Below are 72,089 nucleotides of genomic sequence, written 5' to 3'. Positions count from 1 at the left end.
GAATTTCGTATCATGGCATCTCTAACCCCCAATCCCCCTAGCTTTTTAGGAGTCTGAACCACTTCCCACTTTACCAAAGCCATACCGCTCTTACCATCCTCTTTACTCCATAGAAATCTCCTCTGCAAGGAAATTAGTTTCTCTGCAACAGCCTTAGGCATCTTATACAGGCTCAGATAATAAACTGGTAAGCTATTTAATACAGCTTTGATAAGCACCAACTTACCGGCCTTATTTAGGATCTTGGCCTTCCAGAGGCTAAGCTTCTCCTCCACTTTATCTATTACTGGCTTCCATGTCTTAACCATCCTTGGGTTTGCTCCTAGCGATATGCCCAGATATTTAACTGGTAGATTGGCTTGCTTACATCCCAACACACTGCACATGCGTTGTACCCACTGCTCATCACAGTTAACAGGGATTAAGCTAGATTTATCAAAGTTAATACTTAGACCTGACATCAACTGAAAGCAGCGAAGCAGCCTCCTATAGTTCTTGATTGTCTCTTCCTCAGGAGGACAGAATAAGACAGTATCATCTGCAAACTGTAAGTGCGACAGCTCAATATGATCTCTCCCAACCAGCAACGGCGATATGCGACCGTTTCTCACAGCCTCTCCAATCATCCTATGTAGAACATCAACAACAAGGACGAATAGAAAAGGGGATAGAGGATCCCCTTGTCGCAGTCCCCTTTCCATCTTGAATGGCTTGGACGGCGAGCCATTTATCAGCACTGACATAGAGGACGTGCTCACACACTCCATGACCCACCCCCTCCATCTTTGACCAAATCCCATCTTCTGTAAGACAAGGTCTACAAAACTCCACTTGACTCTGTCATATGCTTTCTGGAAGTCAAGCTTTATTACTGCCGCTTTCTTCTTCCTTTGTTTGATCCACTGAACCGTTTCGCAAGCGATAAGAGCTCCGTCATGAATCTTACGACCCTTAACAAAGGCACTCTGTGTTTCACCTACTTATTAGTTATTACTTATTACTAGAATATCAATTTTTTAAAATTATTTATTCATGTACTAACCTTTTAATCATGTTATTTATTTTATGAATTATTATACTAATTTTTAAATTAGGTTGTTATTTTTGCAATACTCTATTTTTTATAAAAGTAAATTTTAAAATAATATGTTTGAAAACAACAAAATATTACATATAATATATACTAAAAATATTATCAAATGTATATAGAACGTTGTTTTAGATATTAAAAGATGAGGGGCAGCCGGGGAAAAAAATTCATATGAGATGTTGGAAGGTAGATTTCCATAAAATTGAGATTATTAGTAATTTTTAAAAATATGGACACAAATAGAATTCGTTCGAGACAAATTGTAAAAAGTTAATGTTCCAACAATAAATTATATATTTTTTATATTCAAATATAAAAAAATACTAAAAAATCAATAAATTTATTATTTTTACCTAATAGTTAATTAATAATATTTAAAAGCGTGAATTACTTAAAATATGTTCTATACTAAAAAAATTAAATTAATAATTAAAAATATTAATAAAAAATAATAAATTCTGTTGATTTTTTTTTTTTTTTTAATATAATTTGACGGGAGTAAATTATTTTTTATTATTTTAATTCTTTTAAAATACAATTGGCCAATGACAAATTGGGAACACTATATCCGAGGAGAAAACGATATTTCACTTGTAAAAGCATATACAAATTAAGAAGCGGCAGCTAAGTAAGTAGAAAGAAAAATAAGGACACGGTGAAAAAGTGAGAAGAAGTGAGGCGAATTGATTGGAAGGCAAAAAAACAAGTAAACAAGTTGTGGTTTGACAGTGTTAGTGGGCCATAATGGGAGGGCAAGAATCTTGCAAGACTAGATTCTTGGTCCTTCCCACTTTTGTGGGCGTTTTTTGAGAGAGTGCGGATAGAGACGTCTACCAATCGCAATTCACATATGCCAACTCCCTTTCCTTCTAGGTACCTTCGTCCCCTCTCTGCTTCACCCATATATGCGTTTAATTAACTTGAAACATTAGTCCATAACTTCAATAATACTACATATTCATATAAGACCAAAGTCTCATTCATGATTCAACGCTATCGCAGCTGGGTCAATGAACGTATTGCGTGGTGTAAGCTAGGCTTAAGGCTATGTATTTCGTTACTCATTCATTTTTCAGCCGATTGAGGATTCCTATTCTTTTCTTTTCTTTTTTCCTTCTAAATTTGGCGTGCGTGTTTAGTCGTAAGCTAGTTAGCTATGCATATATTTCTAGTATATCACATTAGCCGTGTGATCCTTCGTGTTAATTAGTCACCAATCCTGGCTGACCAGTCCTTATCGTCTCATCCTTTTTGAAACGGAAGAAATAAATGTGGAGAAGATTTTTATAATAGCATGTGTCTGATCATTTATAAAATCTTTAAAAGAGATATATATATATATATATATATATATATATATGTAATATGTGTGTGTAATACATTAAATATATTGAGAGCTTAAAAGCTGTGTTTGTTTATAGAGACAGGATACTGAGACAGGAACACAAAAACATAAAATTGTGTTTGGCAGATAAGATATGGACAGAAATAGTGTATTTAGAGACACTGAATAAGTGTATTTTGTGTCCATCTTGACAGGAAGGACATAAAAATACTAACAAGGGACACAATTTATTTTTTATTTTATTTTTGTTTTTGTTAATTTTCTATAATTATATATTTTATTATTATATTTTTTATTTCAAATTTTTTGAATGAAAAAAATGAAAATAAATTGAATTTTCATAATTTATTTTAGTTTATCACCAAACAGAATACAAGAACACAAAATTTTGTGTCTTTATCTATCAATATTTTATCTTATTCTGTTCTTGGTGTCTTGTCTTGTTCTAAAAAACAAACACAGCTAAAGTTTGTTTTTATTCCTTAGTTTTATTATTTCAGAAAAACTTAACTAGTGACTACATGCTTTAGCAAGCAAGAATTTTTTTTTTTTTTAAATTCAAGACATGTCCTAATTCCACTACCTAGAAAAATATTAGTTGATAAAATAATTGGAATAATCAATCATAAAATATAAGAAAAAGGTTAAGCTTAATGAACCGCAATTTACCTATCAGCCCTCCTCTGTTTTGCGCCGCCCTGCCCCCGGTTTGTGGAAAGTAGGGGTAAGTTGAATCTACATTGACCAATGACCACGATGATTAATTAGGTCAGTGACCACACTTTTGTGTGGCCCACTTTTCCTAAATTACAGTTGTATAGTCTAGAAATGACAAAGAACATCTGACACCCTATTCCACGCACTGTGAATTTTATAGAGGTATAAAATTGTCGGTTTAAAATATATAAAATTATATTTTAAAGAGGATGAATAATATTTTATATAAACATTTTGTATAAATATTTAATAAGTTGATATAATTTTAAATAATATCCATCATCCATGATTCATGTATACAGTAGATATTTTATATTTATCAAAAAATTTGATTTTACATGTTGATGATAGAGTTGTACATTAAGTTTGAACAGCATATGAGACTAAACGCGGTTGATGAGGAGATCAATATTGATGAACTTAGAGTATAAATTGGAAAGAAGATAACGACAGTGAAGAGGAATTCGAAACCAACTACGAAATCGATGAAAATGATAACGGAAACTTGGCAAGGAATTCGGCAGTGTAAAATGAAGCAATTGCACTTGTAAACCAGCACCGTATTCCGTCTTTTATGCGAACTCTGGATCTCGTAGTCATGCATGTCTCGAAATTTTCTGAGTATACGAATATGGATATGTTATGTTTATCAATTAAAGTTACCACTACCATTTCTTTTATTTTCCTTAACTAACTAATAGTGGTTCGCATGTCCTAGGTGAAGGCAATGTTGTGGCAGAAGATGATGAATTTAGTGTCGGAATGGAATTTGGTTCTAGAGAGTCGGTGATATCTGCAATCAAAAGTTATAATATCCAGACATTCTATGCAAAATACAAGGGGTATGGTGCAGGGTGTGATTGGCTCATCCGAGAGCTAGCTTGATTCGAAAGAAAGGTTATTGGAAGATCAGGAGATACAATGACAAACACACGTGCACTATGAGGACGATTTCATAAGATCATGCTAAGTTGGACTCAGACACAATTGCAGATGTTATTAGGCCATTGGTTGAAGCAGACCTGTCGATAAAGGTGAAGTCTATTATTGCAAAAGTTCAATCCAGGTTTAACTACATTGTAAGTTATCGCAAGGTTTGGTTGGCAAAGCAGAAATCGGCCGCAAAAATTTTTAGTGATTGGAAAATTTTTTACCATACTCCGCCAGTATAGTTGAAAGTAATGACTGCAAAAAATTAAAGTCTCGTATTCAATTAAAAACACTCCCAATTTATCGTGAAAATAATGACCACGCAGTCAACGTCCAGCTTGATCTGTATGTAGAAAACAAGAGCAAAACTAGGTTGAAGTTGAGGGAGAGACCAAAAATTAATCTTATAATAAAAAAATAGTAAAACAAAATTTTTAAAGAGAGTTAAAATAAAATTTGTACACAATTTTATAAAAAAAAAAATTAAAATTTAAGAGGGACCATTGCCCCCTTTTGTTATATGTGGCTCCACCCTAACAGAGAACAGCTTGATCCATATTTCGACTTCTGATAACATATCTTGCAAAATACAGATTGTGTTTGGCAGCTATTATTTTATCTTAATTTTTTTTGTTCTATACAAAAATGTGACTTACATTTTGTAGACTTTTGTATTTACACGTCCACATCTGTGTATCACATATCATGAATCAATATATTTATATTACACTCATTTTTCTCTATTAATAAATTAATTTCTAAAATCAAATTACGCATAAATCTTTTAAAAATATATACTTAAGAACCATAAATAAAAATTACACCATTAAATTATTTAGTTACTTGACTATATATGTTATATAAAAAATTTTAATTATTTTATAAATACATGTATATTCACAATGAAATATTCACTATCGAACATAAATTTGTTCTTTTTATTAACATATAAATATTTTAATAGATAAGATAAGTAATCTTATTTGAATTATTAAAACTTTAGTTTTGAAAATCGGATTGAATTGGTCGATTCAATTAGATTAATAAAAAATTTAGCCATCATATTGATTCGGTTTAAAATAAAAAAATGTGTTGTTAGTGAATATGTAAAAAGTTAAAAAATTATAAACAAATCAAATCAATTTATATTTTATTAGCTAACCAATTTAAAATAATAAAAATTAAAAATTAAAAAATATTTATATATAAATATATTTTTTTTATATTTAATTTAATTTTAATTAAATATTTAAATAATTAAATCTCTAATTTTATCGATTGTATGATCGTTTGATTTTTAGAATTTTGATTAAAATTTATTTATGATTAAGCTCTTGACATTTGTACATTTTTAACTTTATTTATGCCATTTTAGCCTTGATTAAAAATGATAAAACTCTTCCGCGCTCAATGACAAATTTTATTTTTGTACCTTTTATTTTAACTTTATTTATGCCATTTTAGCAAATGAAAAGGCTAATGGAAGAGTTTGTAGTTTGTACACTTGTCTCCCCTTTTGACAAATTTAGTATCTTTCAAATCCCACCGGGTGAGAATTTTTTAAGTTAACCAAGGAGATTCCAGAATCCTGGTTTAAAATATTTTTACGGCTGATGATTCTTCTTTAAATAAATATTATATACGTACGGCTAGATATGTTAAAAAAATTGAGGCCAACACCAACCTAAAAAAGAGAGGAAAATTTGCAGTTAAAGATGCGATAACTACCCTAAAATTACCCCTTAACGTATTAGAACTAAAAATAAATAAAAGGAAGAAGATGAAACAAAGAAATTAAAACAAAACAAAACAAAACGAGAACACATCATAGTTGAAGAGTGCTTGCAAGATTGAAATTAGAATAAATGATCATTTGTATCCATAAAAGATAAAAATGCTGACATATGTACCCACATTAGATTGAAACTAAATTTGTATCCATGCATGATGTTTTTTGTGTGACAAAAGTACCTGTCTTTAGAGGGTTGGAGTGCCACGTAGGGTACTTTTGTCATACAGAGAACATCTTGTGTTAGTACAAGTTTAGTTTCGGTCTAGTATGAATATATATGTTAGCATTTTCTTCTTTTATGAGTACAAATGGTTATTTTGCAAGATTGAGATTATATAGAAAATCTAAAGTTAGAAGGTAAATAAATTTGGATTCGGTCTACAATATCTATAATTTTTATCCACAATTAATTCTATTTTTGTGAACGAGTTCTATATATAAGTATCGTTAGAGTATATATTGTTTATTGTGTAAATAAATAGATTATACACATTATACTAAAAATGATATATGTTTTATTATATAATATGTGTGCACTTATGATATACTTATAAATACACATATTTTATTTCATTTATAATATAAACGAAATATATATAATTAATTTATTTATACTGTAAATAAAATAAGTAATAGAACATAAAAATATAAATTATGTCCAAATTACTTATATCAAAAAATAAAATATGTAAAATATTTATTTAAAAAAGATTTATATTCTTTTACATTAAAAAAAAAAAAGAGTTTAACTAACATGTACTCTAAAGACACATAATAAATTTATCATTATTAACAAAATAAATACATAAAAAATTTAAATTTTTTATATTTTTAATAAAAAAATTTGTTCTGTAATCTAAAAAAAAAAAACTCAATATCCGAAAAGTTAAACAATGAACCTTAAAAGTAACCTAAATCAAGGCACAAACATAGATTCAAGCAAGACGATGGAGTGAATTTTCTTTTTAAAGTAATTGGGGTGGCAACTTTGCATCCCCCGAGGATGATGGATGCCTAATGCTTTGAAGTTTGAAACTTTGAATTCCTATAAGTTTGTAGTGTGTTTGGAAACAGCTCCTATTTCTCGGTAAAAATACTAAAAGGTCTAAAATCAAGATTCTTTCAGAGAAGAATCTTTTGAGACAGAGACCCGAACCAAAAATCAATATTGTTAAATCAATTATGCTATAGGGTACGTAAAAAATTATTTATTGAATTAACTATATTAAATATATATTAAAATATAAAATATAAATTAAATATAATATTTATATAAAATTATATAATAATTAATTTTATGTGAATATAATATTTTTGTGATTTTAATCATAAATAGAAATATAAAAAATTGAGTGTCTTTTATTGCTTCTTGAAGTGTTATATTATTAGAAGAGTTGATTTATGTCATTATGGTTAATATGATATGCCTAAATCTATAATAAAATATTTAGAATTATTTAAATAAAATAAATATATTTAAGAATAAAAAAATTATTAATTATACAATTAATAATTTAATATATATGTATATATAAATAAAAAAATTATTATGATTTACGAAGATTATTACATGTATGTAATAATCATAATTAAAAAATAATTGCAGGCTCAAAAAAATAATCATAATTAAAAAATAATTAAGAAATTAATCTATATGAATTAAATATATTTATGTACAATTAATATATATATACATAAATAGAAAAATATTTAGAATTATTTAAACAACATAAGTATATCCACATAACAAGAAAATTATTAATCAAATAATTAATATATACATATACATAAATAAAAAAATTATTAATTTAAAAATCGTATATTTTTTATTTTAGAAATCAAATGCACATAATTGTACATTTGTTCTGAAATAGATAATCAAATCAATGGAATATTTTTATTTTTAATTTAGAGTAGATTAATTTTATATTATGTGTATGTCTCTTAATGTATTATGTGATTATAAACTTTTATATCATAAGGGAGTTTTTTAGCATTTTATTGTAGATTAATGTTGTGTATATAAAAATCTTTGATAAATTAATGAGATGATAAAATACTCTTTAATTAATTTGTATCTCTTTGTTGTTAATTGTATTTTTTCATAATTTTTTGTAGTTGGATAGAATTTTTTATTTAAATAATATTTAAATTTTATTTAATATAAAAATAGAGGTACAACCTATAGATGTGCAACGATCAATGTTAGAGACAAAAAAATGTGTACGCACATTTTTTCATAAAAATTAAGACATTAATTTATTGCATATTACGCTTTTTTCTTTAATTAATCTAATTATTTTGTGAAAAAAATTTGTTATGTACTATTATTTAGTATTTACATGAATAAAAAAATAAATTAAACTTAATTTAAATTAAATATGTTAAAGAATATTTTTTTGTTAAAAATATCTCATATATAAATAAAATATTAATATTTTCTGTGCATTGCACGGATACATACATTAGTATTATTCTACAACAGGTTACATTTTATCACTAAGAATACTGACATAGCGCATTTTGGTACTAGGCCAGTATGTATATTTCTCTTTTCGCAACTTATTTTAAGAAAGTATCTTTTTATAATTATATGAAAATCAGTATTTAATGAATATTTATACTAATTATCAATCAATCTAATTGTCAATTATACATAATTAGTATTTATATGATATTTATGTTGACGTCAACTATGCCGACGTGATCTATTCTGATGCTAGTATACTTACTTCGCTCTCTCTTCTATTTCTTATTTTTGGAAATATCAATTTCAAATTTTAAATAATTATATTTGTTAGTATCTAATAATTAATTATGGTAAGACTTATCAATAATGATAATATTTTATATCACATCTTTTTAATAATTACAATGATTCTTTTATATATTTTCCTGAGCAATATATAGAGGGCTTGTTTGGGTGAGCTTCTAAAAAAAGATCTTTTTTCGAATTATCTTTTTTTAAAAGATCTTATGGAAAAGCAAAAGTAATTTTATGTTTGGATATCTCATGCAAAAAGATCTTTTTATCTATCAATTATGTTTGGATATAACAATATAAATGTACTTTTTTGTTTATTTATTACATAAAAAATATCTTTTTTTAAGAAAAAAAAATCTTTTAAAAAAGATGTAAATTACAGCTTCTCAAAAAAGATGTTTTTTTTCTGATTTTTCTAGTGCTTTTACTTTTACTACTCGAAATTTGCCAAACACGCTAAAAAAAAATCTTTTTTAATTGAAAAAAAATCTTTTTTTATCAAAATAATGGTGCCCAAACAAGCACACAGTGTTTTGTTTGCCGTTTATGAATGCAAGTTCTGGAACTAAAGTTCTTTGTTTTGTTTTTTAATCTTCTTTTCTTAATTATTTCATACAATAATAATGTATTCTTTATTTTTTTTTATCGAAATTTATATTTTTTAATGTATAAATTAGAATTTTATCATTCTTTTATAAACCCAACCTTATTTTTATTATTTTAGTTGTTTAATAAGGGTTCTTATTCAATTTGTTATTTTTTGTCCTTACAACTAAACTGTTTTTTATCACAATCATTTATAATGCATCACATCCATCGTGTTTTTATCTCAAATTTTTTCGTTAATTCAAGTGCTAATTATATGTATGAGAGTTCAACACAGTAGATATAATAAATTTTGTTTTGCTGAATGATGGTTACATATTCTTATATATTATAACTAACCTAATAAAATGTAGATAAAATTATCTTTCGTAGAGAAGTTGAATATATTATTTCTTACCTACTACATTATATAGATATCAGATGTTAGAGCTTATTTAAAAAGATAATACTTTAATTTGCGTAAATTCTATATATTCAATATGGTCAAATTATTTCTGATAGTTGTCGTTACAAAAATGATTTTAATGTATATGGATCAAAGTCCAAAATTAAATACCATAAATATTATTTAAATTACTTAATTCTAATAGTAGAGTTGAACTAGTTTAGTTTTAAAAGAATTTAAAAATTAATCTCACTTTATTAGTTATTAAGTCTATTTAATTTAGATATATAATATATAATATATTAACTTTTAATTTTATTTACTATTTACGAATTAATTTTATCGGTAATATATTTAAATAATTTAGTGAAATATGCTACTAATATGATAATCTTCATATATTTTTTATATTTTAATATTAATTTTTGTATATAAATAATTTTAAACTGATTTTAAAATTAACTTTATTTTTGTGAATTAATTTAAACTGATATACCATATTATGAATTGATTTAAAACCAATTTGCTAAAAAGTGATTTAATACGATTCAATTTATGAAAAAACTATGCCATTAACACCTCTAATTTTTTTTCTTTTTGGGTATACAACACCCCTAATTGTAATTGTAGAAAATCCCACCAACGCTGCTAATTAAATTTTATAAATCAGTTAATAAGTTTATAAAAATCAATTTCTTAAAAAAAAAAAAGGATAGATCACCAAAAATATACTTGAATGATTTTGTTATTGACAAAAATATACTCAAATTTTGTTATCTACAAAAATACCTTCAAATAATTTAAAAATGCGACAAAAAATTCAACAGTAAATATGTATTTTAAAAAAAATATCTTAGAGATTGAATTTTAATGCGATTTTTTGCAAGTATAATTAAAAAAATAAGATATTTTCATCCTTAAAATTTGGCTTTTTTTTAAGTATATATTTTTGTGTAATTTTTTTGTCAACAACCGATAATATTTTAAAAAAATTTAAAAAAATATATACTTAGAAAAAAATGACCAAATTTTAAGAAAAATAATATATCATTTTTTAATTATTCTTACAAAAAATCACATCAAAATTTAATCTCTAAAATATTTAAAAAAATATATATATTTACGGATAGATAATTTTATTATATTTTAAAATTATTTAAGTCATTTCTATCAATAACAAAATTTAAATACATTTTTATAAAAAAAATTATTGAAATACATTTTTAGTTGTTTACCTAAAAAAATATTTGTAGGTAAATATTGGCACTAATAATTTTGTATTGTATTGGTGATATTTCATTGTTTCTCCCAAAGATGCTGGAAGAGAAAAAGCAGGAAAAGACAAAGGAGTGGGGGTCCATTTTTTGACTTATTCAGGAGGGGCAGCAGGGAAGAGGGGCAGAATTGGAAATTAAGCAGTCATTACTTGGTTGTGAAATTATGAAATGACCCAATTACAACCGGGAAAAGAGCACCATTCTCACTAACCAAATCAAATCACATTTCCTACCAAATCTCAAAATTTAATTACACCACATAATTATTAAACACGTTTCAAGTCCGATTTCCCCTATAAAAACACCAACCAACCTCCGCTTTCTCTGCAAGAATTTCTCAACACACACACAGACACAGACACAAACACACTCATATTTCTTAGTAGTATTAGCGAAATAGAATATGGGAGGTTGGGCAATAGCTGTGCATGGTGGCGCTGGCGTGGACCCAAATCTCCCACCTCAACGCCAGGAAGAGGCCAAGCAACTCCTTGCTCGTTGCCTCAACCTTGGCATCTCTTCTCTTCATTCCAATGCTTCCGCCATCGACGTCGTTGAACTTGTCGTACGTCCCTCTTAACTATCTACCTACTAACCTACCTACCAGTAATATTGACATAAAATAACGACACAAAATCAATTACTAGCATCTTATAATAACAGTAATATGAATACTATAAAATCATAAATAGCTGATCGTTGGTGGATTAATATGAAATATATATATATGTTAACATATATAGGTGAGGGAGCTGGAAACGGATCCACTGTTCAACTCTGGGCGCGGATCTGCGCTGACAGAAAACGGTACAGTGGAAATGGAGGCAAGCATCATGGACGGTCCCAAGAGACGTTGCGGCGCCGTTTCTGGCCTCACAACCGTCAAGAACCCTATCTCTCTTGCTCGCCTTGTCATGGATAAGTCCCCCCATTCCTACCTTGCCTTCTCCGGCGCTGAAGATTTCGCCAGGCTCCAGGTTTACCCTTTAGAAACCATTCAATTCCATCTCATGCTGACGTCACTTCGTAAAGTCTTACGAGTAAAACGGTGTTTATTTCTTTTGTTTTGTCAGGGTGTGGAGGTTGTGGAGAACGAATACTTCATTACCCCTGAGAATGTTGGGATGCTGAAGCTCGCAAAGGAAGCCAATACAATCCTGGTAAGAAAGCGAGTATAATCAAAGTAACAGAGAAAAAACGTGACGGAATTCGTGTCTAATGAGAATATCTTTTCTTTTCTGTTTTGGTGGTTGGTGGTGCAGTTCGACTACAGGATTCCAACGAACGGTTACGACACGTGCGGCGCGGGAGTGGAGAGCCCAGTGAAGATGAACGGGCTTCCGATAAGCGTGTACGCGCCGGAGACGGTGGGGTGCGTGGTGGTGGACAAGGAAGGTAGATGTGCGGCTGCCACGTCGACAGGGGGGCTCATGAACAAGATGACAGGTAGGATCGGTGACTCACCGCTCATAGGAGCTGGAACTTACGCGTGTGAGTTGTGCGGTGTGTCGTGCACGGGTGAAGGGGAGGCTATCATACGCGGGACTCTGGCGCGTGAGGTTGCGGCCGTTATGGAATACAAGGGCCTGGGCCTTCAGGAAGCGGTGGACTTTGTGATCAAGAATAGGCTCGACGAAGGGTTCGCTGGGCTCATAGCGGTGTCTAATAAGGGTGAGGTGGCTTATGGGTTCAACTGCAATGGCATGTTTAGGGGCTGCGCCACTGAGGATGGCTTCATGGAAGTGGGAATCTGGGAATAGATTAGTTTAGTTTAGTTTAGGGTTCGAATTGTACAAGGTTTGTGTAATGGCCTTTCTAATAATAGGCGGTGTTTGTTGTGTTGCAATTCAGTGGCCTGTGGTTGGTTTTCATTCCTATTTTAGGAGAGTCCCGATAGTTCTAGAATGTTAGACATGTGAATTATATTAGTGGGTGTTTCTTTTAGGTTTCTTTTAGAAATAGCAACGAAAGGCAAAAGATTAAAGTAGTGATCGGTACTTGAAAGTTGAAAATGCTCCTTCTTGTATGTCTATTCTAGCTTAATCTCAATTTGGTTAGTGCTTTTTCCTTATTGGCTCTTTTCAGATTTTCTTCAATCTTTTATCAATGCAGATCGCAATTGCTAAATAATAATGCTTCCAAACAAATAGTTCTCTTTAATTTTTTGTATCCTATAATCAAGACATATTTCTATAAAAAGGAATGATAGGGGCAGCAATTTTGATGTTTTGTAACTATCAATTGGTAATTAATAGTGTTTTTAATGGTATGAAATTATATCTAATGGTGAGAAATTATTCACTTTTGTTTTGATGATTAAGTGCTGGCCAAAAAATATAAAAGTTGCTAACCCGCTAGACTTTTCCTTCTATAAATTCCAAACTCTCACCTTAATCTATATATAAAGTTTTTTGGTGTCTTAATATATAATAAAATAATCGATACTTATATATAAATTAAAGAAAATTATGATATTTAGTTGGCACTAGAATAGTTTTAGCCTATAATCACAATTTACCAAGGAGAAAATCATCCAACCTTGCGCCAAATCTCCACAAACAACGCTAATATTCGTCTGGTCGAACGTTCAGTGGGTTGAGTTGAACTGGTACTGGAGCAGAGACTTGAAGGAATTAGGACCAAGGCGCAAGATGGGATGCTGGAACTTGGTTATGACGTCGATTGGGCGATGAGTATTTCGGAAGGGAATGCTTGCTTGGATCGGCGGAGTGACGATAATGATTCTGACACTCAAGTCAGTATCCATACAAATGGCAGCGATTTAGAGTTAGAATATGTGACGTACCTCTGGAGAGGGGTAGGAACCTCTGGAGAGGGGTAGGTTCCTCCCCCTTTATAGTCCGTACTCGAGTGGGCCCCTTATAGCCAGACCCACCTGGCTGAAAGCTTCTGCTAGCTGTCCAGTTTTCACATTGATGAGGAGGTGATATGGGTGACGTGCAGATCACCACCTGACTCGGGTCGACTATTTGTGTTTGGGTCGGGTCACTGGTGGGCTGGGCCGGAACAGAAACCATAATTAAGACTAGCTTAAAAAATTTTGACAATAATTATTATTATTATTATTAAAGAAAACTATGCGGCCAAACAATTTCATCGATCAAGTTCTATTTGAACGTGGTTGTCATCATTGTCGTTTTCAATCATTTTCTTTTCATCGAGCTTCTTTTTCGACATTTTCTTTATCTTCATCTTCTCTTGCATATGTTCAAAAACTTAGAGCACATGAATTTAGATTTACAGTACAAAAATTTTGATGCACAACATAAAATTTTTGGTGTAGATCAAATTTTTAAATGACTCATGCTTATAACATTGACATCCAACCAACAAGATACGCACGTTAAAGCAAAAATTTTGGTATACAAAAAAATTTGGTGCACAGCACAAAAATTTTGAAAAATTACATGTCCAAAATATTAATATCCAACTAACAAAATACAAAAAACACACATTTTGACACACAACACAAAATTTTTTATGCATACACAAATTTTGATCGATATATAACATAAATTTTGGAAGAACCATAATTGACTAACTCAACCAATAAAATATATTTGTAGCAAAAATTTATGTGCTGTATACAAATTTTTGTACTATGAGTAAAATTTTTTATACTATGTATAAAAATTTTTATACTATATCGATAAAAAATTTTTGTGATATATGTGAAAATATATGTATTGAAAAAGGGTAGAAAAAAAAAACAGTGAGGCATGCGTGCATGTTTTTTTTTAACTTATATCAATTTAATTGGACTTGAATACAAAAACGCTTATACCTATAGTATATCTCTAAATTATAATATAAATAAAATTTATTGATAATTAGTAGCAAACAAGAATGACAAAAAAAATTACACTCAGATATCCACAAAAATTATCTACGATGGGAGCTAACGGGGACCCACAAATTCTCGACGAGAATGTGACCTACCCTCGCGAATAATTGAAGGCAAGAATGGAGATTGAGGTACGTACCTGCTCTACGGAAATCTGTAAAATCCCATAAAAAAAAATTTACTTAAATACTTTTATACATAACCTTAATTCATCTCTTACCTAAATGAAATTTTTCTATTTTATTTTATTTTAATTTGCATGTTAGAAATTGTGTGTATATTAATTATGTTAAATTTGTATTTGAATTATATTTTAATTTAATTTATTTAATTGAATTATTGTATTAAATTTTATTATGGTTATATTAATTTCTTTTAAAAAATTAAAATTTAATATTTATTGATATCCGCATATATCTACCTTTTTCGTGGTGGAAAAAAAAAAAACAGAGACCCGTAACAGAATTAGATGGAGACAAGGGGCATTTTATTAAACGGGAATAGAGAGTGAGAGGGGGATTCTGTTTTTATAGAGACTCATTGTCATCTTTAGTAGCATATAAAGAACTTGCATAATGCATACCGTACCATTGATAGAAAAAAATGATATGTTGTTTAAATATTATTATATATTTTAGTTAATATGTGTTCTAAATATATTGCATGATAAAATAATTATTATTAGTAGAATGTTTAAATACGTTCTTTTGATAAATATAAAATAAATATATTAAAAATTTAAATTTTTTATTTTCAATAAAAAATTTTAATTTATAATATTAACACATGTACCTTAACAACATTAATTTTGAAAACAAAGAAAATTAAATATACATTAAAAAAGGTTAATATATACTTTTGTTGTTTTATATTTTTTAATTTATATTTTCTATATATTTTAATATCTATTTTATATTGACAAGTGATTTAGAAAAAACGTGGTCTAAATTAAAAATATTGACGTAATAAATTGATTAGATTTGGATTGATTTGTTTAATTAATTAAATTTGACCAATTCAATGACATTCTCTTCTCATGTGAGATTTGGGTTTGATGGGTTTCATTAATCAATTAAATTTGACCAATTTAATGACATTCTCTCCTCATGTGATATATTTTTCTCCATTTATAATTAAAATATTTTAATTTTTTTAATTTAATTGATTAAAATACTCTTTAATAATTATTATAATTATATGTATAAATTGACACTAATTATTTGGTTAATTCAAATAATAATAGTAATAATAATAACAGAAATATAAAATATATATTATTTATCATTAATTTAATAAATTATTTATTTGTCTTTGATAACTTTTATTTATCATTATAATCATGAAACATATCAAAGAAATTAAGTCCAATAATCGTGACAGCTATGGTATTAAAAATTAGAAGTGGTTAAGAGAGTGATGGACTCAAAAAATTTTAGTAATAAAAATAAAAATATATAAAAAATTGATACAAATATATTTATAATTTAAAACTAAAGTTATATATATCAACTAAATTTTCAAGAAATTGGCTAGCTCATAAAAAATACATTAATCTAAAATAATAAAAAGTTAATTTATAATTATTATTAATTGGCTAGCTCATAAAAAATACTTTTGTAACGATCTCTATTTTTAAAAAATTTAATATAAATAAGTTATAATTTATTTTATTAATTTAAATTTTTTATTTTTAAAAATTAATTTATTAAGATTTGAATTTGTATTAATTAAGATTATTATATAATTTTTTTATAATAAGATATTTTACAAAATTAATTTTATGATAATAACTAAAGTTTAAATTAATTAAAATTTTTATATAATTTGTGTTATAATGAGATCTTTTTTGAGAAAAGATAAAATTATTATTATTATTATTACCCGCTCTAATTAAATCAAGAATTTATTTAATAATATTATTATTGAGTTTAAAATTTGTCGGTATAAGTAAATATCGATAGTCTTTAGTAAATTTAATTTTGCTAATATTTTATTATATATTTTTTATTATTATGTTACTAATGTCATTTATATTAGTAACTCATATATAATTATCTAACTATGCCGGAAATGTTGTGAATGGATCCTGTATTATGAATATTTCTATATTATCTTGTGGCTATCATTATATCTTCTGTTGATGTACGTTGATGTAATATTTTGTTAAAGAGAAGAAGTTTTTCATAAAATCAACAATGTACTAATTGCGATCAGGCTCATATTTATTAAATAATAAATAATAATTAAGAAGACAAGATAATAGGACTTAATTTTTAAAATGATTTAGACATATTAAAAAGAGAAATGCTAGAGAGATAATGACTTTGTTGAACAATATAAACAACTATCAATCAAATAAAAACACACTACACCTCCAAATTAACCCTCTAAATTTTAGTATTAAAATAACCATCCGTACACTAATAAAATGAACATCCGATATATCTATTGTTTACATTGTTTAATATTTTCATTGTTTACCTATATTTTTCCTATTAAAAATTAGGATGTTATAACATCAATTTAAAATAATAAAAAGTTAATTTATAATTATTATTTTTCTTTTATTATTAACATGATTAAATACCAATTATCCTATATATGTTTTAAAATAAATATTTAAGCAGTCATTATATTTTACTAAACCACAATATAACACTTTTCACGTAAAGAGAGAACTCTAAGCATATTCAAGTGAGTTTCTTCATTTTCACTAATGGGGCAAATAAATAGTAACTAGAAAAGTGAACCGAATTGTTATTTCTCACTATATGATTGCTGAAGTGAGGCTAGTATTCGTTCTCAATCTATCTCTTGGAAACAAATTAAATTTTACACAAATCACAGTCGTCGTTTGTTTTAGTGCGTGGTGCACTTTATAGATTGAAATTTTGATTGTTATAGCCACTGTTTGCAGAACCTCTGATTATCCCTTTAGTGGATCTGATGATCATATATGCCGGATAACCCTTTGTGTCAGCTTTGATTTCTATATTGCATCATAACTTTTAGTCGTTTATGCATTGCCCTTCTAATAAATACAATTACGTAACATAATAATACCAAAATTATAGATAATCACGTATCAAAAAATAGAAACTATATATATACTGCAAATAATTTATATCAGCCAGCATTCAAGTACGGTACGTAGCGTCGTAGTAGCGTAGCTTTAAAATTGTGATTAAAATATATGATGAATTTGACTACGACCCCGTATACAAACACAGTCACATATAGGTGTATGAATTGCATTTGATTTATTTCCAAATTATTAATTATTAATTGGAGAGTCAACACTTACTCATCTCAATTCATATTACATTGCAAGAATAACTCATTCTGGTGAAGGCTCTTGCCCCATATCAGACACGCATTGCATGAGATGTGGTGGCTACATGTTCAAACAATAATATATATATTCCTTTTCGAATTTTATACATCTGATACACGAGTTTGCTGGAATTGTTATCGTTATCGTCCTGATTATATATATTATTTTTGACCATCCTATTGTATAAAAATAATAACATACTGATCGGCCTTAGATTACAATCATAAAACACCGGGCGGGTTTATATTGATCTTAACAGTCTAATTAAGTCATGCATGGCTGCCCACAAATCACACTGTTTTTCATAACTATCACTTCCTGAAATAATATATTTTGTTTAAGTCCAGCTATATATGCTAACACGGTTGACTCGTTCATATATATATATATATATATATATATATATATATATAAATAAATAAACTAGTTAATTTCATTTGCAAAGTTCAAAATGTATATAATTTTGAATACCACAAGACCAACATTATCTTGATCTTGTACAGTTGTACTGTCCCAACCGTGTTGCGGGGCTATCTTTGATCATTATCCCATATATATATATATATTATGCTATGTCTAAATCAAAATCAGCTATCAGTATAAAATATATGTAGAAATATAAATAAATATTGAAAATAAATTAAATTACATATATATTTATATATACATATATTGATGACTAATTTTAATAGCTGATTTTAACGTACAAATAGTATTTTTGTATATATATATATATATACACGTCAACTTAGACTTTTTATTGTTTACTCAATTCCCCCCTCGATCGTGAGACTTCTGAAGGTTTTGGTTTTCGATTTGCATGACGACTTTTTTCATTTGATGAATACAGCATGGTATACCTTCTAGACTTTTTCACTAATTACTAATTAGAGTAATACACTATATGTGGGTTTAGTTTAATGTTGATGGGATCAACCAAACTTATTTGGTTTGTTTGGTACATAGCTGTGGAAGTGAGTCAAGTTGGTTTATGAGTCCAATTCGAACTTGATTTATTAATAATTTAATAAATTAATAAATTTGTGAGCTGGTGAGTCAGGTTTGAGTATAGAATTGAGCTCATAAATTAAATAAACGGAGCTTGAGTTTTAATAAATTCAATTCATTAGCTCTTAAACTGACTCAAATATATATACATATAATTATTAATATAAATATCTTATATGTATTTAATCTATATTTTTAATATTATATATATATATATATATATATATATATATATATATATTAATGATATTAATTATTTAAAATTTTATATTTATTTTTTATATATAATTTTAATTTGGAATATAAATAAAAAATTTTATAATTTATTGATAGATAAATAATATATAAAATTGATCTTTTTAAATATTTTTTAAAATATATGTTATAATTTATTAATATAGAATATAGATTAGGTACCTATTATTTAAGCCAGTTCGTGAGTTTTTGGTAAGTCGAATTTGAACTTAAGAAATAGGCTCAATTATTAATGAGTCGAGTCGTAAGTCAAGCTCAATTTTTATGAGCCAAACTTAAATTTAATCCAGTTCAACTCAACTCGACTCACTTCTAACCCTATTGCTGCATAGTAGAATGGTGAAAAGTGTGTTTAGGCAATGTTAAATTTCTCATGCATTTCAAGTGTCAATTCTGGTTTAACTCAAAGCAATTCAACTTGATTTATTAATTGTTGCCATTACGTTCAATTAGCATTGACATCTAAATTAAAATGAAAAGTATCACTTTTTTTTTTCAAAAATTTGGGATAGACATCAAAGTTGTACTACAATAACTTTTTTTGTCCTATATTTGCGTCACAAATATTTAAATAAAAATCAATATTATCGCACTATTAACTCAATACAAAAACTATAAATAAATTTGCAGCAACATATATAATAAATATTATATGTGACGCTTCCCATAATATTACTATGTGGTAAAGCGGGTCGTTTCGTCCTGTCCCAACTAATTTTGTCCCGTCTAAATTCGTTCTGCCAATTAAGATGAGTTTAAAATGCTAGTTCGCCTTGTTTTATGGCGGATTGGCGGGTCGACCGACTAGCTCGCTTGACACCTTTTTTTAAAAAAAATAAAATTCATTAAAATTAACCAAAAAATAATTATTAAAAATTAAATACAAATAAAAAATAGTCAAATTATAATATAATTTTTTTACTATCCTTTTTTTTTTTAATTTTTAACTTCAATAAAATTGTTCAAAATAATATTTGTCAATAGAATCATCTTTATTTTAAAAAATAAGTCATACAATTTGAACAAATATACGAAATTGTAAAATAAAATAAATAAAGTTAATAACTAAAAAAAGAACAAAAATAAAAACAAAAAAAAGTGTTTAAAAATTCTATAATTATTGATTTTATAATAGTAATCACTCTTTTATTTAATAAAAAAATATCTTCGGACCGACAGACCGCGCCGGTCTACCAAAACCCGCCAATTTGATGGTACAGGTTTCGAGAATTATTTAATTCGGCAGACTCCAAATTCTAGCCTAACCCATCTTTTTTAGCGGGTTTAGCGAAGCGACCCGACGGATTTAACCCGTTTTGCCACCCCTATAATATGAATAAATATTAAAAAATATTAAAATTAAAGGATAACAGATATTGCTACTATTACTTTTGATAATATCATCCAGACATGATTTTTTGCATTATATATTTACATGAATTTGTAAAGAAAAAATTAATATTATCAAGTAAAAATATCAGTTTTTAGTTTAAAAATAAAAAATAAAGGATTAAACTCATAAAATGTATAGAATAGTCTTGTAATCTTGTTCGCTCCACATCATCATTAGGTTTCTATATTTATTAGTATACATGATCTATTATGTATTTTAACAGAATAAAAGTGAAGATAATAGTAAAACACTTTTAAAATATTTTAACCAAAAATATTTTAATCAAAACTAGTTTTATAAAAAAAAATTAATACTTGTAAACGCTAATCTAACCAAGTACACACGGCATGTTTCATATGGTTGACGCAATACTTGAAGAGAGCAAAATATCATGTGTTTTTTTTTTTTTTTTTTTTGGTCAAGTCCCCTTACACACTATCATGTGTTGTCTTTAGCGCAACACAGCATAATGTTGCGTTGAACTCTTCCCATAAAAAGATAATTAACAAGTGTTGAAGCCTCTTATAAAGGAATCTGGCCCATCAAGGCCCAATATCTATGAAACAACAATTGCAAAAGTACTTGCTAAAGAGATTCCAAAAAAGAAAATAGAGAGATATATAGTTGATCCTAGATTTTGTATTCCATGAAAATCCACTAATTATGGACAAAAAATTCCACTAATAAGAAGTCTTCAAATTAAAATGTAGTTTTATTACTTACCAAAAAAAAAAAAAATGTAATTTTATCAACCAAGTTGGGTTGGTTTTAATAGTTAGTTCACTAATCCACTTAAAATATTCGTACAGAGCTACAATTTTCTTATCAACTTCGCTCATCTCACTGTGCTTAGGCCGTGTGATGAAATATATAGTGCTGAAAAGTGAATGAATGCTTGCTATAACAAAGTTAATGATACTATGGTAAGAAATGTTATCGATATTGGGATCATATAAATTTGGGAGGCACCATTGTGAGGTCTTGTAGGAGGAGCTCCATTATGTATGGGAAGAACATTGTTTTTTGGAAGTGAAGTGGGTACGAATTGAAGAAATGCATCAGCCATTACCTGCCCAAGATGAACTTGGGCCTGGGTGGTAAGGTGAAGCCCATCAGGCCCAAGGGGCAAGCCCTTTGCGTCGACAGTTCTCAAGTTGAGGAGGTCCATATCAAGCTGAGCTTCTCTTACTGTCTCTATGTAAGGGCCTTCTCCAGATGCCAAAGCTACCTGCAATCGCAAATGGGAATGCTGAGTGCACGAACTTCGATCAATTCATACCCCCAAAAAGTGAAGAAAATGATATTCCATCAGACTAATAACAAGTGAGTATGGTAATTGATAACGACGATTCCTTGGCCTTAGAGTAATCAGAAAGGCTAAATTAACTTTATTGAATGTAATGTAAACTTTATTCAATAACAATAATATTTAAGAGACAATAAAAAATTAACTCAAAATTATTTTATTTAATATTTATTAATTATTGTTAAAATAATTATATAATTTTAAATATAATAAATATATAATTATAAATATTATATATATAAAATTATGAATATTATTATATAAAATAATTTTAAATATTACCTTCTTAATATTACTGTTTGAAAAATTACTATTCATAGACATTTTCTTTATATAATCATTAATTAATATAGCTTAAATACTTTAGATTTCTTAAAGAAATAAAAACGTTGCATAAACTGTGAGGAAAAAAGAAATAACCGGAGCATATTATAAATTGGATAAGAAGGTTTTGGATCGGTGGAGGAAATGACTGGTACTAAATTTGGTACTAAAATATGAATATAAGTCCTAACCATATATATACGAACCGAATTTAACATAAGTTATAATTAAATATGCAATTTTATAGTTACACGCGGTCTTAGACTTGCAGATTAAAGGCTTAAATAAATAGCATGTTGACAAAAAATATAGACATGCAGATTAAAGGCTTAAATAAATAACATGCTGACAAAAAATAAAAAAAATGATGTTAAGAAATTAATTTTTTTAATTAATACTAATTAACTTTTTAATTTTTAATTTTAAATTTTAAAAAAATAATATTTTTATAATTAAAAAAATTAATTAATTAATATTAACTAACTAACAATTATTTCAAATACTTTCTTAAGGAATAAAAAAAAGCGCACCCACCGGTAGGGATGTAAATATATATATATCATTGACTAAGTGCCTATTATAGCACGGGGGAGTTATTTGGAGGTTGAAACTTGGTCAATCTTGGTTGGAGTATGTCAATCTCATGAATGTTGAGTAAATGTACAAACACTACTATATGTACCGGATTACTAGGGAAGGGGAAAAATGATGCAAGAGATAACGTAAAGCACCACCTAACTATTAGTACTTGGAATGCCCTTCATAAAATAGAGGAGTATTTTTTAGGAATATTTTTAAATAGATAATAAAAATATTAAACAATATAAATAATAAATATATCGAATATTTAATTTATTAGGTGTACGAATGATTATAATTTAGAGTATAGTATATTTTTATTTTATTTGACCAATTTTAAAATCTATTATTTAAATTATTCATAAAAATCATTATCTACCTAACCATGTTCATATTTTTTTCTGTACAAGTCACTTTCTAATTAATTATTTGTCCTACATTCATTGACAAAAGGACCCTAACAAACAATTTACTATTGAAAAAGAAAAAGAAAAAGAAAAGGTACCTGAACTATAGGAAGCAATGGAGAGTTAAGATCAGCACGAAGATCCAAGAAAAACTTGCCAAGTCTTGTTCGATAAGATTGCGCATCACTGAGAAGCAAAGTATCAGACTCACCTTGATACCAAAGCAGAGCTTGAAGGCCACCACCACCTTGCAACGAAGCCTTAACCCTCTTCATCATGCGCGTGTAGTGCACTTTCCCGCGTTCCCACTCGCTTATGTTTGTGCCTCCGATTGCACATGGCACCAAACCCACCACACCGAAACCCGGTCGCTTCTCCAAGATCGTGTTCGCGAACGCCATCCCCGGTCCAACTCCATTCGTCTTCGTCACATCGATGTCCGCGTGGAGTGGCTCTTCCGCTTCCACCCATTCCAGCTTCGCGTTCAGCCGCAAAATCGACGCCTTCGGTTGGCTCTCCGGCGGAACCACACCGTCCCATGTTGCCGTTGTTTCACTGACTCCACCTCGTCCTGCCATGTTGCTCTGTCCCGCAAGTATGAATATGTTGTTGTACTGCTCCGACCTCACCTGCCATGGTTGAATCGCAAACACAAACAGCAATGGCAACAGGGAAGCCATTATTGGGTTGAACTTGAAGATGGTGGAGACAATAGACACTGCTTTTCCCACGCCTCTCTGTGATTTCATTTCTTTTATTTATATATGCGCATATCTAAAGCACAACAGCAATTCCTTAATTACTCCTAAGATACTTCTTTATCCTTAATTATAATAATTATTATATTTGCAACTTGTGTAAGAAGCATCCCCTTGGTCTACTTTTCCAACAATTTATTAGGGAAAAAAGAGAGACTAACCTCTTGAACCAGTACATTTACACATAATTGGTTACTCTTTCCTTTTTTTTAGTTCATCATCATCTATTTGGGGATCTCAATTGTTTGTATTTTTTAAGTCAATACACCTAGACAAGGATACCCAACAACCAGGAAAAATAAAAATGAAAACTCATGGAAGTAACTACTTTAATTATAAACTATAATCTACCGTGTTTTTGACGACTTCTTAGTTTATGTTGAATAGTCAATCTGCAAGTCTTATAATAGATTGGAGGAGACTTGGAGTTTAGTACTGAAAATGAAAGTTAATTGGACCAATAATTTTTTTACAACATATTGAATTATTACGAAATAGTGGTTTTTTTTGGTTGATAACAGTATTACGAAAATATAATTTTTTTAAAATTATATTAATTTTGTTCTGATATTATATATTATTATATTATATTATGTCACAACAAATTTATAAACTCAAATTACTTTTATAAAAATATCGTAAGCGTCGGTTAAGAAGATTAAGATTTTCATAGATAAAAAATTAAATAATAAATTTTTTAGTTATTATTTTTACATAAAAGTTTAATTTTTTACTAATAATTAATTTTAACAGTCATGATCTAAAATTCAAAAGAAGTTAATATGTATATTTTTATATTTGATTAGGTATTAAATCTATTATACAAATAAAAATAATTAATTTTTATGCTTATTATTTAAAATGATATTTTTACTCTCTATCTCTATATATAAAAATATAATTATATATTAGTATAAAAAATTTTATATTGATAGTTATAAAATTAATTAAATTTTTTTTAAAACAATTGAATCTTAATTCTAATTATTAATCATAATATTAGTATTTTTTTAAATTATATATAATAAATATTTGAAAAAAAAATACAGATTAAAAAAATAAATGGTAAAAATTTAAAACTAAACAAAAAACTAAAAAAGTACGCATATAATAATAATAATAATAATAATAATAATAATAATAATAATAATAATAATAATAATAATTTATGTGAATAATATTATGAGATTATTTTTTAATTATATTTAATTATAAATTTAATATATTTTTTATAATTTTATGAATTTATTTGAATTATATTATTTTATTAATTTTATTTTTTGTAAAACAGAAATGTTGAATGAGATAAAGAATGAGAGAGAGAAATAGAAAAGAAGAAGAAGAAGGAGAGAGGGAAATTGTTAATTTTGGAAAGAAAGATTTTATTTTAATTATAATGAAAAAATATTTCATCATACATTTTGATTTGTCAAATTAGTAATATAAAATATACGTTATAAGTTATATATAGAATGGGAAGGATAAAGAAAAATAAAAAAGGAGAAAGATAGATAAAAGGATGAAAGAAAAGAATTTATTAATTTTAAAAAAAAATATTTCATTTCAATTTTAATAAAAATGTTACATGATACATTTTGGTTTATAAATTAGTTATATAATATATTTATAATTAGAGAATGTTATGTTAAATATTTTGATTGTCAAATTTATAATTAATTATTGATAATAATATATAAAAGAAATAAAATCAATAAAAAATGAGAAAGATAGAAAAATAAAAAAAATTAATTAAAAAATTAATTTTAATTATAATAAAAAATAATATATAATATATTTTTATTATAAAATTAGTAATATATACTAGATAAAAAAAATCATATCAAGTCAAGGAAGATTGAAAATGCCTGCTAAAACCAAACATGATATGGATTGGACGACCTAATATCAGAAATCTGAAAGCTTTTAACTTTTAATTTAGGTGTTTATTATGTACCTAAAACAAAGTTTTGACATCTAATTGTCAAAGGATGTTAAATAATTAATATTTAATTTAAAATATAAATATTAATAAATTTTAAATATTTAAAATTTATTATAAAAAATAAGTTGGTAAAAATTTGATACCAAATGATGGACACTAGAAAATTGGTTTTGAATTTATTTTTATAAAGATATTATGTACAAATAAAAAATTAATTATAGAATTAGTCATTATGTATTTATGTATAAATATATATATAATATTTAACTTATTTTTAATACATATTTTAATAAATATTTTATACAAATAAGTAATTAAGTGACTAATTTTTTATATACATGTAACATAATTGTAATTTTAAACATACTAGTGGACATATTCGTGCGATGCACGTGACAATGCTATTGGTAATAACTAATGTGCCAAAAATGTAACACCCTACTACACAGAGATTTACGCTTAAGTCGTAGAACAAAAGTAGTGTGGTGTTACGGACTTCTAATCAGAAAATATTTACATAATAATAGTGGAAAGAGATAATATACTAGGAGTCTTGAAAAACGGGCAAAACAAAATCGCAAAATAAAAAGCGCAACACTCAAGAAATAGAATTACTTGCATGCTAAGAAACCTAAAAGTTAAGGATAGGAATAAGCGAAAGAGTCACAAGAGTGCCAATAATACAGTGAAACTAGCTCCTGACTCAGCCTGCGAAACCAAGGCTGGCCGGAGAATATTTACATATATACATAAGTATCCCAAATACCCAAAATACAGAAACAATTTCCTAACTCTCCGGTAACCTCTATGAGGAACAAAATAATGAAGTTTCTTGGAGAGCAAGCTAGTACATATATACATACATATACAAACAGAAAACCCAAAATACCCCAGGGACTACTCCGCTTCAGGGAAATCCAGATGCCTAGCGAGGAGCCTCTTGACCTGCATTTGAAAACAACAACACAGTATGGGGTGAGAACCGGAGGTTCTAAGCATGGTAAAGGTGCCACGCGTATAATATATAAGGTTCTGAGAATGCCAGAGGCAATCCTATAACTCTAATGTACAGTTATAAAACTTAAATTCTAAGTAAAAGTCATAAAAAGGGTAGGTGACCTAAGTATCCTAAACATACTTACTTCAAACCTAACATTCAACACCTAGCCAATCCAGCCTTTCCTCTGCGCCTCCATTCATCAATAATTCAGCAGAGACGAACAACCACACATGTTCGCGCACAAGTAGGAAGCAAATAGTGTAAATAGCAAATATAACACTTAGCAGGGTAAATGTTCAGTTAGGCAATCCCAAGTAATGCAAAGCAGATGAACAAACAAGATGCACATGATGCATGCCTGTCCTATGGCTGATGATATTATCTGTCGGTTATGTAGCCAACACGACATGTCCTGGTAGCTACCCATAGACTGAAACACCCATGCAGAGCAAGTGGGTTTGAGCCACAACCCCTTTGCTACTACCCGCTTAACCCAGAGCCAGTGGAATAACCACTACTGCGGCTACTACCCAAGCGGGTGTTTAAAAGCTCAACCTGGAGCAAGTGGAAGATCCACTACTGCTGCTACTACCCAGGAGATAAACATACCTTTATTCAATTAAAATCAAGCATGATCATTATTAATTCTCAAACATTAACCTGAAACAAGCGGGACGAACCACCATCCTTGCTACTACCCAGGTATCTCAAGCATTCATTCATTTATTCCAAATGAGTTCAATCATCCATCAACATATCACTATCACAATGTTCATCATTTTCATAACATTTTTATCCTTCTTATTCCTAATTTATCATTTTAACTTTTACTTCACCCTTAAGTTACCTTAGATTCATAACTTCCGCTAATTACTAAGCTTACTAGTAAAATCTAAGGTTAACAAGGCAAAAATAGGGGTTTAGGGATTCAAAATCATGTTTAGATCATAAAAACACAGGTGCTGGAAAACAGAATGTGTGCGTGCGCACAGCTTTAAAAGAAAACAGAATGTGTGCGTGCGCACACCAATCAGAAGCTACTTGATGTGCGTGCGCCTCACCTGTGCGAGCGCCACCAGCAAAAAGCATACCCTGGTGTGTGCGTGTGCACAAGGATGTGTGTACGCACAGGTAAAATTTCTGCTTCTGTTGGGTGCGTGCGCACAATGGTGTGCGTGGGCGCACACCAGTAAACCTGATTCTGCTGCAACTTCGAAAAATTCAGTTTTTCTTACCAGATTTTCGGCGTCCATAACTTCCTCTACAGAATTTGATTTTCCGCAAACCTTATATCAATCTCAAGCTTATCAAACATTCTTTAATTTAAAACAAACCTCATTTGCATCCAAAATTTGAGGAGCAAGTTATGGACTACCAAAGTTCATCAAAAACCATTTTTTACCAAATTGCACCTAAACTTCATTTTTACCAAAACCACATTTTCCTTGCAAACTCATTTCCACTCAACTTAACATACCATAACCATCAATATAACCAGCCCTTAATCATAGCACAACGATTCTTGTAACCTTAGCTCAATAACGTCATATTTCACCCAACTTTACAAGTTTTAGCTACAAACAAATATATTACTATGCTATACATACACATATTATCATCATTATTATACTAGTATATGTATATGTACACATTCAATAATAACCAAATCTCAAGAAACATCATAAACTAACCATATTTCTCAACACAAACTCAACATCCACTTATCCATCAACATCAAAACTAATCATTTAATGCATTTAACCATTTCAACTTATCCTATAGTGCTCTAGCCTAAGTTTTCACAAAACCTTATATATTAAACGCGAGAAACCTAAACCATACCTTGGCCGATCATCGCGTATGGTCAAGGCAGCCACACTAGCTATGCATACAGCCCCCACAAGCTTGAGAAATCAACAACAATCTTAGCACCAATCACCACCAAGCTTCCAAATGCCCACAATTCAATTCCAATGCATATATATATACTTAATTCACACCTAATACACATGTATATCTCAAATTTAGATTTCACATAATAAAATCAAGATTTGACTAGGGTTTAGGTGGTCCTTACCGTACCCACACGCATAGCTACTCAAACCCGATAAGCTCCGCAAGCTAAATCGAACCTAAAACACCAAATTGAACAAGATTTCATCATAAGGGCTCAATTTCACAAATAGAAAGGGGGTAGAGAATATGAGACAAAATTGAGGCTTACCGGTAAAATTGATCCGACAGAAATGTAGAGCTCAACGCGCTGGACGCGAACGGTGCAGCGATCGGAGCTCAAACGGGGAAGTTATGGTGGTTGGAAGTGGGAGTTAGGTTTTGATCATTACCTTTCTTCTCCTTCCATGGCTGCTGGATGAAATGAAGAACGGAAGGAAAATGATGAGCTGAAGCTCATTTAAGTAATGGGTCCGGTTGGACCCACGGGCCCGGTTCAACTGGTTCGGCTCATCCGGCCCAATTTTAGGCCAAATTTTTCGAAATTGGTGTCAAAATTCTTGTTTTGCAGAGCTCTATCCTAATTTGATATAAATTCATATTTTTCATTTTCTTTATTAAAATTTAAGTTATTGACTAATTATTCGCTAATTTTAAGGGGTTTACATCCTACCCACCTAATTAGGAATTTTGCCCTCAAAATTCAGATTCAATTATCTGAAAAGAGGTGTGGGTAGTCTTTCGGCATATTCAGAGTTTCTTGAAGCTGACCTTGTTACTCGAAACGTCTATCTCCTTTCATTTAAACTGGCTTAGGTTGTAAGACATGAATTTGTTTTAGAAGTGTGTTTCAGAAGTTACGAAATATGGAGTACGTCGGATAGGTTCAAAAGGTATGGCAGAAAACCATTTGGCACGTCACTGACCATCAATACCTTTTAAGAATTGAAATGGGCTAACTTAGCGAGGTTTAACTTCTTAGTTTTTGATTGCTCATCCGATTCTAGTTCGTTGAAGTAATCTTTAGAAACAGGTACCCTCTTCCTTCAAACTTGAGAAGACTTTTTCTTAGATTTGCCTAACTCTTTTGTCGGATTTCATAATGAGAATCTTGACTCAAATTTGCGTAACTTTTTCTTTGTTGTCCCGGCTATCAAATTCAGGAACTAAGACGTTCAATGTTCCAGTTTCTGATTAATTCAGAGGTGTTTAGTGTACTGTGAAGTCTCAGCTTCTCCCTGATGTATAGTCTCGTTGATATCCCCAATAAGTAGTTTGCTCCGATGGGCAAAATAGACTTGGTCACTTGATCCATGATTCCCTGACAGCATCACCTTTTGTCCTAGACCTCGGCAATTTATCATGAAATCTATAGCTATTCTCTTTTATCTTTAATATAGAACCTTCGACGATTGTAGCATTTTGAACGGCTTCTGGTGGTCTCTCTTTTCCTTCTCATGCGTCGAATATGTAATCGCATAGATTGCCTCTTCATTCTTCACTTCTGGCTGCTCAAAATATCTTCTTGGATTTGTGGTACGTTTTATTAAGTTCAGGGCCAATTCGAAAATCCTCTCTTGTAAGTTTTGGACAATAGTTTCTCGTCTCAACTTCCGATTTCTTGACACATAACTCTCTCTTGGTATCTGCTTGATTCAACAGGCTTCGATACTCTTAGTAGCTCCTTATCACCATTATTGCGCTCTCTAAGTCCTTGACTCTACGATCTCTATTTCGGCATTGGGCATATGAATCTCTTCTTAATTCCCTTTTGATTACCAGACTTCGACTTCATTGGCGGATCCTTATTGTCTCGTTATGCGTCTCGTATCTCATCGATACCATGTTGTAAACTGGTAATGAATTTAGTCCGACACCCCCAGTCACAATCTCAGTATCTAACCGAGGGCTTCTACTTACTTAACAGTCCTCCTCCTTTACCGTCCCCCAAACAGCTCTTAGAGACTACCTGCTGAGGCCGTTCACTATCACGTTGGCTTTTGTCACGTCTGTGCGTATCCTAAACTCTTTAACAATGCATCGCAATTATTCCGAATGGTTTATTTGGTTCGGGCGTCACAAATACTGACATTAAGGTTAATCTTTTCTCTCAAGTTTCGAAAGTTGCCATGGCATTTAGGTATCCCATATACACGGTGCATCTTATTGCATATACTTAATCACAAGAAATACAATCAATGAAAATTAAGGTTTTATAATTCCTAGTAATGTCATAGGGTCGTTTTGCGTTCAAAGATCTTGCTCTAAGGAATCAACGTCTCTCTGGTTACAGCTAGGATTCATACGCAATACTAATATAGGCTCGAGTTGATTTTCAAAGAGATATTAAGCTCGAAAGATGAATAAAGAATATGAACAGTGTTCATGGGAAATCAGAAAGAGTTTTATATACGGTCGATCATAGTTGTATCAAAATAATAGAATGCACAAGAAGAGGAATCTAGGTGCATCTCAAGAAAGGAAACCAAACCAAAAACATTTGATAGTAAGGATAGGACATACTGAATCAAGTAAGTTTCAATTGAGCTTGAGAGATATAAAGTTGTGAAGAGAGCACCCAACCTTCAACAAATTTCTAAGGCTCAAGAATCATTTATCTATACCAAAACAAGATCAGGCTCACCTCTGGATGGACAAATTCAAATATAAATATATGCATGCAAAGGGGTTAGAAGTTTAGTGGATAAATCTTTGGTTGTCTGAGGAAAAAGGAATCTGAAACAGAATTTCATTGCAAATACAAAAAGAAAGCTAGATCGAATCATGAATATTTGCCGGTACACTCCCTCTCTCATACAGTCTACTACTATGGTATTCTTTTTCTATTGACGTTTTCAGTCTTACATCCTCATCCCTGACACAGGCTGTAAATGAGCGCGGCGTTTAAAGGTCACATACTATGATTTAAGTTTTTGGTTTTCAGTTTTGCAGTTACCTCAACCTTGCTGATTCAATCGTCCTCCATCTTGAGTCTTTCCGTGCGGACAATTCCTAGATACGTGTCCCGCTAGACCACACTTGTAACATACGCCCAAGCCAAAGCGGCACGGCCTGTCCGGATGGTAACGACCACACTTCTGTCATGTCAGCTCCTCCGAAGTATCCCTTGTTTGTTTTCCTGTACCGTCCTTGTGGTGATCATCATTCATTCCAACCAGGTTCCGACCATGAGGAAATGGTTGAGTATATCCTCTTCGCTTGAATCCTTGACCCCTTGGTACCAAATTCTGGTGGTGGTCTCTTCGGTGGAATTCCTGGTTATCGTTCTTTGCCATGGCGGCGTTCCTCACACATTCTTTAGCTATTCGGCTCTTGTTCACAAGTTCAGAAAATACCCTGATCTCCATAGGTGCAACAAAGCTTAGAATATCGCTCCGAAGGCCTCCCTTAGCAAAGTCTTCAGGTGCACCTTGACAGATTCGGGAAAAACGACACAATTCTTCGAACCTGTTAGTATATTCAGTAACAGTCATCTGGCTTTGTTTCAGTTGAAGCAATTCAAGTTTCTTGGCATTCTTGACTGAAGTTGGAAAATACTTATTGTAGAACTCGGTTCGGAACACTTTCCAAGAAATCACAACACCATCTGGCTTTAGGATTCGCCGTGTTCCCTGCCATCAGTATTGAGCCTCGCCTTGCAGCTGATAAATTCCAAATTCAACCCACTGCTCTTCGAAAATCTGTTGAGCCTGCAGTGCCCACTCTATTGCCTGAATCCAATTATCCACTTCAGTGGGGTTTGAAGTTCCTCTGAAGGTCGGAGGGTGAACCTTCAGAAAAGAGGAAAGCGTCATAGGGCCCTCATCGCCGTTATTGCCATTATTCTCATTGTTCATTTGGTTTCCCAAAGCTTTGGCTGTCGCCTGCATAGCCGCAGCCATGTTTTCCAAGGCAGCCATGAAGTCTACAGGGCCATTCTCTGTCGGTTCAGAGTTAGCATTGCCTATTCTACCTCTGCCTCGCCCGCGACCACGTCCGCGAGTCGACATCTGGTTCCTATATACACCAAACAAGTGATATCAAGTTGATCAGTCTCAATATCGCAAGTCTAGTGCTTTAAGTTCCAAATACATGCTCATGAACGTTTATGCCACATATATCAGTTAAATATCCTAATGGCACATAGACACATACACAGAGAATGCACAGAAGCATGTTCAGTCCGCCCTCAGGCTCCGAACTGCTCTAATACCATAATGTAACACCCTACTACACAGATTTACGCTTAAGTCGTAGAACAACGGTAGTGTGGTGTTACGGACCTCTAATCAGAAAATATTTACATAATAATAGTGGAAAGAGATAATATACTAGAAGTTTTGAAAAACGGACAAAACAAAATTGCAAAATAAAAAGTGCAACACTCAAAAAATAGAATTACTTACGTGCTAAGAAACCTAAAATATAAAAGTGTTTTTATTTTAAAATATATCTTTTTAAAAGTAATTATTAATATTTTTTTAGAATAATAAGAGAATTATGATTAGTTTGTATTTAATTAACTTTTTTTAAAATTTAGGTCTCATTCTGTTATTTTAATAAGAAGAGACCCTATTTAAAAATTATTACGGGTCAATTTTTAAATTAGACTTAAAATTGCGGTGTTCCATGCATAAGCATTATTTAAAGGTATGTCAACTCATAAAAAATGCAATATGAATTATAAAAATATTAACCAAATTTTAATAAAAATATTGGTTCTAGATTTTTTCATAATTTTATGTTCCACAAGATAATCCCAATCCCACGTCCCGAACAAAGCTATATATCGTTTGCACTAGGCCACATTGTGTAATATTTAATCATTAAATAGCATATTTAGATATTACATATATATTTGGACATTTCGGGTGGCTATATATGATTATATGGACGTCCAACCCAACTCAATTATTAGAGGGTTTTTTTTTTTTTTTTTTTTTTTTTTTTTTTTTTTAAAAATAAACTTAACAGAAACTTTTACTCTACTCATAGGCAACAATTAGAACTTAGAAGGGGAATAAAAGTCAATTAGTCAAATTGTTGCTTCCAGAATTCGAAGTTCAAATATGATCGATGAACATAATATTGAGTATTGAGACGTTCTCAACGTGCACACATACACACTTGATGAACATATAAATCCTATTTCTCTCTAGCTAGAAACTAGAAATCAGTTAGTTCAGCACCCTAATTTCTACCAGGTGATCCTTATATGAAAAACTATGGTTATTCTAGTATATGTATGCCCTCCACCCTATATATATAAGTCTGTTTTCTACTTTTCTTTGAGGGAAAAAAGTCCTATTATTTCTTACAAGCAACATATAGTATAGTCAGTCAACTATGTATATATATATATTTTTTAAAAAATATCCAGCTCAATAAGTTACATGACTAAGAAAAAAGTAAAAAGTAATAATCAGACAATAAATTAGTCAAAAAGAAATATTAAAAATTATCATAATTTATTATTTTTAATTATTAATTAACTATCAATATTTAAATATATAGTCTAAAATATATTTTTAAATTATAAAATTAAATTAATAAATAACGAAAAAAAATAGTCCTCTAACATTTCAGGCAAATATACAACATTATTCTAATTAAAAGAAAAATAAATAAAAAGAAACTTTTAGTATTTTTGTCTATTTTTTGGTTAATATAAATATTAAATTATTTTTAATAAATAAATTTTATTAATTTATGTATATAAATTTTGAAAAATATGAATACAAATTATATTAATTTATATATGTAAAATTTTAATATATATAAGTATAAATTGTATATTTATTATATGCAAAATATTTATAAATATAAATAAAAAATTATTATTAAACAAGTGTTGACAAAAAAAATAATAATATTTGTTGAAAGAAAAGTCTAGGAGGCATTAATTTTTGTGTTTTTTGGCTAACACTTAACTATCAAAACAAAAGTAAGTAATTTTTTACTATTAGATGTAATCTCACACCATTAAAAATACTATTGATGACGAATCGATAGTTACAAAACACCAAAATTGCTGCCCCTAGCATTCTTCTTTGTTGAATATATATTATTGTTCATTTGTTCGTAAATAAATAAAACGTGAGCAAGCAGTCATATATGAATGGTGCCATGTTGAAACTTGAAATAAACGTCCGCAGCCATATATATGTATGTATGAATCTGGTTCGGAAGATATGGTTTTCTTCATATCCTATCGTCAGTTTGATTATTATTGTTCCTTAATTTGGAAAATTAAAGAAGCAATGGCTATCCAAGTCTTCGTCCTCTTCCTGCTGTTGCTCTCATCTTGTTTTGCGCCGGCAGCGGCCAAAGACACACTGTCACAAGGCTCCTCTCTTTCCGTCGAGAAGCCAACCACCGACATCCTCGTCTCCGCCAATGGTGACTTCTCCGCCGGATTCTTCCAAGTCGGCGACAACGCTTTCTGTTTCTCCGTCATGTTCACAAGGTCACAAACACCCACCCCAGTTTGGATGGCCAACCGCGACCAACCCGTCAACGGAAAATCCTCAACTCTCTCTCTCTTGAAATCCGGCAACCTTATTCTCATCGACGCCGGAAGAACCCCCTTCTGGTCCACCACCACATCCTCCTCTTCCGAAGTGCACCTCAAGCTCAACAATAACGGCAACCTCCTTCTCCAAACTTCACAAGGAACCGTCCTTTGGCAAAGCTTCGATTCACCAACGGACACCCTTCTTCCCGGTCAAAAACTAACTGATCAAGCTTTCCTTCTCTCTTCAAGAAGCACAACAAACTTCTCCTCAGGTTTCTACAAGCTCTTCTTCGACACCGACAACGTCCTCAAGTGTCTTTACAAAGGCCCTAACATCTCCAGCGTGTACTGGCCAACCCCCTATAACACAGCAAGTACTAACGGAAGATCCACCTTCAATATTTCAAGAATCGCAGTCTTAGATTCTTACGGAGCCATCTTATCCTCCGATGGCTTCCAATCCAACTCCACCGATTACCTCGCCAGACTCCACAGAAAGCTGGTCATGGATCCTGATGGAAACCCGCGTATATACAGCTTCAACCAGAATCGTAAGATGTGGGAGGTAACATGGCAAGCCATTAACGCAGCTTGTATGGTTCACGGCCTCTGCGGAGCAAATAGCTTGTGTGCTTATCATCCTGTTAATGGCAGAACTTGCTATTGCATGCAAGGATTCAAGGTTAAGGATCCCAATGACTGGACCCAAGGATGCGTCCCTGAGTTTGATGAAGAACAACTCAGTTGCAGTCGAAAAAAGAACGCATCCATAGATTTTGTGATTCTTCCAAGCACGGAGTTTTATGGTTATGAGAGCAAAGTTTACAACGTTGCAAGCTTGATACAATGCCGGAATATATGCACGCAACTTTGCGATAATTGCAAAGGTTTTCAACTCAGTTTCAATACCATTCGAGCCTATAATTGTTACCCTAAAACAGTGTTGCTTAACGGAAGAGATTCTCCTGATTTCAGTGCAGACACATATTTGAAATTGCCGAAAAAAGCTTTATTGTCTTCCAAGAAGCCTCTCAAACATTCACCAATGGAATGTTCTTCTCGTTTGTCTCAATCTTTGGATAGATTCTACCAGAAACCTAGAAGAAACTCCACGTTGAATTTCTTGCTCTGGTTCGCCAGCGCGGTAGGGGCGCTTGAATTGACAGCAATCTTGGCTGTGTGGTTCTTCTTGTTCAGAACCAACAAGCAACCTGATCATGAAGATCAACGGCTACTCCTTTCCGCTACGGGATTCCAGAGATTCAGCTATGCTGAGCTGAAAAGAGCGACAAAAGGATTCAGCCACAGCCATGAGATTGGTCGAGGCTCCGGAGGGGTTGTGTACAAAGGAAAACTAGACGATGATCGTTTTGCTGCCATCAAACGCCTCAGCAGCGACGCGAATCAAGGAGAAGCTGAATTCCTAGCCGAGTTAAGCACCATTGGGATGTTGAACCACATGAATTTGATTGACATGTGGGGTTACTGTGTTGAAGGGAAGCACAGGGTGTTGGTTTATGAGTACATGGAGCATGGTTCCTTGGCAGATTATCTGTCTTCAAACACGCTTGATTGGAAGAAAAGGTTTGATGTTGCAGTTGGAACTGCAAAAGGTCTTGCTTATTTGCACGAGGAGTGCTTGGAATGGGTGTTGCACTGCGATGTGAAGCCGCAGAACATTCTTCTAGACTCCAACTTCCAACCCAAGGTTGCGGATTTCGGGCTCTCAAAGCTTCTGAATAGAGACGAGCGTGGGAGTTCTGGGTTTTCAAGAATAAGAGGGACGCGTGGGTACATGGCTCCAGAGTGGGTTTACAATCTTCCAATAACTTCCAAGGTGGATGTTTATAGCTACGGGATTGTTGTGTTGGAAATGGTGACTGGGAAGAGCGCTATGGAGACTCATAGTCTTGATTTGAGTAGTCGCGGAATTGAGCAGCGGCGGTTGGTGACGTGGGTGAGTGACGTCATCAACGGTGCTCCCAAGACGGAGTTTTGGGTTGAGGCTATTGCGGATCCTAAATTGGAAGGCCAATATGAGACCTCGCAGGTTGAGGTTTTGGTCAAAGTGGCTTTGCAGTGTGTGCAAGATGACATGAATCAAAGACCCTCCATGAGCCAAGTGGCGGAGATGCTTCAGCCCCATGGAAAAACTCTCCTACTTTGTTAGTAGCTATTTTTTTAGGAAACGATGAGGAGCCAATGAAATATTTGTATAATGTGTATAATAGAGATTTAGAAAGTATTAGAGATATAACTATTAATATTACAGCGTAAGCTTCTCGAATGAGTGGTATTATAACATGGTGTTAGAGTTCTAGATTCAAAAAGTCAAGAATTCGATCTCAATCCTGGAATGAGATATTTATTATTCCTAATACCCAAATAGTTATTCTGAATATTATGGGTGATGTTCATTTTGTAACTCATATAATCCATTGTACACACTGTATAAATAAGTCATTGGCTTTTTAACGGGACTCCTCTCTTTATTTATTTAGAGTACTTTTGAGTTAGTTTAATTTTATTCAAATAAGAGGTAATAATACATCATTAGCAAGGTAGATGATCACTTACATAAAATTGTCTTATCAATTTTTAACTATCATTTTGATATCAAAATAACTTTATGTAAATAGTCATCTATTAAAAATGCTTGTTTACATGTTAATAACAATTCAAGCATGCATGTGAAAATATATATTGTCCTCACCAACTTTGTTCACTTATTTGTGTTTCTCTATTTTCAATTTTCGCACCAATAAGTACTCTCATCTAATATGTAAATTTGAACTTTATAGGAAGAAGTTTCCAAAACTATTTCTCATCTAGTATATATAAGCTTCAACTTGAACGCTAATAATGATGATAAAGACTAGTATTATTCCATGTGATGGCACGATGATGGTGGGTGGAATAGCCACCATATTCTCCGTCAAACATGTGTAAGTGGGATGACTCTTTGATTTGAAAACCATGCACGCGCACTTAAATAATAAAATAAATAATGGAAAAATTAGGACTCAAGTAGCAGTAGCTACTAGCTAGTAATAATAATAATATTAGAGAAACTCTTCGGAACTAATATTTTATAACTAATTTGCGATCAACACGTAACATAAACAAAAATGAAATTGAAATTCTTAAAAACAGAAATTCAAGTTTTTAAGAAAATATATTTTTAGTAAATTTTTATATTAGATTTATTTTGCAATTTGTTATAATATTCACTAAAATGAACTGTTATAATGTTAATTATCTAACATTAATAATAATACAATATGCCAACTAGTTTCCCTACCTAAAACACACTATTGTTAGTTTCATTATTTAATCTGATATTCCTTAACTACTATTTCGTTCATAACCGACGTGCGCTGCTGGAGCCATATATATGCAACCAATACATGCACTGCATTGATATCATTATCAACATTTTAATAGGAACATTATATGTTTCGATAAAGACGAAACTGGCACGCCCTATGGGTTAGATATACAGCAACTTGACAAATGGCAAGTCATCAGTTCGTGAAGTTGGTCAAAATCTGTGGCTAGCCAAATCAGGATTTATTAAGTTTTAATAATATATTATTGTACAATTATATACATATGAGTAACATTAAAAATGGATCCCCCAAAAATTTTTAGTCGAATAATTTAATTTTTAAAAAATTTTAATAATTAAATTAGTTTATAATTTATTATTTTTTAAACAAATTAATTTTTATATTAAATTTTAATAAAAAATTAAATAAATCACTGTTATTTAATAAAAGATATAAAAAATTTTAATTTTTTTTTTAATTTTTGTATAAAAATCCTCGATAAAAGAGAATAATATAATATAAAAATTAATTTTTAACAAAACAAAAATTTAAAATTAATTAAATAATTAAAATTGGTTAAAAATTAAAGTGTCATACTAGATTTGGAACATATATATATATATATATATATATATATATATATATATATATATATATATATATATATATATATTTTGCATGTATTAATAATATAAAAGTTGATTTTTTATTTTTTATTAGTTAATTTTAATATTAAAATATTGTGTATTTAATATTTTTTAAAATTAATTTTTTCGCACGTTCACACGTTAGTCATTTCATCCACCTTGGCACCTTGTAGCCTCTCGAGAGCCTTTTTTTTTTTTTTTTTTTGTCAATAATCTGACTTCTGATCTCTATGCATGTATATTATTGCCCGTCCAATACGACAATGGTCTATTAGTCTTAGCTATTATTATTATTATTATTATGGACAATTTTGTGGCTGTGGTTTATATACATTGCTTTGACTCACGGCTCATCTTTTAAGTTATGGAATTAAGAATTGTGTTATCCCTTAATATTGCAAATGGGATGTTATCCGTGACTATGGGGTTTGAATTTTTATTTTAATTATATGTCAAAAAATTGGACAATTCGATATCTAGATATTTAAGTGAAACATTGAGTGTTAATAAATCGGATAATTTGATTTGAGGGGATGTTTTTGAAAAATTTTGATTCTGTAAATCAGAAGATATAATTTAATTGTTGTTTCGTATTGTTTGGAGTCCTTGAGTTATATCTCAGCTTTAATTTGAGTCCTTCTATCCTGAATATGTTCCGAATTTTGTTGAATATCAGGTGAGTATAATATCTGTAAAAAAAATTTCGACACTCAAGTCAATAAATAAAAAATAATTAATTATCACTTCTCTGATTAAATCCAAAGCCAAACTCTTTCTTGTTTGCCTCTAATGGCTTGATATATAGTTAAATAATTAGGGTTTTTCTCTTCCTCTCTGTCTCTTATTGAGTACTGATTTATAAGAGTAGTTAGTAAGTGGAGATTTGGTAGTCGTTTTAGGTTTTAACTTAGTCACTGAGTTATAAGTTGTTGCCGAGTTATAGTAGAAATTTAGTAGTCTGTTTCGTTCAAATAAGCCAGTTGAACTTTATACACAATGTATAACTCGGTGAGGTGTTATATCCCCCAAGATCCAGTTGACTTTTTGAGAGAGTTGAAGTAAATAGCTGTGAGGGGGCAAATTTGAAATATGTCTTTTGTGAATTACTGTTGTCATTAATATGACATGATGTTCTGGTTATTTTGTCAAGGCCATTTGATCCGTTGATTTGTAGTAGTTAAACGCTTTGATATATACGAACGGTGGGATTTATATTCTTTGAAATCATGCTGGTGTTTGAAAACTGTTTTGGATAATGGGTAATGTGATCAGTTAAGTTGATTGTGGCAGTGAAAAAGTTGGTGGTACAAGTGAAAGAGCTTGAAATGTCATTATCTACCAAGAAAACTGAGCTATACTAAGTGTTTTTTGCAAGGCTTTGATCGCGTAGTTCTACAGATTAAGACCTTGTTGGCAAAGGTTGATGTGAGTGCAATGGATGTGACGAAGATGGTCATGAACGATGAATTGGTGGACGATGAGGTTTTGGAGGAAGGGGTAGATGATAATGCTGTGCAACCCCAAAATGATGAAATTATACAAATTTGAATTGTTAGTCGAATAGTTTGTTTTGTTTTGTGTCGACCATCAAGGTCGGTTAGATAGTTAATTTGAAATTTTGTTGGATATCTGAGATATAGACTCGTTTGATAAGTAATTTGTTTTGCATGCTAATAGACGTTAGATATTTTTGTTTGATTTAATGTGCTACATAGCTAAGATGTTTGATGATTGATAAGATAATTTGTGAAAATGAAATTGATAACATAGACATCAAATGAAATGTGTTACAATAGTCATTCCTACGTGAAAGGCAGGCATGAGGTGGGATGCCTCATTAAAACCTCTCGAATAAAAAACCTAAGGTGAAAAGAAAATTAGAATAGGAAAAAGAGTGCATCATTTAACCTCAACTTTGTTCTACTTAGCTGTGATAGGAAAAATAGTATATCCTATAAAGATGAAGCATTTTATGTTCCAGGGAGATTGGTCCCGTCTAGAGTTTCTAATTTGTAAGCCCCCTTACTGACTACTTGTTGTACTCGGAAGGGTCTTTCCCATGTGGCTGCCAACTTCCCTTGTCCTTTAGGACTCCTAGCATCTTCTATTTTTCTGAGAACTATGTCATATTGTTGGAATTGTCGAGGTTTAACTCGGGGATTGTACTTGTTTTGGATGAGGAGTTGTATTGAGCGTTGGTGTAATAAAGTTGCTTTTCGATCCTCTTCAACTGTATCCAACGTTGCTCTCCTTGTAATGTCATTGTCCTCATCATTGTGATTATTTGTTCTGAGAGATCTATGTGATATTTCCATTAGAATCATTGCTTCTGCTCCATAGACTAATCGAAATGGTATTTCATTGGTGGTAGATTGTATAATTGTATTATTACTCGAGAGTACTTCTGGAATAAGATCGGCCTATAGTTCTTTGGCCTAATCTAGCTTTTTATGCAGTGCCTGCAAGACGACTTTGTTAGCGGCCTCTGCGGACCCATTAATTTGTGGATGTTTAACAGAGAAAAAATGATATTTAATATAAAACTGTTCTAGAAATGAGATTATATTTTTATTAGTAAACTATCTACCATTGTCAGAGACTATTTCACTAGGTATTTTAAAACGCCATATGAGGTATTTTCAAATGAAATATTGTACCTTGTCTGAGGTTATTATAGCATGGAGTTGTGCCTCTATCCATTTTGAAAAACTATCAATAGCTACGAGTAAAAATTTTATCTGCCCGACTGCTATTTAAAATGGGCTGATGATATCGAATCCCCACCCCTGGAAAGGCCAGCTTACCTCTGAAGCATGCAGGAGTTCGGCTAGCTGATGTATGGTAGGAGAATTCTTCTTGCATTTGTTGCATTATTTAACTTTAAAGATACAATCTCTTTTTATGGTGGGCCAATAATAGTCTACCCTTAGTATTTTGGATGCTAAGCTCCTTCCACTGATGTGATTCCACAGACCCCTTCATAAGTTTCTCGTATTATGAGGTCAGTCTCCCATCACCGAGACATTTTAGTAACAATCTCAAAAATCTCCTTCTATAAATAACGTTGTCGAGGAGGATAAAGAAAATAACTCGGCATTTAAAAAAGCTGTATGTTATCCATATTTGGTGGGAAAGACCTTGTTATAAGATATTTCATGTAAGGTTTCCTCCAGTTCACATCCTGTGAAATAATACAGATAGACATAATGTTGATACTTGGTTCAACCAAGGTTAGTTATAGGAGTGTGGAAGCATGTTTTTTCTTTCTTATTGTTGCCAATTTAGATAAAATGCCAGTTCTATTGTTAGGTTCTCTAGGTATGTGAGTTATGTCAAAACTTTTGAAATTTAAAAGTAAATCTTTTACCGGGATTTAGTATTGCTCTAGCAGGGGAACTCTGACTTAGTAGTTGCTTGTGATTTGCTGCACTACTAACAAGGAAACACAGTGAAATGAAAGATTATGTATATTTAATTCATATGCTAACCTTAGGCTGGCTAATATGGCCTCATATTCGGCTTGGTAATTACTCACCGAGAATAAGAACTTAAGGGATTGCTCGAGGATATATCCTTCGTCATTTGTCAAAATAATCCCTGCTTCACATCCATCTGTGTTGGAGGCTCCATCTACGTGAAGTGTCCATTTCAAAGGTCTCGATGTTGTATTGATGTTGTGAATAGAGGTGGCAAACGGGCCTAAACCTGCTGAGCCGGCCCGCGTAACCCGCCAAAAAAAGTGGGTCGGGCTGAAAAATTGGGACCGCCAAATAGCAAAAGCCTGCTTAACCCGAACCGCATAAACCGCAGGATTCCCCGCCGGGCTTAGTTTTTTTTAGTAAGGGGGTATTTTTGTAATTTTTTAACCAAAACCTAACTTCCCCCAACCTAACTTACAAGAGTTTGAAGATAAAAATTGAGTGTTTTGGATTATGTTTATGTTACTTTTGAGACAATATTTATAATTATGTTTTGGATTATGTTTACTTTGCTTTGGAGAGAATATTTATACTTCTGTTTTAGGTGAAAACTTGGTTTATAATTATGTTTATTAGATATTTATAATTACAAAGACTTTAATGTTTGTGAATATAAAAAATATAATTTTTTTATGCTTTTAGAAATTATAAATTTATCAATATGTTGTGAAATTATATATATTATTTAGTAGTTAATAGTAAAAAAAAAAAAGGAGCGTTGGCAGGCTTAGCCCGCCAACCCACAGTTAGGCGGGGCGGGGCGGGCTTTTGGCGGGGCGAGGCGGGCTTCCCCGCTTACCACCCCAACCTTTGCAATGAAGTCGACTAGTATTTTTGGCTTCAGTGCTCTTCTAGATTGATACTGATATCGAACTCAGACAATTCGATAGACCACTTTATAAGTCGTCATGCCAGCTTGAGTCTCGTTAGTGCTTGTCTCAAGGGGTAGTCAGTTCTAACCATGGTAGCATGGCTTTGAAAGTAGTAGCATAGTCGCCGAGCTGTGATTAGCAGAGCTAGCACCAATTTTTTCAACTTCGAGTATTTGAGTTTAGCATTTTATAAGATTTTACTGACGAAGTAAATTGGGTGTTGCTTTGGATCTGTTTCTGTGACAAGAATAGAGCTAATAAAATTAATAAAAACAGAAAAATAAATATGTATGCTACTACCTGCTATTGGCTTTTGTAAGACTGGAGTAGTTGTTTGAGTTGTTGAAGGTTTCCTCGCAACCTAAGGTCCATTCAAAAGTTTAGTGTTTTCTCAAGGTTTGAAAAAAATTGTATGACTTGTTAGCTAGCTGTGGGAGAAATCTGAATAGTGTTGTGAGTCGTCCAATGAGCTGTTGTACTTCCTTAATTGATGATGAGATCTTCATTTCAAAGATAGCTCGACACTTACAACGATTTGCTTCGATTCCTCGAACGGTTAACATAAACTTGAGAAATTTACCACCTTACACACCAAAAGTGCACTTCTCACGATTCAGCCGCATATTATATTTTCTGAGTTGAGTAATGGTTTCATGGAGATCCGAGTAATAAGGGCCACCATTTGAGGTATTTGTGACCATATCATCAACTTACACTTCCATATTTTTGTCGATATATTTTTGGAAGACATTATCCATAAGCCTTTGATAAGTGGCACATGCGTTCTTGAGTCTAAATGGCATGACCTTGTAGCAGAAATTCCCATGGTTGATAATGAATGCGGTTTTGTTTTGGTCGAGGGGATCCATCAAAATCTGGTTATAGTCTGAATAGGCATCCATGAAACTTAATGTTGCAAAGCCTTCTGAATTACCCACCTGCCTGTCTATGCATGGAGGGGGTATGTGTGGGTAGGACTTGTTGAGGTTTGTAAAATCAACACACATTCGCCACTTTTTCAAGCTCTTTTTTACCATAACAACGTTAGATAACTATGTTGTTAATCGAATTTCTCGAATAAACCCGATAGCAAGCAGTTTTTGTGTTTCTGCAAGAGATGTCTCCTTCTTCTCAGGTCCCATGTTGTGCTTTTTCTATTCAATGGGCCAAGCTTAGGTTCGCCTCCTGCGAATCCACTTGAAATACAATTAATTATACCTCTAGGTTGAGTTGGTTAAGGCCCATTGTCTTTGGCTCCTGTATTATTTTCCTGATGCCCTTCATGAGAGTTGGGGTATGGTGCCAATTTGTTGACCCATTCGACTACATATTTGTCTAACATCCCCACATATTTGTCCAACATCCCTTGCTGAGCTAATCACGCAAGCAAGTCTTTAGCTATCACACAGTCATCGATGGTATTCCCGAATTTCTGGTGGAAAGCACAATGTTTAGTCTTGTCTACATACTTCTGGTCTAGCTTGGTATGTTCCTACCTTTCTTGGTGGTTTGATAATCTTTGCATGGAGGATCTCTTTGATAATGTCTTTCCTCTTTTAATTAAATTGCGTGTAAAAGTCAAACCGAGATGTTAATTTGAACAGCTTTTTATCATCCCAACCACCTTGGTGCTTGCCATGCTTATCCTCGTCTCTAGGTTGAACTTATCTCTTGACCTTTTGAGCTTATTGCAATTCCTCTATCTCAATCTGTCCAACTGCCTTTTCGCATAACTCATCCAAAGTCTCAGGTTTGGCCACAACAATTGTTTCTTGTAACTTCCTTGGCCGAAGACCGCTTTTTAGAGCGTGCAGATGCACATCTGGGTTGAGCTTAAGGATCTCCATTGCAACCTTAGCAACCTCATCATCTAGTCTGAGGCTTTCATGTTGTTCCTATTTGATACTGCTGAGGTAGTCAGAATCATGGACGTATATCTTGGACGCTGCAAAATTGTTGATGAACATATCAACGAGCTCGTCAAAACTTGATACAGAACCTACAAGCATAGAAAACTAAACCAAGGCAGTACCATCTAAAAAAGTAGAAAAAGAACGACAAATTATAAGGTCAAATGCACCGTTTAAAAACATCATCAAGTGAAATTTTGTGATGTGAACACTAGGGTCGTCGAAACCCTCATAAGGCTTCAAAGTTGTAGATAGGGTAACATTTTTAGACATCTAAAAGTCCATGATCTTTTTTGAGAATGGATTTGTTCGCTTTTTAGACTTCGTTTGGATAATTTTTACTTCCTTATGATCCTCCATGTTATGATCATCATGGCTATTTCTGTTCTCAACATTCTTCAGATCTTCTCCATCATTTTGGGCATTTTGCTTTTGATTTTGTAATTCATCCATTCTCTAAACCTCAGCATGTAGTTTTGCATTTAGTGCCAGCAAATCGTCTTGGGTTGGAGGATGTGTTGGTTCTTCCGCCACAGTTCAATTCCTGCAATATAGGGTTAAGAACCAATAAAATAGATAATAGTGAGGTTACTAAAGTTTGGCTCTACGATGGGTGTCAAATGTTTCGTGCTGCCTGGAGCTCCCAAGTTATATCTCGACTTTGAGGGAATAGCTTGTCCTTCTATCCTTAACGTGCTCCGAGCTTTGTTGAATATCGGGCGAACGTGATACCTGCAAAAAGGACTCTGATGCTCAAATCAATAAATGAAAAATAATTATTAGCACTTCTCTTATTAAATCCAAAGCCAGTCTCTTTCTTGTTCGCCTCTAGTAGCTTGATACATAGTTGAATAATTAAGAATTTTCTCCTCCTCTCTGTCCGTTATTGAGTGTCGACTTATAAGAGTAGTTGGTGAGTGGAGATTTGGTAGTCATTTTAGATTTTGACTTAGTCACTGAGTTATAGGTTGTTGTTGAGTTTATAGGAACGCATCAGTTGTAATGAATTTTTTTTTTCAAAAAATGGAGGGTACAATTGTTTGTGTGTATTGGTGGCTGACTCTCTTCAAAAGCAAATTTTTTTTACCACTCAAATGGCCTTCTAAAAGTGATATTTCATTGAAGGGATGTCAATGAGTTCATTCAATTTGGTTGTGGATAGATATGTATAAGAGAAAGGAACAATGGATGCATGCATGACATGTCCCCGTTGCCATCAAATCGAACGGTTCGACTTCCAAGCACAGTCTGAACAGTCCGATATTGTCTTCCTCTCAAATTGGATGGTCAAATTTTGGCGAGCTATACAGCACTATCCTACACTTTTGTCAAACACCTCTGACTCCGAATAACACTGCTAATTACGTCTCTCGCTCCAATATAAAAATTAAAAAGTGTTGACTCATCTGTCCTTGTTATTTTTATATAAATTTATATTTTTTATTTTAGGCTTTGAACCTTCGACTGCCCAATGGATTGCTGCTTGCACAAGGCGGAATTCAAACTCCGACACTTGCTTAAGCGGACGAGTGAGTTAACCACTCGACCAACCTTTGATCAAACACGTCTTCATTTTTTTTATTTTTTTTAACACCTTCATCTCTTTTTTTTTTTATATATCCGAACAACATATAGTTTTTTGTTTTTGGATAGGTTCCATTTTCTTTCTTTCTTTTTCTGGGATAGGTTTCATTTTCTTTGTTAGGGTAGCTTTCGTTTTCTTGTTTTGGACTTGGTTAGGTGGCTTTCTTTTGTAGAATATTTCTTTCATGAAGGGGCATTAAGAGTATCCACAACGGCTTTAGAGTCCGTTTCAATTTCAACCTGTCTCATACGCAGATCCCAAGTGATATTGAACCCGTCATAAATGCCCAAAGTTCTCCTTTAAAGGCTGAACATGCTCCTATGTTTTCTTTTTGTTGGACGGAAGTAGTGAATTTCTGTAGGGTTCAGGCCTTTTGGGGTATTAGGCCGATTCATTGTACCAAACACATTTCTAGGCCTCTTCACTCTAACAAGTCCATCTATTGCTTCTATTGGGCTGGCAATGTAGAAATATATTCTGGATGGTGACCGTATTCGCCATTTGTTGGTTTATCGATGATAGCTCTTAGCTCCATGGATCATGCTAAACACTTGTGAACACTTGTAAAATGATAGCACTATCAATGAGCTAAAAGTTTATACAAAATAAAAAATAAAAACTGAAGGTTATGTTGCCAAAAATCTGTTAAATTAGACTTTATTTGGTTAGAATCTCGTAAAAGGAAGATGTTTTCCATTTTATAGACTAGGATTTGAAATAAGAATATATATAAGTCATTTACTTAAAAGACAAACGATGGACTGTGAAATATTTTTCATATCTAAAGTAAAATTTAAATTCTTAATATTTTAGTTAAGAGACCAAATGATGAGTCATCAAACCAGACTCATGTCATTATTTCCTTTATCAAATTAAGTGTCTATACAACATCAATCATGGAAATAAATTAACAGTAAATGACTAAAATTAATAAGAAAGATATCATCTCATTATCTATTCACTGAGTAACAAAATCATGAAGTAATCGACTGGAAAATGAGTTGAGATTTATTAACTGTAGTGTATAAGAGAAAAATTGAAAACTCAACGCAATCTATCAATGTTGAGAATTGATAGTTTGCTAGCTTCCTGCATGGATCTCCATGGGAACTATCTTTTTTCCAAAGTCAACATGGAACAACTTAATTCAAGAAACTTAATAGAAAAATGCTCATGGCATTAAATTCTTACCTACAATCACATGGCAACCGTGGAATTTTAATAAAAATAAGGCTTCTTGAATGGATGAAATACACTCAAACATAAAAATTATGATGAAGAAATCATTCAAAACAACTTTTAAATTACATTAAAAAAAATACAATCATACACAAGATATTATATGTGGGGTATGCAAGCAACTACATTCATTATTCATATTACAAAGAACAGAGATATTTTCTAGGAGAATTATTCAGCTACATAAACAAAACAGGCACGTAGATACACTGATAACAATGAATGTCACCAATTATTATAAATATTTCTGAAGCATCTCTACCACTTGGCTCATGGTGGGTCTTTTGTCCCTCTCATCCTCTACACATTGCAAAGCAACTCTAGCCAAAGCTTCCAACTTATTTTCATCATAATCACCTTCTATGGTGGGGTCTAAGATTTCACTAACCCAACCACAACGAAATCCCATATTCTGTTTCTCTCTCAGCCATGCAACCAGGTACATATGTTGATTATTCTCTACTCCATCACTACTAATCCCAAGGTTCTTGGTTGCGCTCTTTCCAGTGAACATTTCCAACACAACAATTCCATAGCTATAAACATCAACCTTGGAGGTTATTGGGAGGTTCAAAACCCACTCAGGAGCCATGTATCCTCTTGTTCCTCGTATCTTGGAAAAGCTAGAGTACTTATTAGTGTCACTTCTTTTAAGCAACTTGGACAATCCAAAATCAGCTACCTTGGGTTGAAAATTAGAATCAAGAAGAATGTTCTGTGGCTTTACATCACAATGCAAAATCCAATCCAAACACTCATCATGAAGATAAGACAAACCTTTGGCTGTACCCAACGCAATCTCAAACCTTTTGGACCAATCCAATCTATTTGTCCTAAGATTCTGAGCAAGAGAACCATGCTCCATGTGCTCATAAACCAGGAGCCTGTGTTTCCCTTCAGCACAGTATCCCCACATCTCAATCAAGTTCATGTGATTGAGCCTTCCAATGCTGCTCACTTCAGCAAGGAACTCCTCTTCTCCTTGATTCGCTTCCATGAGTCTCTTCACGGCCACCACTCTTCCATCAGAGAGTACACCTTTGTATACAATCCCCCATGCACCCTTTCCAATCTCTTGGCTAAACCCTTTGGTGGCTTGTTTCAGTTCAGAGTAACTGAATCTCCTAAACCCTGCAAAGCCTAAGTCATACACTCGTTCATCTGCACCAGAATGCACCCTAAACCTTACCAAAAAGTACCAAACCACAAATATGCACAGCATTTCAAATATCCCAACTCCTCCAGCGAACCATAACAAGAACTTAACATATCTGCTCACCTGCCCTTTGATATAAATCCTCTCAAGTTGTATTGTTTCTGCACCCACAGGACAATCAAGATTGTTGTGTCTATCAACGATTGAAACTTGATCATCTTGAAAAGAATAGGTACTATTGACCGGCAGTTTCAAAAGAAATTCAGCATTAAAATATGGGATTCGATATGCATTCCGCAACTGAACCTTGACATAACAATTGTTGGTACCAGAGGCCTTGTTATAAGTGTACTGAACGCCTTTGCAATCGCATAGTTGGAGGCAGAACTCCTTACACTGATCTAATGTGTAATTTGTCATGAGTCCATAATCATAGCCATACAACTCCACGTTGCTTATAGATAAGAACTGTGACGACGACCCACTTTCATTGTTCTTGCAAGATACAGAAAATCTGGGTTCGCAGCCGTAAGACCAATCATTTGAATACTTCATCTTATGACCGGGAAGGCAAGAGCATTTAATGGCAGAATCAGTATGGTAAGTGCACAAACTATTGGGCCCACAAACGCCATGGATCCTGCATGGTCTTGCATATGCTTGCCACGAAACATACCAGTCATCTTGATCACTGCTACGGCTATAAACACGAAGGTTTCCATTAGGATCAAGGGTCAACCTTCGCTGGATGACGGAACCGTGATCGGAAGTGGTGAAAGTGAAATTATCTGAGGAAATGAAGGTGCCAAGAGTGTCCAAGACAGCAACTCTGCTGCTGTTGTAACTACTCCTGAAGTTGGCCCAGTTCAGATTCCAAGGATCTGGCCAGTAGATCCCTGAAACTTCGGGGCCATTGTAAACAAGACGAAGAACGTTATCGTTGTCGAAAAACAACGTGTACAAACCAGTGGACTTGTTTGTCTGACTTTTCGAAGAGATTACTTTGGTGAATCGGGCGAACACTTGCTCAGGAAGAAGAGTATCCGTAGGGAAATCAAAGCTTTGCCACAACACGGTGCTGTTCATGTTGTTGTTGTTGCCGTCACCGTCCTCCTCCGTTAGAACAAGGTTGCCGGTGTCATACAGAACCAAATGCACGGTAGAAGACGGCGATGAAACTGTGTCTGTTGACCAAACATGGGAATTATCGGCATCCACTAGAACAAGGTTACCATTGGCGAGTAGGGAGAGCTTTGATTTCTTTCCGTTGACTGGGTCGTCACGATTTGCCATCCATACAAGAGTAGGGTTTCGGGAAAACCAAACGCCAAAGCAATAAGCGTTTTCGCCAATCGCGTAGAAGCCAGCAGAAAACGTGCCCTTGGGTGACACTATAACGTCGTTTGGTTCATCTACTGACATTGATGAACCTTGGATTAGAATGCTATGGTTTCTTGTTGAACATGAAAGCTTTATCGACAATAGGAGAAAAAATATTAATGTTGATATATTGATGATAGCCATGGACGCTGGTTAGTGTCTTTAATTGGGCTGATCAACATTGAAGCACCAAGATCGATATATATACAGAACAAGTTTATGCAGGTGTCATAAGTGATCATCAAGTTGCATTATTTAATTTAATTACGAGAATTATTGTACGTTGACATCTTAGCTATATTGAATATTTAAAGATAAATAATTCAGCGGTATTATTCCGCATCAGCAAGACTGTGACATTCCCATAAGACTTTTTCAGTTTTTCTTGTTGAAAATTTGAAATACCATGGAAAATGAATTTGTTCGAAGAAGGGTACGGTTGTAATTCTACAATCACCAAAAATACATTAATCAGGTGTGGAGGGTTTAGATATTTTTATTAATATACAATTAATAGAACACGCTACTTATAAAAATAAAATAAAATTAATTGAACATTTGATCATGTTACAATAATGGTGTCTTAGGTGCATTCGTATTATTTTAGTAAAGGACTATCACTTTCTATATTTATATACTATTAGATTGGGATGTGTACTGGGGAAAATAACATATGGAATTCAAACATACGCACAAAAGATATGTCACTAGTTCCATCATTATTTTACTCATATACAGCTATAGGATATAGACGCCAAAATGATCTAAAGTTGATAAAACATCTTGCAAATAATAAATAAATGTTGTAGTCAATCCTAAACATTCTCATTCTTATATCTTCCTGCTTCCGTAAATATATACTAAATAGTAAATTTCTAGTTGATAAGTTACTTTATTGTTTTATGTACTGTTCCAGTTCACTAATAAAAAGCATCCAAAAATGAATTGACAAAGATAGGTCCAATTCTCTATGGTGCATAAAAAGATTTAAGTTGGAAGAAAAACTTGCTCTGATGTTACAGGCTATAGGCTATAGCAACATTTGCAGATACAATCCACTAATAAGAAAAAATAGTATAAGCCAACCTGGTGAGTGGTGACGTTGGTCTTAATTGTTGAAGTCTTGAGTTCTCAGGCGCAGCCAATGGCCCACACAACATTGTACCAGTTTTCCACTCTCCATGACCCAAAAAAAAAAAATCAGTTTTCCACTCTCCCTTGTCCCTTCGCAGTTCCCATTTGGCTGGGACTAATTTTTAATAACCCAAATCAATTCAAATGGAAGATATTTCATAGTACAATATGTGGATTTAAAATCTAAAGCGTTGTGAAAAATTGACCGTAAAAGAATGGAATACAAGAGAATACTAAAGATAATTGTACCTAAACTAATACAAATTTCAGAATCACTGAATCTACAAATGAGGGTCAGCACTCAGCAGCATATGCATATTCCTTCAGTATATGTTACTCTTTCTTTTACCCTGAAACTTTGGGTTTTACAAGACAGAGCAGCAGTGAATATAATATAACAACACTATAATTTTGATCAGCCACGTATTAGGGCAGCATTTCTGCTGTATTCTGCACAATAAATCCTACGTAGTCCCCTCCCCTCCCTAACCCTAGTCACCTTGTTTGTTGGTGCTGTTCTCAATATCATCAGGGACATGATAAGTAGAAAGGAAATATGTACTCTGATTTCTTTGCAAGAACCTGAAGCATAAAGGGATACTTAGTTAACCCCAGGAAAATATAGTATTTCACTTCAAACAAGGAAGAAACCAATGATACCTTAGAATGTCAACTAATTGGGCTTGGAGTTCTGTCATCGACTCCTCTTCAATGCTAGCATGGGACAACAGCTCAGGCAACTTAACTTCAAATTTAGAAAATTCGTACCAGCCATTAGAAACCCATATCATTAGTTAGTACTTCTAATAATAAAGTTTTGGAAAATGCAAACTTATAAGAACTGAGATAATATGATAAACCCTTATGCAATGCAAGGCTATGTTTGAAAGTTTCCATTACAAACTGGTGTAGAAGTGAGTCAAGATTCCAGGAGTCATGCCAGATGGCCAAATAATTGGTCATAATATAATACCTTTCTGTTTAACTCACATTGCAAAGACAACAAATGTATAATTCAAAATAATTGATAAGCTTCTCTAGCACAGATGATGAGCATACCAAATAGACGTAACAAATGCTCAGCACCATATACAGTGGAAGGAGTGGTATTATCAGGACATGCTTCTTGGTACTGTTGACGCTCATTCTTGTACAAAAGCTTCACCGGCAGTGCTTTATCAAAGTAACAACACAATCCTTTCAAAATTTCTTCAACTGAATCTGATATCCTACGTCAAACATAAGAGTAATAAACAGTAACAATAAGAGCACTGTAAGTAAAATACAAAGACAACACCCCAGAAGTCAAGTGCAGAATAAATCAAGAAAATAATTCAATTTGCCAAAAAGACAGAAGAAAATAAGCAGGCAGATTTTAGGGCAAATAAACAAATCTTGATGGAACTTGCTACTTAGTCATGATTTTTGAGTGTTAAACAACAAAAAACTATATCATAATTAAAAAAAAATTACCATTCTCACTTTTTGATGACTACTTCTAAGCGTAATGATTTATAATGTGTCTAGAACAAGGGCTTTTATTTGTAGTAGTAGTAGTAGTGTTGAATACCATGTTAAAAACCAAAAGCTACCATCTAAACTGCTCAACCTACCCATTTCCCACCAAAATTATTCTGAAATAATAATAAAAATAATTCACCACACACTCTGATTTCCAACAGAAAATGTTTAAAGATAATGCTTAAGGGTGGGTGCTTCAGCATGAACTTACGAGCCACATTTCTTCAATCTGTAATCAAAATAATTCTTCATTATGTCATTCACATTAGGGGTGCGAGGAAGTTTAACAAGCTGCAGCAAAAAAAACAATAAGAATAAAAATACCGGTCCAATAATTTCAAAATGACAAAAAGGTTTCTACTGTTTGAAGAAAAATTGTGTTGAGTAACAATTATATCAACTTGCTTGTAAAGGAATTAAGACAAGGGTTCAACTCTGTAAATAAAACTAATATAATATAAAATAATAGCACTACCTTGCCCAGATGGGTGATAAATTCACAATCATCAACTAATTGCTTCCTTAGAGTTGGTGGAATCTGAATGCTGACAAGCTTGTCAGGAGGGACCTCTGGTTTTTCCTATCAGTGAGCAAAACCTCGAATCAATTAAATTATACCATATAGCCAAAAGACTTTAGAAGCACCATCTCCTCATCTCACCCCTCGGGAAATATGAGATAAAAGTTACATATTTCCATTCCAACTAATTTGAATGACAATTTATGCTAATGCACATTTTACATGAAATTCAAAGATTTGCTGGTGCTCAATTAGTGCCCTATATTACTTAAAATGAGAGTGCAAATCAGACACCAAAGTGTACAATCAGTGCCATACACATTAAAATTCAAAATGATGGTGCACCTTAATTGGAGTTTCACTCTTTCGTTTCCTGCCTCTGCTTTCTGCATTGCAATTTTTCCCAAACAGGTCAGAGAAAACGTAGGGCAAAGACTAAGTAAAAGTCCATTTGAAACATATACACATGCGGTAAAAACTCATAACGTCCTTGTATCCATGATATAAGCTAAGGTAACTTAAATAAAAACAAGAAATCCATTCAGCATATCTTAATGAGAAAATGACAGCAACTTTTAGATCACATGCAAGGGATTGTGCATGTTCCTAATGTTGTGAGTGAGAGCCCCGAATTGTGGAAAGTGAATGCCGAAAAAGGTTAAAATTTCAAATAATGCATATATAAACAGCCACATGTTACTCTTAGGTGAGAAAAAGAAAGGAAATACGTACCAGTTGGTTCTATTATGACAGAAAATGGATATCCCAAAGTTATTAACACACGAGGCCCAAACTTAAGAATCCAAAGGGGTAATTGCTAAATTATCAGGAGCTTAATAGCTGCCGGTAGCCCAGATTTAGTACGAGCTATGTAAAGTGTAATTTAGCTATGAGTAGTTAGTGATGTATAGAGTTAGCAGTCAATGTATGCAGCATATAAACCCTGAACATACTCTACATAACTGAGTCTCATATTGAAATTCACACCACATTTTGTTACATATAAAGTAATATCAATTCATCTATGTGAGGTTTCCAGTTTGTGAAGTAACGTTGCGAGAAATCGATCCTTACAATCTCAACAAGCATATTACTTCAACAAGCATATTACTTGCATATAGGTATACTGCTATAAGAAATTAAGAATTATAACGCAATGTACATTGAGTCATATGCATCTCACACTAGTATACTACTCTAAACTCTAAAGTCATCAACACTTAAATTAAGTCATGCTGCAAAAGCATTGAAGAAAGGAGAAAAATAGTATAGCAGAGAATTTCAGTGGTAAGTAGAGCAAGGAAAAGAAATATCTAACCATTGTTAGGAGTCTTTGGTTTGTTGAAGGATGCACGGTGAATCTTTGTACTTTTGTCATGACCAAATTTCTCATCAATGGCGAGCTTTATCTGCATATTCTCCTCTGTGTCTTTCATCAAACAATCAGTTGCAAGCCATTCATCCCAGCTGCATTTAATAATAAAAACAAACACACAGAAACGTTGAGAAAACCGAGCTCGCAGTTGGTGCTGATATCTCGAGTAAGACGAGAGAAAATCCCCACCTTTTCTTCCAACCCTGAAATTGAAAAAACAAAATTACCAAGACATCCAAGAAAAAAACAAAATTGAAAAAAGAAAAGGAGCTAAGAAGAAAATTATGCTTACCAAATAATGAACAAAACAGCGCCACTGGCCCTCTTTGAATTCGACCTGCCTAACCTTTTGAAAGAAGACAAACATCTGAGTTTATTTGAAAGTGTGGAAGAGAACAAAGTAAGGGTAAGAGTGTGAGTGAGTTGGTTCACCTTGGCTTCGTAAAATCGACCTTTGTGTTTAGCGAGGACCTTCTCGGCGACGGCGAACGGAGGCTGGGATTTGGAGCTGTGAGTGTGTGTTGGCGTCGCAGAATCCATGGCGGAGTCTTCAGCTTCCCTATTTCCGTTACATGTGTTGGAACTTGGAACTCCCCATTTTTTTTTTTTTTTTTGCACGCACTCGCTCTGAATCTAAATCTCGATCTTCTCTTTTCGTTGGTTCTGAGTTTCTTCTTACTCACTCGTTATTCAGTATTCGCTACTCAAACGGATTTCTTTCTTTCTTCCTAAATTCCTGATTTCATTTCTTCCGCATCTTTCGGGCTGTAAGAAGTAAGAACATAACCATAAAAACCCCGCTTCCTGTGGGAAATAAGATATTATTATTATTATTATTTTGATGTATTTTGTAAAGTATACTCGAATAATCACATTCGTTCTTGGGATGATTATTCAGATAGCAAATGTAAAAGATAGTTATTTTAACTAATGTAATGTTATATAATTAGATACATATATAAAATTATTTTATACTAAGAATGAATTAAAATTAAATTTTATTGTTATTATCTCTGCTAATATAAGTCAATTAACGAGTAAGTATTAAGCTTATAAAATTAAATTATCTACTCAAGAAGTTACAAATGGCTGGGCAATGGAAACTTAGCGTCCGTTTGGAAACTTTAGAAGTAGCTTTTTTTTACTTTTGACTTATAAAAAGTAGTAGTATTAATATCGGGTGCAATTTTTAAAATCAAATTGCAACTTTCTAAGAAGCTATTTTGGAGCTTATAGAGAAGTTAAAAAAAATGACTTCTCTCATAATACTTCTACTTTTCATTAAATTTCTTTAAAATAAGCACTTTTAGAATTAAAAATCCAAACACAAATAAGTTACTTTTAACAGAGTCATTTATTGTTTAAGTTATTTTATCAAAAAGAGCTTAATTAAGTTAGTTACCCAAACTGGGCCTTAGTAGCGTTTATTTTGAGATACTAAGATAGAGATTGAGAGACTAACACTGAGTATTATGTTTGTTGGTTCAGAGACTGATACTAAAATTTTTGTCTATGTCCCCAAAATTTCAGTATTTTAATACCTCTAAAAAGTAGAGACACAGGGACTAAAATTTTTAAAGATGAAGACTGAAACTTTAATAACATTTTATACTTAAAATACTTTCATTTCAATTAATTAATTCCAATTTTATTTTTGTATAAATTAAATTAGAATTTCATTCTTGTTTCAATTTCTGTCTCCCACTTTGTACCAAACAGAATACTGAAATTTATTTCAATCTCTGTCTCTTAGTCTCTGTCTCTTAGTATCAGTATTTTCGTCTCTGTCTCTCCATCAAACGCTACCTTAAGTTTGGTATACGAAAAATGTTAGGAATTGTCAAAAATTTATTATTTTTTATCATCAGTCATTTAAAAACATGATATTAGATTACTAAATTAAAAATTTAGACAAAAAAAAATTGAATTAATAATTAAATAATAATTAAAAATAATAAATTCTACTAATCCTATCATTTTTCTTTATTTATTTATGAACATCATATTTCTACAAACTTCGTTAGCAACAAAATTGCGCTATTAAACTTATGAACAATTATCAAACTTATTTTATCATTTTGTTTGTATATTTTTCCTATTGCGATCTTTTTTTGACTACGATAGATTGATATTAACTTTTGGGTACAGCCCAGCATGTTTGTTATTAGAGAAATTAAAGGGGGTCAATCAAGAAAGAAAAAGACTAGTGGCTTTGTCATTTCAATCCAAGGTCCATCAATTAATTTCCGGAATTTTAGTTTGTCAAGCAGTAAATACTACACCACCTTTGAATATATAGGATACAGATCTCTCGCTTAATGCTAAGCGCAGAGCACAGTTCTACTTGCTTTAATTTGTATTGATTTTTCATGGTAACTTTAGAATATAATGATGTAGGGTTGGTCTTGTATGTAGAATTGGCCTCCAGCTTATTAAGCAATAAGCAGGTATCTTTAATTTGTAGTTTCTAGTGTCTTATTATAAGCAGCTTGGCAATAGTGATATACTGATATTATTGCATTGTAGCCATTATAGATTTAATGTTCATTTTCTTCATGCATGCGCACCACCCCATTTGGTTTGTGAGGTAGCGATTGTGATCCATTTTCTGAGACATGCTAAAAATTATAAGTTGGCAATGCTTAGTGGATGTCATAATTGACACCAAATTATGGTACCCCGTCCCTAGAAGCATAGCATTCTATTTAATAATGAAAGCGTGAATACACGCTCCAATTCGTAAACATTCATATTTTTTTTTCTTTATATTTTTCGGTCTTTTTTGTATATTTTTTTTTCTATCGTCATTCTTTTATTGTTGCTGTTGTTGTTGTATTTTTTTTTCTTTCTAATAATTTTGCAGGATTAATTTTTTCTTCTCTTTCTTTTGGTTTTATTCCTTTTAAAAGAGTGAAACAAGAAAAATTATGAAAAAATAAAATAAAAAGAAGAATGTGAAGAAGAAGAAGAAAAAGCAGCAGAAGATGAAAAGAAGAAAGAAGAAGAGTTTTGAATTATACAGAATTTATCTGGATAAATAACACTGAAATTTCTTAACAATAACACATAAATTTCTTAGTTTTTATACCAAAATTTTGCTACAAAAGCACAAAAATGTCTTTTTCAATGCTGCATTTTTTTCTTTCTTTCTTTCTTTCTTTTTGTTGTTGCTCTTATTTCTTTTTTTAGGAACATTGCTTCTAATATTAGACTTGAATGAACATGTTTGTAATGTATTGTAATCTTATTTAGTTGAATGAATGTAGGTTCGTCATCTTCTTTGTAACTTTACAGCATTATATATTTTTTTCTTCTTTTTTGTTTGATTTTTTCATATTTTATTCTTGTTAAGAGAATAAAATAAGAAGAAACACAAGAATGCAAAACAAGAAGGAAAATATGAATAAGAAAAAAAGATGTTGATGATGAAAAAGATGAAAGAGAAGAAGAAAAAGAAGAAGAAGAAGCAGAAGATGAGGAGGAGGAAGAGGAAGAGGATAAGTTTTGAATTATGCAGAAAATTCTTAAAAATAACACAAATTTCTTAGTTTTTACGCCGAAATTATTCAACTACAGAATCATAAACTGCTAACAAATTATATTAACTAGATTCAAACCACACTTCAACTACTTGATTCGATTTAAAACAATAATTTAATTCGCCCTAGTTCAATTAATAGTCTAAACTTGAATCATTCCTTGTCTTCGAAAACGAAATATCTAAACTCTGTTAAATTAGTAAATAATTAGTGAATAAATTAAATTTTAATGAAGGAAATTAAAAATGTGAATATTATATTAAATTAGAATAGAGCTCATTAAAACGAAAATTTTGACATTAATTTCAAAGAATTTGACTTGAGATTGGGCCGAACGAACCGAACCGATTGAACTGGACTCAAGGCCCAACAAGTCAGCCCAAATAACTAAAGAAGAAGCATTCTTCTTCCCTTCATTCAGCATAACGCTGAAATAATGTTCATGGTGAAGGCGAAGAAGACATAACCCTAACACCACATCCAAACTACCATATCTTGCTATGCCGAATTTCGATCACCGTACCATTTGTGGCCACGCGACCACTGCGTCGAGCTCTACGAATCTACTGGAACAATTTCATAGGTAAGCCTCATTCTCACTCTAGTTGCTCTATCCCTTTGATTTTCGAAAACCTTGAGCGTACATGTTGAGAATTTGTTGACTTTGATGTTATAGGTTTAATTTAGCTTGCGGAACTTGTTGGTTTTAGTTCTTTTGGTCCGTGGGTACGGCAAGGATCCTAAACCCTAGTCATTTCTTATTTTGATTATGTTGAATATTGAGTTTTTGGGTATACGTACATATATATGTGTTAGGTGTGTATGTATGCATGATATGGAATCCTTGGAACCATTAGAAGCTTGATTTGAGAACTTGGTGGGTGTCAGAGTTGAATTTTGGAAATTGAAGCCTTGCCCTTTTTGCCTAAGTGGGCTGCCTTGAGAAATACGTGGAAATCGGTCTAGGTATGGTTTAAGTTTTACGTATGTAATATATAATGTTCTGTGAATACTTAGGCTAATTGACTATAAAATATGGATGAATATATGAGCATGTAAATTGATTAGTACTTAATGATAAAGGTTAAGTTTTGGCTTAATTGTTGATGATGGAATTGGACTGTTAAGTGATGACTTATTGGTGCTTGTAAAGTGGGAAAAAGAATGGATAGGAGTTTGTGGTGGTATATTGATGTATGTTGTGACTAAGATCATGAAATTTAGGTATGAGATTATTAATATATTGATGTATAACTGATTGAAGCAGGTTGTGGATGACTTTGGTAAAATAAATGGCATGCAGCTATGTTAAATATATGTAATGGAAGTATGACTTGTGTTTGGTTTAATGAAAATTGAGGTTTGAAGCTTTTTGAGTAAAACTGATTTTGGGCTGAACTTCGATGAAGCATAACTTGGCTTCAGGACTCCCAAATGATTTCAAATTTATTTTATATGAAAATTGGGTCCGTGAAGTTTACGCCATTCAAAGAACAGAAGAAAAAGGATTTAAAACGAAAAAGTTATGCGCGTCGAAAGTTTAGGGTCCAAAAATGAAATTCTGCAACTTTTTCACAAGCAAGCAAATCAAACAATATGCACATGATGTATGCCTGTCCTACGGCTGTTGATATCAACTGTCGATTACGTAGCCATCCCGACATGTTCTCAAGCTCAAAAATACACCATGGGGAGAATCCCCAAGCTGACATGGGGAAGAGAACGCCCCCAAGCTCAATAATATCCATGGAAAGAGTCCCAAGCTAACATGGAGAGAAGAGACAACACCCCAAGCTGACATGGAAAAAACAATGTCCCAAGCTGATATGAGAAAAATATTACCCCAAGTTCAATAATAACCACGGAAAAAATTCTGACTGACATGGGGAGACAACGCCCCAAGCTCAAGTTATTCAATCGTTTCTTACGATTTATCATCTTCAATTTCACAGTGATTCATATCTTATCTCATCATTCTTAATTATTTAACATCTTTAAGTGTCTCACACATCATTATCAATGTCACTTTACTCTCTTAATTACCTCATATACCATTCTCATCATCTTTATCGATCAAATACCATCTCCTCTGATCACTTATTACCTTTTTAAAAGAATCTTTCTTTACCTTCAAGTTACCACAATTTCCTAACTTCATTCTATGACTAGGCTTACTAACAATATTTAGACTAAAAAAATGAAAATAGAAATCTAGAGGTTCGAGTTTGAGCTTTAAAACACAAAATCTATTTTTGCTGAAAACAGGGCCACGCGTACGCGTCAGTACGCGTTTAGGCCAAGACGCGTACGCATCCCCTGATTACGCGTACGCATGTAAACCAGGCAGTAGAGTTTGTCCGTGAAGGGGGTATATGCGTACGCAAAAATTTCATGTCACGCGTACACGTGGAAATGCATTTTTCCAAAAATTTCACTAAGTTACAAAAGCTGCAGAATTTTAGTTTTTAACCTCAAACTTCCGACACGCATAAGTTTTTTGTTTTAAATCATTTTTCATCCATTCTTTGAACGGTGTAAGTTTCACGGACCCAATTTTTACATAAAATAAGTTTGAAATCTTTTGGGGGTCCGGAAGCCAAGTTTTGGCTCGCCGAAGTTCGGCCAAAAACCAAATTTTCTCAAAAAGTTTCCAACCTCAATTTTCACTAAACCAAACACAAATCATACTTTCATCACATACATCCAACATAGCCACACACTATTTATTCTACCAAAATCATCCATAACCTGCTTCAATCAATTATACATCCATATATACATAATCTCATACCTAAATTTTATAATTTTAATTACAACAATCACAACACACCACCACAATTCATAATCATTTCTTCTCCCAAATCACAAGCATCATTAGTTCATCACTTAGTAGTCCAACTTCAATATCAACCATTAAATCAAAACTCAACATTTACCATAAAGCACTAATCAATTTACATGCTCATACATTCATTTCTATCTTATAGTCAACTAGCCTAAGTCTTCACAGAACATTATATATTATATACATGAAACCTAAACCATACCTTGGCCATTTTCCACATATTTTCCAAGACAACTCACCAAGACCTTTTGCCCCAAACACAGCCCAAGGTTCAAGAACTCACCAAAGCACAAGTACTCAACCTCCACCAAGATTCCAATGTTCACAATTTCAATCTCCAATTACATATACACAACCGTACCCACGGATCAAATGGACCAAACCCAAAAAGTTCTGCAAGCTAGATTGAACCTATAAAATTATTCCGGTAGAATCATAGAGCTCGACGCGGTGGTCGCCTGGCCGCAAACGGTGCGGCGATCGGAACTCGGAGTGGAGAGATATGGAGGTTTGAAATGGAGGTTAGGGTTTTGAAAGCTCTATTTCCCCTTCCCTAATGTTTGCTGCGTGAATGATGAGAAGGGAGGAAGGGGAAGCTGAGTTCACTTAGGGGCATTGGGCTTGTTGAGTTAAGAAATTAACTAAATTAATTAATGATGACAAACATTATTTTTGAGCAAAATAAATAATTAGTGTTGATTAATTATATCTACTTATTAACTAATTGTTTATTGTTGCAGGCCAAATGTTAATAGCCCAAATGGAATAAAAAGCATTCAGCAAAGAATATTGGGCTGAAAGCAAAACATAGAGCCCAAGCAAAATCAAAGGAAGAAACCAAAGAAATTAAATCGGGCCATACATACTAATACCCAATCCAAGCCCGAACCGGTTTCAGAATTGAAATTTCCTCTCTCCTGCTTAACCAAAAGCAACGTTCTTCTTTCCTCTAATCAAGTCACATCAAGATTTCAGAAAAAAGCAAGAAAGAGAAAGAGAAGAAAAGCTTCTTCCATAAGCCATTAACCAAAGAAGCAAGAGAGAGAGAGTTGAAGCTTGAAGCACAGAAGCTAAAACAGAAATCCCAAGCTAAATCAAGCTTAAGAAAGGTAATCCATCTCATCTTACATGCATCAAATCTTCATCCCTTCTTCCCAACTCTCTGCACTACCCGAAAATGGCTTTGAAGGAAAAGTTGGTCTCTGCCCTATTCTGCTTCACATCTACGGTCACAAGTGATACTTGGGGACCAAGTAGTTTATCAATGGCTAAGATCAAGTTGACCACAAGAAGAGTTCTATTGTTACTGTTTTGTGGCTTTCGGTCAAGTTGGAAGAGTCAGAAGCAAAGGTTCTATTTTGATGCTTCAGAAGAAAAAGTAAGCTGGTGGGTTGGTGAAGCTCAAGGCTCAAGGTGTTGACCTTGGAAGATGAACTCAGCCACATGCAAGGAGATATAAGGAGTTTGCTGTTCATTCAGAAACCAAGGAGAGAAAACCAGTGAGTAGAGGTTTTGTTCTGAGAGATAGCTCTTTGAAGAAGTTCATCTAACTGGACAGTGCTTCCTAATCAAAGGTGCATTCCGCCAGTATGAAGAACTAAATCAGAGGCTTGCTAATCTGGTTTTTCGCATAGCACAGAGGCTGTTGATGAAGTCAATCTCCTTCATGTTTTACTGATTGTAATGTACTTCTCTAAGCTTATCTTTCTGTAATTTCTTGAGAGAAAAGGCATTGTGAGAAAGCTTGAGAAAAAGCCATGAGTGGAAAAAGGCTGAGAGATACACTTGAGAGAAAAGCCTAGAGTTATTTTCTGATTTCTTTAGGTTGATTAAGTGTCTTGTATCTAGTATCTGAATGGTATCCCTTTCTTAGTTGGGTTAGCACTAAGAGGTATAGTTAGGTATTAGCATAGCCAATGTCAAGTTAGGTTAGAACTTGAGTGTGAAAGGATTGGGTCAATCCTGTGTTATTGGTGTATGTAATACTGTTTACTATAGTGAAATTCTTCCACAGTTGTGGAGGAGACTGGATGTAGGTTGCATAGCACAAGGCAACCGAACCAGGATACATGCTGGTGTTAGCTTTTCTCTTCTCTGCTGTGTTCTGTTTTCTGATATTCATGAGACAAAAATAAATTGTCTCATAAATTTCCGCTGCTAAGTTAAAACAGAATCAGAATTGCAAACCTGTTTTAAAAGGGTAACAACAGTAATTAAAAGGAAGGCATAGATTCAACCCCCCCTTCTCTAAGCCTACCACAACCTTCAGGGCTGAATTGGGCCTTGGGCCCATTTCAACCGGTTTCGGTCCGTTCGGCTAAATCTTTGGCCGAATTTTTTGAAATTAGTGTCAAAATTCTCGTTTTAATTGGCTCTATCCTATTTTACTATTAAGTTTTTATTTCTAATTTTCTTTATTAAAATTTAATTTATTGACTAATTATATGCTAATTTAGCAGGGTTTACACTATTAATTAATTGAAAATGCCTAATTGATTATATTATGTTAATTGTTATATTTGCTACTTGCACTACTTGTCTCCTACTTGTGCTTGCAATTGTCTGTTTGTCTGTCTTTGCAAACTCACCGGTGATGGAGGAACGGAAGAAATGTGAAAAGACTTAGTGTTAAGGTTAAGTTTAAACTAGGCTTAGATATCCTTAGAAGACCACCTTTTATGGTTTCTGTTTAGTAATTTAAGCTTTGTAATCTGAGTGTCGGCGTTCTAGGATTGCCTCTGGAATTTCCAGGACCTTATATCTTATATGCGTGATACTTTTACCATGCTGAGAACCTTCGGTTCTCATTCCATACTGTGTTGTTATTTTTCAGATGTAGGTCGAGCGGCGCCTCGCTAGGCGTTTGGAGCTCCTACAGCGAAGTGGTTTCATTTTATGATTTTTTTTGTTATTTTGATATATGTAAACATAGATCTCCTCTTATATACTTATTTATTTTGCTCCTCTTAGAGAATTATGGAGAACCAGGGTTTTATATGTGTATTTTGGATTTCGGGATATATATATATATATGTATGTAAATATTCTTCGGTCAGCCTTGACTTCGTAGGCTGAGTCAGGAGCTTGATATTTTGTACTCTTGAACCTCTACTCTTGTCTTTGGTATACATATGCTAACGAACTTTAGTTTTCTTCTCACGCAAGTAATCTGTACTTCTGAGCGTTGCGCTTTTTATTTTGCGATTTTTGCTTTACCGTTTTTCAAGGCTCCTAGTATACTATCTCCTTTTTATTATTATTGTTATATATATTTCATTTTAAAGGTCGTAATACCACACAACTACTATTTTACTGCTTAAACATAAAATTCTGTGTGGTAGGGTGTTACAAAATATATGTGCAAAGCTAATTTCACTACTTGATTTCAAAAAGATTGATCTAAATCTTCAAATCAAATAAAAAAGTATTGATCTTGAATGAAGAGAACACAGAGAAGGAAGAGAACGTAGAAAACGCAGAAAAAATTCAAAAAAGAAAACAAAATCCGGTTGAAAAAAGCAGTTATATATTCGCGTGTTAAGTTAAAAGTTTGTTAGGAATAGTAACACGTGGAGCTAAATTAGGTTAAAGCTATTTGATCGAACTTTATTAGTTAAATGACATTAATTGATTTAATTATATATTTTTACTCAACATTTTCCACAATAAGTATCATGTGAAATATAAATTAATCAGCACAAGTAATTTACTTTAAAGACTCTTGTTAGAAACACTTGCTAAGATTGTTTGCATAGAATATTTTAAGCTTCTTTTTTGTTTTTTGTTTTTTGTTTTTATTTTATTTTATTATTTTTTTTTAACGGATATCCTTGTATAGATTGAGTGGGAAAAAGTTGAAAAAAAAAATTTGTGTGCATGAAGTATTTGTATTAGCACATAGTCGGTTTATGTTTTAGGCTTTTAGATCCTGCAGGTGAAAATTTAGATTTTATGGTATAACTTCTGGAAAAGGCCATCTTCAATTGCATAATTCCGCAAATGAACTGTGACTAATACATTGTTGTTATTTGTAACTTTATAGAAAAAAATTATCAGAAAGTTGATTAATTGGATGAATTATTTCTGCTATTTATAAGAGCGTATATGTCTACGTCATTTGGATGGGTTTCCTCAAACTTTTGACAAGAATCTTGATTGAAAATATAGAACGTTTTTTCCCCGGTGTAGTGTAGTTGTCTCTACCTTTGTTGTCTTAACCTTTAAAATAAGGATAAAGGCAATTTTATTTCAATCATTCGAAGTTTAAAAAAAAAAGTGAATATTAATATTGTTTTAACATTCTTTTCATGCTATTCTATGCATGATTGAAGCATTTTAAAAAATTACTTAAAATTATCTTTCGTTAACTCCTTGAAAATTTACTAACGAAAGTGATAAAAATAAAGATACTAATAAATCATTTTTAAAATATTTAACATACACAAACAATATAAAGAAAAATGTTAGAATATTGATATTTGTCCAATTAGAGATAAAATAAGAACGGCAAAGATGTGCTTGGAACAAAATACGTTTAGAATAATTTGATTTAATTTAAAATAAATTGTTGTATTTAGGATCAATTATGTATAATAAGAGTTTATTTTTTTATAAATTAATATAGCAATTTTTTTTTGTTTACCCAAACGGTATCCAACCCGACAAGTTAAAGACTAATCCGTTGCGGATCTAAGCTCCGTTTAAGGGTTTGCTGCTGGTCAATAAGTTGCTGCATGCACAAGGCGGGATTTGAACTCTCAACACTTGCTCAAAGGGACGAGTGAGCTGACCACTCGACCAATCCAAGTTAATTAATTAATATAGCAATTTGATTTTATATTTTTATTCTTTTTTTTTTTTTACATCACAATCTTCTATCTCAGCCAATGACTATAACCAAAACGCGGCCAAATTTCTATCACCTCTTCTAGTCTGGAAACATATCTTTTTCATATTAATACCTAAAGAATAAAAAGTGTTTTTTTTTTATATTTTTAACACATCATATTATTTCAGTTCTAATCAAATTTTCTAAAAAAAAAAATTTCAAAACTGTGTTAAATTAAATTCATATAATTTACAAATCAACTCAATATATATTTTTTAAGTATTCTAAATAAAAAGTTTGATTTGAATTAAATCAATTTTTTTTTTTTTTGGTTTCCCACGGTATCCCCCAACCCGACAGGTCAAGGACTAATCCGTCGTGGTACTGAGCTCCATTTAAGGGTTTGCCGCTGGCCAATGGGCTGCTGCATGCAGCAGGCGGGATTCGAACCCCCGACACTTGCTTAAGCGGACTAGTGAGCTAACCACTAGTCCAACCCAACTTGGTTGAATTAAATCAATTTTAATTTCATTTCATTGTAATCCAAAAATACGAAAATGGGTCCAGTTAAGCCCTACAGAACCTATGTTATTTCCCCATACTATTTGCCAACGTTACCATATATATTTAAGAGAAAATGACAAGTAGGTCCCTGACCTTTTGTCGTGCGGACATTTTTGTCTTTGACCATTGAAAAATATTTTTAAGTCCCTGACCTTCACAAAATTTGGATGGATCAGTCCCTCCGTCCAAATGCCTCCGTCAGGGACTGATCCGTCCAAATGTCTCTGTCAGGGATTGATCCGTCCAAATTTTGTAAAGGTCAGGAACTTAAAAGTATTTTTCAATGATCAAAGACGAAAATATCCGCGGAACAAAAGGTTATGAACCTATTTGTCCTTTTCTCTATATTTAATTTGTGATTGTGAAAACTTAAACCGTGGTTTGAACGAAATATTACTTATTTAAGCTCAAACTATGATGTGAAGGAGTTTCTAATTTATTGGTAATAGAGAATAATGCATGAAAGTAGTATTGATTGAAAAGGGTAAATTGGGGTAAACAATGTTAAGCATATGGAAGAAGGAATAGCAATAAACGGTGAGAGGACAAAAAATGGTGGCATTATTAGGAATTTGGCCTGTGGTTGAAAGCAGAAGGCAAAGGAAAAGCCATGTGTGTTGTCGTTTAGCAATTAGGGAAACGAAAGATGCCAGAAAAGCATATGTGGCAGTACAAGACATTTTATTACAACTAAGACACCTTTTATTTGTTTGTGTCTGGTTGTGGCCTTTCGGAAAAGACAACCCCTCATCACTCGCTATTCCCCAATCCCACCCTTCTGCCCCCTTTCGCCAACTTCTTCATCTTCCGGTCTTCCCTCACCCACCACCACCACCACCAACAGCAACAGCAACATATATCATAATAATAATAATTTGATCGCTTTTACTTTTATATTCATCGAATTCAAAGTACATATAATACAATACTTGAAGCATTTTCTTGTCCTCGATTTACAAATAAGAAACCAGATCTAGCAATACTGAAATACAAAACTTGCGTCACATCTAGTTAAGAGAGAAAGAAAGAAATAAAAATATTCTCAAGACATAACAATAAGGGAAGAACGTGGGAGAGAAGAGAATAAAGAAGATTCATCTGCTTCGGTTGTTGAAATTAGACATCTTCTCGTAGAAGCGAATGGATAAGAGGGAGAGGGAGAGGTGTACGGCGTCTTTACCCAAACGAGGAGGCAAGGGCTTCGGCCGAGGAGCCACCGGCGCCTGAGAGATGGGACCCCAAACGGAGGAGGAAGTGGGAGATGACGATGACGATGACGATGACGATGAAGAAGAGTATGGCTTAGAGAGAGGCCTTAGGTAAAGGGAGTGGAGACGACGGAAACCGCCGAGGGCAAGGACGACGGATCGGAGCTGTTCCTCGCCGCAGCCGGTGTTTGCCCACTGTTTGGTGCAGATCAGCTCCCAAAGCCTCTCATCCTGTGCAGTTTTGTGCCACTGCTTGTTAACGCAGCTCGCCATAGCCAGCGTCCTCGCGTCCGCGTGCTTCAGCACCTCGAACAGCACGTTGTCATCGAAATACCGCATCCCCCGGAGGACACAATTCTCTTCGGCGTCGGCGTCGGCATCGCCGTCCACCTTAACCTTCTTCATCTTGAGGAGGTCGCCGTCTCCGTCGCCGGGGATCGGACGCTTCATGGCTTGTAGAAATTAGGAATCTTGGCGAAAACAGTTGAACAAGGGGGTGTGTTGGTGTACCCTATTATATATATAGAAAAGTTAGCATCAGAGAGAGAGAGAAGGAGAGAGATTAAATGAAGGAATTTGGGTTTGGGTTTAGGGTTAAGGAGGAATAGGGGGAGGTGAAGTAAAGGTGAAAGGGGGGGTTAGGGGGGTGCACCTGTTTTTGATGGTTTTCGAAGACGACAAGCAGAGAAATGAATGCTCTTCAATTCTTTTTTCTCTGATTGACGATTTTGTCCTCATCCTCCTGTTCTTGTCTTCCTATTCATATACTCTTTTTTCTTTTTTGGAGGGTTACCGGGAAATGGGGGATGCTCATGGTGGGGTGGGTAAGGTACTAAGGTAATGGGGTAATGCCATTTTGGATTTTTCTTTAGTATTATTTTTCCACCACCATCACCAGGTACTTCCCTACTACTTGCATCATCAATACTCAAATTCGCTTCCCTTTCTAACAATTTTAAGGGTAAATAACGCTTTGGTTTTTCAAATTTTTGTCTAAAATTAAAATTATTTTTTATATATTTTTATTTTTAAAATTATTCATAATGTTACTATTAGGGCTTGTTTGGGTGAGCTTTTAAAAAAAGATCTTTTTTTGAGTTATCTTTTTTTAAAAGATCTTATAGAGAAGTAAAAGTAATTTTATGTTTGGATATCTCATGTAAAAAGGTCTTTTTATTTATCAATTATGTTTGGGTATAACAGTATAAAAGTACTTTTTTGTTCATTTATTACATGAAAAACATCTTTTTTTTAAGGAAAAAAGATCTTTTAAAAAAAGATGTAAATTACAGCTTCTCAAAAAAGATCTTTTTTTGATTTTACTAGTGCTTTTACTTTTACTACTAGAAATTTGTCAAACACGTTAAAAAATAAAAAAAGATCTTTTTTCATTGAAAAAAGATCTTTTTTTAACAAAATAATGGCGCCCAAACATGCACTATGTTTGGGTATAACAGTATAAAAGTACTTTTTTGTTCATTTATTACATGAAAAACATCTTTTTTTTAAGGAAAAAAGATCTTTTAAAAAAAGATGTAAATTACAGCTTCTCAAAAAAGATCTTTTTTTGATTTTACTAGTGCTTTTACTTTTACTACTAGAAATTTGTCAAACACGTTAAAAAATAAAAAAAGATCTTTTTTCATTGAAAAAAGATCTTTTTTTAACAAAATAATGGCGCCCAAACATGCACTTAATTTTAAAAGAAAAAGTATATAGAACCAACATATTATCAGCCAAAAACTAAACAAAACCACATTAATTTATATTAATAATTAATTTTAAATTTTTTAAATTCAAAATTAAAAAAATTTAAAATTAATTAAGTAAACCTAATTAAAACTTATAAAAGCTTTCCTCTTCTCTCTCACATTAACCTACATACCTCCAACAATCACACACACAAACCTCTCTCTCTCTCACCAATGCTGCTGGAAGCGCTGGCGACTTCCATGCTCTCCGCGACGCTCTCAACAAGCGCATTCAAGACAACTGCTTCAACACGAAGTCCACCTTCGATTTCGTCACCGCGCTCCACGTCATCGAATATATGGCACGTACCGACGCTGGAAACTGTCGCCTCAGTGCGACCACCTTCTACCCCGTCCTAAACATCCTAACGCGCCAGAAAGCCATAGACCACGCGCGGTGCATGGTGGATTTCATATCCACGCTTGGCGTTAATGGCTTCGAGAAGATCGTTTTTAGAGAAGTTCGTGGCTTCTCCGCGGAGGTCATCATTCATTCACATCGATCCAATTCATTCTCACATGCATTGTGTGTGTTTTTCTTAATATAATACAATATAGAACTTGATGATAATGCAGGTATATTTGTATGGAGGTCAGGTTACATCTTGAAAGAATGAACTTGAGGAAGAATTGCTATTTGTCAGTTTTAATTATAAAAAAATATTTATTTAATATGAAAAAAAATCCTAATACATAACAAAAGAAACATCCAATTATATTTTAGCAAAAATAATTAAATAACTATAAAATTTAAAAAAAATAAAATTCTTAAAAAAATAGAGACATTCACATTTGCAATACAAAAAAAATTCGAAAAATATTTAAAAAAACATCCATTTAGTATGAAAAAGAAACATTCTGATACTTAGCAGAAAAAACATCCATATATATTAACTCGTAGAGATTTTGAATTCACCCAAAGGTATTTAGCTGGTTTTTGACTAATACCCTTTTGGTTCCCTAGTATTGCTCATTTTAAAATAATCTTATTTTACTCTCAACTTTTGGATGAGTTGTTTAAGATAAAAAAGTTATAAAAAAAAAAAAAAAAAAAAACAAAGAAGCAGAGCCATTCGGAGGCCTCGCACCCTTGATGTTGTTTGTTTTTCTTGCTCAAAGTTATCTTTTTAAACTAAGTTAGGTTCGTCTAGTGAGAGTTTAATTTCGTGCCCTTAAATAGAGTTCAATATTGCAATAAATTAGTCATTGACTTATCGGGTTGAGGGATATTATAAAAAATTTATATTTTTAAACTTCTTGTAATTTAAAGTAGTATTTTAGGGGAGAGTTTTTATTTTATTTTATTAAGAATAATTTAATCCAAAAATTAGAATTTAGTAGAAAATGATTATTTTAAAATAAAGAAAAGTATAGAGAGACAATAAGAAAAACAAACAATGTGAATAACGGAATAAAAAAAAATAGAATAAATTTTTTATTAATTAATTAATAATTTTAAATTTTAAAATTTAAAAAATAAGGATTTCAAATTAAACCAAATCACTTACCCCCATTACACCAATTAATTAATAATAATGATTTGAAATTTAAACTCCCTCTTCTATTCGCAAACTCCGATCTACAGAGTAACCTAGCTGTTGCTTCACTTTCTCTCTCTCCGGTCAGACGCCGCCCAGTCTTCAGCCGACGCTGCCCAACCTCA

At 32.5% G+C, this 72,089-nt stretch overlaps 6 protein-coding genes across 6 annotated transcripts; 2 read left to right on the top strand and 4 right to left on the bottom strand.

Moving 5' to 3' along the window:
* The first annotated feature begins 11,098 nt into the window (after positions 1-11,098).
* Positions 11,099-12,977, top strand: LOC107606394 (putative isoaspartyl peptidase/L-asparaginase 2). The gene is made up of 4 exons (XM_016308461.3): positions 11,099-11,471; positions 11,650-11,883; positions 11,980-12,066; positions 12,169-12,977. The coding sequence occupies exons 1-4, from the start codon at positions 11,310-11,312 to the stop codon at positions 12,664-12,666; spliced, it is 981 nt and encodes a 326-aa protein (XP_016163947.1). The 5' UTR covers positions 11,099-11,309; the 3' UTR covers positions 12,667-12,977.
* An 8,477-nt stretch (positions 12,978-21,454) lies between these two features.
* Positions 21,455-24,511, bottom strand: LOC107606392 (putative carbohydrate esterase At4g34215). Its single transcript, XM_016308460.3, has 2 exons — positions 23,476-24,511; positions 21,455-21,989 (listed from the first exon to the last, which is right to left on the bottom strand). Exons 1-2 carry the CDS (start codon positions 24,124-24,126, stop codon positions 21,660-21,662), a joined length of 981 nt encoding a protein of 326 aa, XP_016163946.1. The 5' UTR covers positions 24,127-24,511; the 3' UTR covers positions 21,455-21,659.
* A 10,623-nt stretch (positions 24,512-35,134) lies between these two features.
* On the top strand, positions 35,135-38,019 carry LOC107606391 (putative receptor protein kinase ZmPK1). The gene has a single exon (XM_016308459.3). The coding sequence runs from the start codon at positions 35,198-35,200 to the stop codon at positions 37,712-37,714; it is 2,517 nt and encodes an 838-aa protein (XP_016163945.2). The 5' UTR covers positions 35,135-35,197; the 3' UTR covers positions 37,715-38,019.
* A 10,636-nt stretch (positions 38,020-48,655) lies between these two features.
* Positions 48,656-51,296, bottom strand: LOC107606390 (putative receptor protein kinase ZmPK1). Its single transcript, XM_016308458.3, has one exon. The coding sequence runs from the start codon at positions 51,283-51,285 to the stop codon at positions 48,841-48,843; it is 2,445 nt and encodes an 814-aa protein (XP_016163944.1). The 5' UTR covers positions 51,286-51,296; the 3' UTR covers positions 48,656-48,840.
* Positions 51,297-52,450: 1,154 nt separating this feature from the next.
* On the bottom strand, positions 52,451-56,497 carry LOC107606389 (MRG family protein). Its single transcript, XM_016308457.3, has 10 exons — positions 56,124-56,497; positions 55,984-56,037; positions 55,881-55,894; positions 55,635-55,783; positions 54,662-54,702; positions 54,272-54,376; positions 54,008-54,087; positions 53,335-53,504; positions 52,936-53,020; positions 52,451-52,857 (listed from the first exon to the last, which is right to left on the bottom strand). Exons 1-10 carry the CDS (start codon positions 56,229-56,231, stop codon positions 52,767-52,769), a joined length of 897 nt encoding a protein of 298 aa, XP_016163943.1. The 5' UTR covers positions 56,232-56,497; the 3' UTR covers positions 52,451-52,766.
* An 11,832-nt stretch (positions 56,498-68,329) lies between these two features.
* On the bottom strand, positions 68,330-69,406 carry SLY1 (F-box family protein). Its single transcript, XM_016308456.3, has one exon. The coding sequence runs from the start codon at positions 69,123-69,125 to the stop codon at positions 68,562-68,564; it is 564 nt and encodes a 187-aa protein (XP_016163942.1). The 5' UTR covers positions 69,126-69,406; the 3' UTR covers positions 68,330-68,561.
* Positions 69,407-72,089: the final 2,683 nt, after the last annotated feature.

Source organism: Arachis ipaensis, chromosome B7 (genome assembly GCF_059453495.1).
Source record: "Arachis ipaensis isolate K30076 ecotype BB chromosome B7, ASM5945349v1, whole genome shotgun sequence".
NCBI lineage: Eukaryota > Viridiplantae > Streptophyta > Magnoliopsida > Fabales > Fabaceae > Arachis > Arachis ipaensis.
Note: the sequence above shows the minus strand (reverse complement) of the source record. Positions and strands in the feature narration are given on the sequence as shown.

Coding starts and splice junctions, on each gene's coding strand:
- LOC107606394 (XM_016308461.3), top strand. CDS start 11,310: ATGGGAGGTTGGGCAATAGCTGTGCATGGTGGCGCTGGCGTGGACCCA. Junction 11,884..11,979: donor AAGATTTCGCCAGGCTCCAG/GTTTACCCTTTA, acceptor TTGTTTTGTCAG/GGTGTGGAGGTTGTGGAGAA. Junction 12,067..12,168: donor AGGAAGCCAATACAATCCTG/GTAAGAAAGCGA, acceptor TTGGTGGTGCAG/TTCGACTACAGGATTCCAAC.
- LOC107606392 (XM_016308460.3), bottom strand. CDS start 24,126: ATGAAATCACAGAGAGGCGTGGGAAAAGCAGTGTCTATTGTCTCCACC. Junction 21,990..23,475: donor CATTGCTTCCTATAGTTCAG/GTACCTTTTCTT, acceptor TTGCGATTGCAG/GTAGCTTTGGCATCTGGAGA.
- LOC107606391 (XM_016308459.3), top strand. CDS start 35,198: ATGTATGAATCTGGTTCGGAAGATATGGTTTTCTTCATATCCTATCGT.
- LOC107606390 (XM_016308458.3), bottom strand. CDS start 51,285: ATGGCTATCATCAATATATCAACATTAATATTTTTTCTCCTATTGTCG.
- LOC107606389 (XM_016308457.3), bottom strand. CDS start 56,231: ATGGATTCTGCGACGCCAACACACACTCACAGCTCCAAATCCCAGCCT. Junction 56,038..56,123: donor GTCGATTTTACGAAGCCAAG/GTGAACCAACTC, acceptor TTCTTTCAAAAG/GTTAGGCAGGTCGAATTCAA. Junction 54,703..55,634: donor ACCAAAGACTCCTAACAATG/GTTAGATATTTC, acceptor ATTGCAATGCAG/AAAGCAGAGGCAGGAAACGA.
- SLY1 (XM_016308456.3), bottom strand. CDS start 69,125: ATGAAGCGTCCGATCCCCGGCGACGGAGACGGCGACCTCCTCAAGATG.